Genomic DNA, 71896 nt, shown 5'->3' with positions numbered 1-71896 from the left:
CGCTGAATATGCATTTCAGTGCTTCATTAGTAAACTTTGAAATGGCCATTTGCGTGGCCATTTCAAAGTTTGGGGATTGTGTAGACATGGCCATGAAGGACCCTGCTATTTCAAAGTACTGGGACATGGATCGTCTAGACATGCCCTACTTCAATGTTCAGTGTCAAAGTAGGGCATTATTCCCATCTTCAGATGGGAATAGCGATTTCGATGTCTCACTGCCTAACGTCAATTTCAATGTCGAAATAGCGCACGGTGCATGTAGACGCAACGAGTGCTATTTCGATGTTGTGCTGGCTACCTCAAAAGTAGCCAGCTAGTGCAGACGCACCCTGAGGGTGGAGAAAACAGTACATGAGAATCTGTCATGTAGTGTCAAAACAAAAAAGCTGTCAAGTAGCACTTTAAAGATTAACAAAATAATTTGTGAGGTGAGCTTTCGTGGGACAGACCCACTTCTTCAGACCATAGCCAGACCAGAACAGACTCAATATTTGATGCACAGAGAACTAAAAACAGTAATCAAGGTGGACAAATCAGAAAAAAAAATGATCAAGGTGAGCAAATCAGAGAGTAGAGGATTAAAAAAGGGGTGGGAAAGGTCAAGAATTAGATTAAGCCCAGTATGCAAACGAGCCCCTTTTGTGACTCAGAAAATTCCCATCCCGGTTAAAACCACATGTTAGTGTGTTGGATTTGAATATAAAAGGTAATTCGGCAATCTCTCTTTCAAGAGTGGTGTGAAAATTTTTCCTCAGTAAGACGCAGACTCTTAAGTTATTAACAGAATAGCCCACTCCATTAAAATGCCGGCCGACCGGTTTGTGGATCAGGAGTGTTTTTATGTCTGTCTTGTGCCCATTAAATTTTTGTCTAAGCGAGTTTGAAGTCTGTCCAATATACAAAGCATCTGGCATTGTTGGCACATGATGGCATATATGATGTTAGTTGAGGAACATGAAAACGTGCCCGTGATTCTGTGAATAACCTGGTTAGGTCCAGTGACGGTATCTCCCGAAAAGATATGTGGACAAAGCTGGCAGAGGACTTCGTTGCAAGGAAAAGTCCCAGGATTGGTGTTCCTGCGGCATAGACTGTGGCTGTTGGTGAGAATCCTCATAAGGTCTGGAGGTTGCCTGTAGAAGAGAACAGGCCAGTCACCCAGGGCCTTCTGTAGTGTGTCATCCTGATTAAGGATAGGTTGCAGGTCTTTAATAATTTGTTGCAGCGGATTGAGTTGGGGGCTGTAGGTGATGACCAGTGGTGTTCTGTTCTTGGCTTTTTTGAGCCTATCTTGGACTAGTTGGTTTCTGGATATTTGTCTGACCTTCTCGATTTGTTTTTTTATTTCTTCTGGTGGGTAATTCAAGTTTATGAATATTTGATAAAGATCCTGTAGTTTTTGGTCTCTGTCAGTTGGATCAGAGCAAATGTGATTGTATCTAAGGGCTTGACTGTTAATGATGGATCTAGTTATGTGTGCACTTCAAGGAACAGATTGGTTTTGGTTATTAATTTAAGTGGGATGTGTGCCCTCCCTGTGAATAACAAAGGTGGGGAAATAGTCCTTATAATGCATTTCCAGGAGGAGTACAAAGCAACCCAGCCCCCCCCCCATCATTTTCCCTACACCAAGAAAGAGCCGGCCTTTGCTTCCAGCTCTGAGCCCCTGCTGTTTTGCATGGGCATCCCTGTGCAGCTGCTATAAAAAGCAGGCATCTAGCAAAGACCCACATGGAGCTAGCTGCCTCCTGCAACGGTGACTGAGTGTGGGTTGGGGTAGAAGGGGGAGGAGGAGGAGAATGGGGTTAGATGCGGGGCTGGTGGTGCCTGGCTTGGGGGACAGGGATGGGAATGGGGTAAGAGCAGGGGGCAAGTGATGACTGGCTTTGGGGGAGGGGAGGGGCTGAGTGGGCTGATTGTGGCTCATGGGGCTCAGGCAAGTGGCTCACCCCAGCAGCATGGGCCTTGGGCAGCTGACCAGGGCAGCACGGGGCTCAAGAGGCTCAGTCTGGCACGTGAGTGGGCAGGAGGCCCCAGCAGTGCGGGCTGGTGGGTGAGCAGCTGTCCCTGGCAGAGCAGGGCTCGTGTGGGAAGCTGAGGCAGCTGATCTGTGGGTCAGGCAGGCATCTGCTGGGCCGGCACCTGGCTGCGACTGCGCGGGGCCCCAGCGGTTGGTGGGGGGCTCCGGCTGTGCAGGGCTGGCACATGCAGCTTAGGTGGCTGGCACAGGGTTCAGGAAACTGGCTAACTGGGGCTGCAGCAGGCACCCGCAAGGGGCCAAGAAAAACTCTTTGTGCCTATTTGTAATTTAACATTTTTATATCAAGTTTTTGCTTTTATTTTAAATCACAAATTGAATTTTTTGTTAAAAGTGGGGGGTGGATGATGGGAAAGAAGAGGTGGGGGGAGTGTAATCAAAAGTGGGGTGAGACACCGAAAAGTTTGGGAACCACTGTACAACATAAGGCAACTGAGATCCCTGTTAAGCCGAAAGTTATAAGTGTCAAACTCTCAAAGGAATTCGAAGTCAGATGTCTCCCTCTGTTATCTCGCGGTACAATCCCTTCGTAGAAGGATGGCTACTTTCAAGTCCTGCATGGAGTTTCCAGGGCGTTTAAAGTGTTCCCATACAGGGTTACGTGTGTTCCAATTCCTGATATCAGATTCCTGTTCATTCACGACCGGTTCAGAGACTGGCTAGTTTGTCTGATGTAAATGGTAGAGGGGCGCAGCTGGCACATGACGGCATATATCACCTTAGTGGATGCCCAGGTATATGAGCCACCCTGATGGTGCGGCTGGTGTGGATAGGCCCAGTGCCGGTGTCTCTAGTGTAGATATGTGGACAGAGCTGGCAGAGGGGTTTGTTGCAGGGTCCCTGGGTTAGTGTTTCATGTGATATGGTGCAGGGCTGTTAGTAGTATTTTTTTCGGGTTGGGCGGCTGTTGGTAGGAGAGGACGGTCCTATCTCCCAAGACCTGGGAGAGTGTGGGATCATTTTCTAGTGTAAGTTGGAAATTGTCGATGACGTGTTGGAGGGGTTTATGCTGAGGACTATAGGTGATGACAAGTGGGGTTCTGTTATTTGTCTTCTTGGGCCTATCATGAAGTAGTTGGCTTCTGGGTACTTATTTCTCCCTGTCACTCTGTTTCTTTACCTCCCCCTGTGGGTAATTAAGTTTTACACATGCATTTATGTGTACAGCAGACTCCTGAGTTGCGCGAGGGTTACGCTCCTGTGCACCCTCATGCAACTCAAATTTTGTGCAAGTCTGGGGGAGCTGGGAGCCAGGTGGCAGCCCTCCCTCCCAACCTCAAGCCTCCCAACCACCAACCCAGGCCTCACCTCAAGTTGGCTGTCTAGCTCCCCAGCTTTTTCCTATGCAGGTGTGAAGTTCTCTGCCCTGCAGCGCTAAAATTGTTCTCAATTTAATTGATTGGTTTAACTGACTGGCGGCTGTTAATTCAATTAAGAAGCTGAGAACCACTTCAGGAGCATAAATGGCTTCTTAAGAACCACCTGTGGAGCCACCCAGCCGAGCTGACATCCCTTTTGAAATGTAATCATAACCCATGTTTGGGTTGAGAGCCATAGGTTGGGTAGCCCTAGTCTAGCGTGCCCACATAGGTGGCTGTCTAACCTGCTCTTAAAAATGTGCAGTGATGGAGATTCCACAATCCCCCTAGGTAATTTAGTCCAGGGTTTAAGCACCCTGACAGTTAGGAAGTTTTTCCTAATGTCTAATATAAACCTCCCTTGCTGCAGTTTAAGACAATTGCTCCTTGTCCTATCCTCAGAGGCCAAGGAGAACAATTTTGCTCTTTCCTCTTTGTAATTCTCTTGAGGTACTTGAAAACCTATCATGTCCCCACTCAGTCTTCTCTTTTCTAAAGTAAACAAGCCCAATTTTTTCAGTCCTCCCTCATAGCTCATGTTCTCTAGACCTTTCATCATTCTTGTCGCTCTTCTCTGGACCCTGTCCAATTTCTCCACATCTTTTTTGAACTGCAGTGCCCAGAACTGGACACAATACTCCAACTGAGGCCTAACCAGCGCAGAGTACAGCGGGAGAATGACTTCTCCTGTCTTCTTCACAGCGCACCTGTTAATGCATCTCAGAATCATGTTTGCTTTTTTTGCAACAGCATCACACTGTTGACTCATATTTAACTCGTGGTCTACTATAATCCCTAGATCCCTTTCTGCCATACTCCTTCCTAGACAGTCGCTTCCCATTCTATATGTATGAAGCTGATTACTTCTTCCTAAATGGAGCACTTTGCATTTGTCCTCATTAAACTTCATGTTTACCTCAGACCATTTCTCTATTTTGTCCAAATCACTTTGAATTATGACCCCATCTTCCAAAGCAGTTGCAACCCCTCCCAGCTTGGTGTCTCTGCAAACCTAAGAAGTGTACTCTCTATGCCAATACCTAAATTGTTGATGAAGTTATTGAATAGATCCTGTCCCAAAACAGATCCCTGCGGAACCCCACTTTTCATTCCCTTCCTGAATGACTGCGAACCATTAAAAACAACTCTCTGAGAATGGTTAACCAGCCAGTTATGCACCCACCATATAGCGGCCCCATCTAAGTTGCTTTTACTTAGTTTATGGATAAGAACATCATGTGAGACCATGTCAAATGCCTCACTAAAGTCTAGGTGTACCACATTCACCGCTTCTCCGAATGACTGGATCAATCCCAGTCTCCACCGGATAGCCACTGACCGCTACACTTACCTACATGCTTCTAGCTTCCATCCTGCACACACCACACAATCCATCCACGCAAGCTCTGTGATACAATCACATTTGCTCTGATCCTGCTGACAGAGACCAAAAACTACAAGATCTCTGCCAAACATTCATAAACTTTAATTACCCACCAGGAGAAGTAAAAAAACAAATTGAGAGGGTCAGACAAATACCCAGAAACCAGCTACTCTCAGATAGACGCAAAAAAGCCAAGAACAGAAGACCACTTCTTATTACCTACAGCCCCCAACTCAAACCACTTCAGTGTATCATTAAAGTCTTACAACCTATCCTAAATCATGATGCCACGCTCCAGAAGGCCCCCGGTGACAGGACTATTCTCTCCTATGGAAAACCTCCCAACCTTATGAGGATCCTCACTAGCAACCATGGGCTATACTACAATAATACTAATCCTGGAACTTCTTGCAACAAGCCCTGTTGCCAGCTCTGTCCACATATCTATTCTGGAGATACTATCACTGGACCCAACAACTTTAATTACAGAATCACAGGCACATTCTCCTGTTCCTCAACTGGAGTCATATATGTCATCACGTGCCAGCAATGCCCACACATTGTGTGTACTGGACAAACTGCAAACATTCTCTCCAAAGAATTAATGGACGCAGAGGAGACATCAAAAGTCTCCAAATGCACGAACCTGTCAGCCAGCTCTTTAATGCAGTGGGACATTCTGTTGAAGACCTGAAAGTCTGTGTTCCGGAGAAAAGAGACTTTAACAACTGTCTACGGAGAGAATGTTCGGAACTAACATTTTTATTCAAATATGACACATTAATACATGGTTTAAATGGGGACAGCAATTACCTGACCCATTATAAGAACTCTTGCACATACTTTGATGTTTAACCTAAAATCAGGTCCTGATTACTTGCAGGCATCTAATTTTTCCAAATAATATTTAACTTTTTGGGGTTTTTTTTGTATTTTATCCTGTAAACCTGTTGTTAATATCTCCCATGATGGTGATTCTACAACCTCCCAAGGCAATTTATTCAGGTACTTCAGCACCCTGACAGCTAGGATTTTTTCCTAAGGTCGATTTAAACCACGCTTGTTTCAATTTAAGCCCATTGTTTCTTGTCCTGTAATCAGAAGATAAGGAGAATAATTTTTCTCTCTCCTTTTTGTAACATCCTGTTGGGTACATGACAGGGAGGAAGTCAGGACTCCTGAGTTGCCTCTGTCATTTGAGATGTTACCTCAGCAACTCACATCTCCCCGTGTCTCACTTTAAAAAGGGGACAGGCTCCCAGACATCATTTGCTGGGGGTTTGGCAGCTCCTTCAGTGAAAGATGTTGCAGGTATGATGATAGTTACTGATGAGAATTACTGGTTTGTGATCTGAAAGCAACAGTCGGTTGTGCCTTAGTATCTTCCCTCAGTCATCTTTCTCTGTGTCTGTCTACCATCTACTCATCATCCTGGGCATTTCCAGTGTATTGGGCTCTGCAGAGACCTAAGAATTGTCCCCAGGATTTCCCATTAACAATGTTCATTTTTAAATATAAACAAATACACAGAACAGCCAATTATACCTTTACTGAGCACTGAGTGTAGAAATTCTCATCTGACTTTGGGAAGACCTCTTAATTGCTGTTTACTCCTAAAGACAGAGGAAGAGCACAGAACCACAGGCAAGAATACAGAAATATTTGCGAGTGTATCTCTTGTTTCCAGCCTGTTTACAAGCAGATGCTCACTTTTCCCTAGAGGCTGAGTGAACCTCACTGGGGACTGCACAGAGCTGTTTTATAAACTTCTGTCTGCTCTCATCATTGTCTATTGCTGCAGATGCTGGGGTGAGCGAGGTGTGGGGCACAGCTACCTCTGTGGGATTCCTAGGTAGGTTCACAAGTATCTCTCGTTTACTTTGGGGCTCACCTGCTTGACAACCCCAGTGCAATGTGCATGTGTTGGGACAGAGAGTAAATCTGTGGTCCTTCATGTTCTGCAGAGCCATTACACATGCCAAGGCCCCTGCCCTGGAGAATGAGATTTCTCCAGTAACACTGGCCATAAGGTCCCCCTTTGCTGTCCCCCGTGGCTGGATGATGGCAGGGTTTCAGTGGCAGAGAGGATCCCTTGGGAGGAAAAATGTTAGCAGACTCATAGTACAATGCCAAATTCTGAGGCCATGTTAATGCTGAGGAACTGTCACTTTCTGCTTTCTCACCCAAGATCTCTGGCTGCGAACACAGAGTTGGTGAGAAGAGTTCTGACCTTATTTTATTTTGTAGGCTTCTGACTCCAGTCTTTGGTCCTTCCTCTGCCTTTTTTTTTTCTTTTTTTGTTAGCTTACAGAGCCCATTATTACCATTTAAGATAATTAACATATGTTCCTCAGGCTTCTCACTGTCAGGCATTTATGACCTCCTGAAGCCTCTTCCGGTTCCATGGGATGTATGTTTCTAAAATGTTCGTGGTTGTCCACAGTAACCCCTAAATCATTCTTATCGTCCCTGCATTCCACAGTACAGTGCTGAAGAACACGGGTTGGGCCTGTGTTCCCTGTTCTGAGAGGGCAACTCTGCATTTGACTAAAATAAAACATCTTATTTCCATTGCCCCATGTCAACAAATGTTCCAGATCCTTTAACATATTTACCCTGTTCTGCTCAACATAGTCTCTCTGCCCATTTTTGGGTCACCCACAAATTGTGTCAGTAGGAGTTTTCTATTTCCCACAAGGTCATTCATGAAAATATTGAATAGCTTCACACTTACAACTAATCTCTGCAACTCACCACTTGGACTAGCCCCATTCCCTGTCCATGGCCCCTTCATATCTTCTTTCTGAGATCTCTCAGCTTGTTTAAGTGCATTTAATGGCTGCACTACTGAAATTGTAATATGTTTGTCTCAGCTGAATGTTGTGAACTCATGTTCCGCAGAGAACTCAGAGTCTGTTGCATTTTGCTGGTTCCCTTGATGAAATAAATCTCCAGGAAAGGAGATTTGCCCCACTGCCTGGCAGGTATCCTGGGAAGGAGCAAGGCTAAGGGAGTAAACCCTGACAGAAAATCCGGAGGAGAGTCCTCAGGCGGTTCTGTGCCAGCTTCTGGCATTGATCCAGCAACTCCTACATCTGAGCTGGTACCAGACGTAGGGGTTATCCTCTCCTTTGGACTATATCAGTAAAGCCAAGAGGGGGGCCCTGGCGTCTGGGCAGCCCAGGGTCCCAAAAAAAAAAAAGAAATTGCCCAGGCTCGCGCCTGGAGAGGTACTCCAACATCGCTTAACAACATTGAACCAACATGGGAGATAACAGATACCGGTTATAAGCTCTTGCTCCATTGGCGTACAGAACGAGCGCCAGGGGTTGCCTTCGATGGTGGGAGAGATCATTGCATCTCACTGGACAGTCACCGCCCGCCTCAAGCTGGGCAGCCCCCAGCCAGTAGGGTACTGTCCCGCCACAGTTACCTGCCAGACACCCACTACACATGCAACAGATGCACCAAGGACTGTCACTCTCGTGTGGGCCTTCACAGTCACAGTCAATGCTGAAAATGATGATCCCAAATGGAACTATGAAGGGCACGATCCATAGGCTACATAGACTGAAGGATGCTGCTACTACCAGGAAAGCAAGAAATCAGGGTTGCTTGACATCATTTGATTTCTAGAAACCATCTTGTTGATTGACATTACCTGTATTCCTAGACTGAGTTTTAACTAATACCATGCCTCCTTCTCCACTGTTTCCTGCCTTTGCCAGATCCTGTTTTATTTTTAACATTTTTTAAACCATCTCCAAGGGGTAGCTGTGTTAGTCTGTAGCTTCACAAATAATGAGCATTCCTATAATATGTTAGTGAAAAATAGATTTATTAGGTCATGAGCTTTCATGGGTAAAACCCACTTCTTCGGATAAAAAGGGAGTAAAAAATTGAATCCATGGTTTATACAGTGGGGGCGGAAGCAGTGTTTGGGGGTTGGGGAGCAGTGGGGAAGTGTGACCTGTCACTGGGAGGACCAGTTGATGAACCAAATTAAGTAGCATGTGTCCCATTCCTGTGAATATTCCTAACTCTGTCTACTTTTAACACAAAACTATCCAGTATTTGCTTTTGTTCTTTCATTTGTTTTCCCTCTGCTTCTGCCTGATTGCGTACATGTGGTTCACAATAAAACGTGTGTCTGATTAGTCACTTAGTAACTCTGGTGTTTGTACTTCTAAGTTTCTACTGTAGATGCTGTTTCACACCTTTCTTGAAGACTAATGCCCTGGGCAATGTGGATGTCTTCGAGTATGTCTACATAGCAGCCTTATTTCAAAATAAGCTATTCCAGAGAGCTATTCTGAAACAGCTTTTTTAGAAATAACACAGCTACACATAAAAGCCAAGTCTACACTGGGCCAAAATTTCGAAAGGCCATGCTAATGGCCAAATCAGAGACTACTAATGAGGCACGGAAATGAATATTCAGCAGCTCATTAGCATGCTGCCGGACGCAGCATTTCGAAAGAGCCACGTTTCGATCACGTGTGCCTTTTCTACATAGGGCCCTTTTTGAAAGGACCCCGCAAACATGGAAATCCCCTTATTCCTATCAGATGATTTCCATGTTTGCAGGGTCCTTTCGAAAAGGGCCCTGTGTAAATGAGCCACACATTATAGAAACGTGGCACTTTCCAAATGCCGTGGCCAGCAGCTTGCTAATGAGGTGCTGAATATTCATTTCAGCGTCTCTTTAGTGTTTTCCGATTTGGCCATTAGCATGGCCCTTTCGAAATTTTGGCCAAGTGCAGTCACATCCAAAAGGCATTTCAAACCTAGCACTTACCTATTTTGAAATACAGTATCTATCTATCTATCCATCTATGCAGCCTATTTTGAAATAAAGCCATTGGATTCATTATAGCCTATTTCAAAATAGGCTGTATTCTCTGTCTTAACAGAACCTATTTCAAAATTTCTATAGTCACCATTCCTCATAGAAGTTACATCTACAGTACCCCTGCATGTTTGAAAGGGGCATGTTACTGAGAGATTTTGGAAGATGCTAACGAGGTGCTGAAATGGATACTCAGTGCCTCATTAGCTTAATAGTGGCTGCGCGCAATTTGAAAGTGCCGATTTTGAAATGCATGCTGCTCTTGTAGTCAGAGTTCGTTCGAGAGGACACCCCGACTTCAAAAGCTCCTTCTTCCCATTTTGTTTTAGCAAGAAGGGGCTTTTGAAGTCAGGGGGATCCTGTGGAAAGGATTCCATCTACAAGGGCAGTGTGCATTCTGAAAGTGGCACTTCAAAGTACCGGAGGGTTAGCCGCAGCTACACGTGAGCCGGAACTTCAAAGTTAACACTCAGGAGTTGTTGCGGGGGAGAATTAGCTTAATGGAGAGCTGCATATGCAGCGCAGCACTTCATTAATCATCTCCCAACACCCTACTTACCATGCGCCCTTTGAGGTGGGGAGGTAGTGTAGACACAGCCCTTGTGTCCCCTGGCTTCTCTTATCAGTATGATACACTCTATAACTTCCCTAGGCTTTCATTTATTTTCATGCCTGCTTTCCCCTCCCCTCTGAACCAGGACAGATTTTTAGCCACCATGACCGTGGCCACATCTGTGGGATTGTGACCACTTGGGAAGCTTGGCCATTATTATTAAACAATTCCCAACTGACATTCACAATTTTCTGATTCAGTTCTTCCTCCCACTTCTTTGGCTCATAGTTATCAGACTGTGAAAGTGGCCCAGTTTTGTTACCAAATTTATCCATCGCTGCTCTGGAATGTCCTGAGTTAGAACAACACTTTCTAAGCTAGCAAGGTTTAGAAATTTCCAGGGTGTTGTAGTTCCATCATTACCTCCAGTCTGGCCCTATTCATGGCTTCACTTTTCCTGGTGGGAAAGTCTCTTGCTCTGGAGCTCCTGCTCTCTCTGGAGGCCTCCCTAGATTACAGCGATTCTCATCTCAGCCGATGGCTTCACTTTCTTCGCGTAATAGTTTCTCTTTCTGCAAAGTCTCTCTTTGTCTCTTACATGCTGTTTAGATGAGTAACACTTACAAAAGAAAGAAAGGTGAGCAGTAATGTACAGACCCTTGATTTCAAAAGAGCAGACTCAGACTCCCTGAGAATACTGATGGGAAGAATACTCTGAGAAAAGAAGATCAAGGGAAAATGAGTTCAGCAGAACTGACAATATTTTAAAGAAGTCTTGCTGAAGGCACGGGAACAAACCATCCCACTACAGGAAACACAAATGTGGTAGGCAACCAGCTTGGCTTAACAGGGAAATCCTTGGTCAGCTTAAGCTAAAAACGAATGTGTATAAAAAGTAGAAACTTGTACAGATGACTAAGGAGGAGTATAAATATATGGCTGGAAAATGCCAGGCACTAATCAGGACAGCAAAGGCACAATTGGAACTGCAGCTGGCAAGGGATGTGAATGTAACAGGAAGGGTTTCTGGGGGCATGTTAACAATAAGAGGGTTCTCAGATAAGGTGTGAGGCCATTACTGGATGAGAGAGGTAACCCAGTGACAGGTGATGTAAGAAAAGGTGAAATACTCAATTTTTTTTTTGTTTTGTTTTTGCCTGAGTCGCCCTGCGCAAGAACAGCTCCCACACCGTGGTGCTAGACAATACAGTGTGGGAAGGAGGAGGGAAGCCTTTGGTGGGAAAGGAATGAGTAAAAAGCTACATAGAAAAAATTAGACGTACACAAATCCATGGGTCTGTATTTAGTGCACCTAAGGGGACTGAAGGACTTGGCAAATGTCATTGCTGTTCCTTTGGCCATTATCTTTTAAGACTCTTGGAGATTGGGAGAGATCCCAGATGACTGGAGAAAGGGAAATGTAGTGCCCGTCTTTAGAAAAGGAAAGAAGGACGATCCAGGGAACTATACACCGGTCAGCCTTACATCAGTGCTTGGGAAAATAATGGAGGGGATCCTCAAGAAATCTATTTTGGAGCACTTGGAAGAGGGGAAAGTGATCAAAAGCAGTCAACATGGATTCACTAACGGCAAATCATGCCTGACGAATCGGATTAGCTTCTATGAGGAGGTTAACAGGCTCTATGAACATAGGGAAGTCAGTGGATGTGATATACCTTGACTTCAGCAAATGTTTTGATACAGTCTCCACAACATTCTTGCCCATAAATTAAGGAAGTATGGATTAGATCCATGGATTGTAAGATGAATACAAAGCAGGCTTGATGGTTGGGCTACTGCTCAATGGCTCAATGTCTGGATGGTGGTCAGTTTCACATGGAGTGTCGCGAGGCTCAGTTCTGTGGCTGGTGTTGTTTAACATCTTTATTAATGACTTGGATGAGGGCCTGGACTGCACCCTCAGTAAATTGTGGACAACACTAAACTAGGAAGACAGGTAGATATGGTGGAGGGTAGAACTAGGATCCATAGTGACCTGGATAAATTGGAGGATTGGGCCAAAAGAAATCTGATGTGGTTCAACAACAGGAAGTGTAGAGTCCTGCGTTTGGGACAGAAGAATCCCAAGCATTCTAATAGGCTGAGGACTGACTGTAATAGGCTAAGCAGATGCACAGCAGAAAGGGACCTAGGGATTATGGTGGAGGAAAGGATGAACATGCGTAAACATTGTGCCCTTGTAGCCAAAAAGGCTAAGGGTATATTAGGGAACATTAGGTGGAGCATTTTGAGCGGATCTAGTGAGATTGCTGTTCCCCTCTGTTTGCCACTGGTGAGGACACATCTGGAATATTGTGTCCAGCTTTGGGCCCCCCAGGATAAAAAGGATGTGGATGTGCTGGAGTAGGCTCAGCGGAGGGCAACAAAAATGATTAAGGGGATGGAGCACAAGACCTATGAGGAGAGGTTGAGGGATTTGGGCTTGTTTAGTTTATAGAACAGAAGACTGAGGGGAGATTTAATAGCAGCCTTCAACTTCCTGAAGGGGAGCTCTAAAAAGGACGATGAGAAACTGTTCTCAGTGGTGTCAGAAGCAGAACAAAGAGCAATGGTCTGAAGTTACAGGAGGGGTGTAGATTGGATATTATCAAAAACTACTTCACCAGGTGGGTGGTGAAGGACTGGAATGTGTTGCCTAGAGAGGTGGTGGATTCTCCATCCCTGAAGGTTTAAGTCCCAGATTGACAAGACTGTGGTTGGGATGACTTAGTTGGGGTGGATCCTGCTTCAAGAAGGGTGCTGGACTAAATGACCTCCTGAGGTCCCTTGCAGCCCTATGATTCTATGAATCCTTATCCACTGTAAGCTGCACTACTTTTTCTTGCAGGGAGCTTCTGTATGAGACATGAGGGGATCAGCAGCTTCTGGAGATGTCACAGCTCAATTTCACCTACTCCCGCCCTGCCACATTCACTCTGCTGGGCATTCCCGGGCTAGAAGCTTCACACCTCTGGATCTCCATTCCCTTCTGTGCTGTGTACATCATTACACTGTTGGGAAACATCACCATCCTAGTCATTGTCCAAAGAGAGCCCAGCCTGCACCAGCCCATGTTCTACTTGCTGTGTGTGCTCTCAGCCGCTGACCTGGGCCTCTCCACAGCTACCGTGCCTCGAATGCTGGGTATTTTCTGGTTCAATCTCAGAGAGATCAGCTTTGGGGGTTGCCTCATCCAGATGTACTTCATTCACACATTTACAGGGATGGAGTCAGCCATTCTTCTGGTCATGGCCTTTGACAGATACGTGGCCATCTGTGACCCTCTCAGATACACCATGATCTTGGCACAGAAGAGAATTGTACTGATAGGCCTAGCAATTATACTGAGGCCTGGAGTCCTCATTGTCCCCATGATTATCCTTGTTGATCAGTTACCATTCTGTAGTGCCCCGGTCCTTGCTCATTCCTACTGTGAGCACATGGGCATCACCAAGCTGGCCTGTGCAGACATTAGGGCCAATGGAGAGTATGACTTGTTTTTAGCTGCCCTTTTAGTGATGGATTTGATCATGATTTTCTTGTCCTATGTTCGTATTCTCCAGGCCGTCTTCCAGCTCCCTTCCAAAGACGCGCGCCTCAAGGCTCTGAGCACCTGTGGTTCCCACGTGGGTGTGATGGTCGTATTTTACACCCCGGTGCTTTTTTCGAACCTCACGCACAGGTTTGGCCAGCATATCCCCCGATCTGCCCACATTCTGGTTACCAATTTCCACATGCTCCTGCCCCCAATGATGAACCCCATCATTTATGGGGTGAGGGCAAAGGAGATCTGGGAGAGGGTGCTGAGAATAGTCTCCAGAAGAAGGCCTACTCACCCCTGTTTCTGCTGATCGGGGAAGACTCTAATACATCTTCTCATGTCCCAAAGCAATGTCTGTCTGAGGCCTCTGAACCTGAACTGCACGGTGGGGTGTTAGGCTAAGCCTGCCAGATGCAGTGACATCTTCTCACCCTGACAGAAGCAGATTGGTCATCAGGAGTAATGGTCAGAAGTTAAAGAGGGAAAGGTGTAGGTTAGATATTAGGGAAAACTACTTCACCACGCGGGTGGTAAAGCATTGGAATGCGTTGCCTGGAGAGGTGGTGGTGGATTCTCCATGCCTTGAGCTTTTTAAGTCCCGGCTGGACAAGGTCCTGGCTGGGATGACTTGGTGGGGGTTGATCCTGCTTGAAGGAGGGGGCTGGACTAGATGACCTCCTGAGGTCCCTTCCAGCCCTGTGATTCTCTGATCAGACACTCTGAGGACCAGAGAAGAAGTGTAGCCAATATATTTATGACCAAGAGCCTGTGGAGTGTGGCCTTGAAGCACAGGGGAAAGGGCTAAAGCTGACCAGTCCAAAGCATATCAAGGAAAACACAAGTGTCATCTTTTTTATCAACCCTCATTTTGGAGAATGGGAAGGAGATTGCCCACAAGGGTTGTTCTCTTCCTGTGTCAAAGCTGAATGCACCTGTCCACTTGAGCTGACAGCCAGAGGTGGGCCTGGCCTCCATGCCCTACCTAATGCTCTTCTAAGCACAATTATACTTTTGGCCTTCACAACACGCTGGGTCAGTGATCCTGGTGTATGCTGGGAGATCCTGCTTCCCGGGGCTCATCACTGAGAATACTGGGAGCCCTCTTGGAGTATAAGTGATGTGCTCTGAAATTCTTCTAGTTCATCAAGTGTCTAGTGCAAGACAGTTTGGGTCAAATACTGGTGGGAAACAGGCAGCAGCTGTGGGTGGCCTGAGAAGGTGGAAAAGCCGAAAGGACACAAGGGGTGGGTGGTGTTGTGGGGATGTTGTTCCTCTAATGGATGTGGCTCAGGCCCCCAGCATATCCTGAGTTGAAAAGTAAGTGAAAGCTGAGATTCACGGATTCAGAGGTCAGAAGAAACCCCTGTGATCCTCCAGTCTGGCCTCTAGGAAAATACACCCCAAAGCCATGACCCCTAATCATTCCTGGATCAATGGGCTTCTGTGTTGACTTGTTATTACTGTCTAATCCACAACAACTCTCTGTGAGGCTATGTCTAGACGATTGCTGCTATTTTGAGATGCAGATGGATCCTGACATAGCAGCTCTGTGGCTATTCACCCCTCTGTAAATAACAGCTATTTTGAGTGGAGTATTCCATTTCTGCTACCCCTCACATGGCACCAAGTTCAAAGTAAGTTAACCTGAAATACCGAAAATCCCTCCACCAACTGAGCTGTGTCCATTGTTAGGGGCATGCATGTCTTAATGGATGAGTAGAGTCTGAGGGACACAAGTACTGTGCTTCCTTGACAATAAACCTGGCTGAGTGCACTCTTACCTTAACCGGCCATGTGGTCATTGGGCATTTTGCCTGAGCTCTGCTGTGCCCTGTGCCTGTGCAGAGTGAGCATGACATACTAGGAGAACACTCTCATCCTACCAAACATCCATCAATACCTGACAAAAAGCCACACAGAAAAGTCCTATCTCCTCCTGCCCTCACTTCTACCCTTATAAGAGCCTCTTGTGTGGTACCTTGGCAGACTTTTTGGGAGACAAAGTCAATTCTCCTTCCCTGTTCTCCTACATCTGCCCTTTTTTCTGACCTGATCACAGGAAGTTGATTCTAGGGAGAAAACTGTTCGCAATGGGGATGGAGGTTCTGGTATTTTAAGGGAACTTGCCTAGCACCAAAAGGAAGGGGGACAGCCTGTGAGAACTGGGCCCCTGAGTCTGGCAGCTCACAGGGAGCTGGGGCTGGATCAGTCCAGAGTTGGGTGTGGTGATCATCTTGGGAGAGGAAGGGAACTCCTTAGCAGAGTGCCCAATGCAAAAAGTCCTTAGGCATGAGTCCTTGCAGGGCAGTCATTGGAAGCCTTGGACCCTTGTGGTGGGCACCTAACACTGGGAAGAGGGGCCCTGAAACTCTTCTGGCCTCCACCAAAGCAAGTGTCCAACCTGTAGGCAGAGGGAGGAGCTATCAGGGAGGCCGAGCACTTAAGCCCCGCAAGTAAGCGACCAGGGAGCTTTGCGACTGGGTGCTTGCGAACAGGAGGGAGTTTTGAGAGGCTCTCCTGGAGGAGGAGAAGGAAGGAGCAAACTAAAGCACCTTGGGGTAAGTGGCTGCTTGTGTTTGGGGGTTCTGGGCTTGTGTTTGTTTGTTTGTTTGGAGTTTGAAGTGCTGAGCTGAGTGTTTATTTGAAAGGCCGTGTGCTCAGATAGGCAGTTGGAAGCTGTGAGTCTTGATTAAGTTTGAATTGAAACACTGTGTGCTGATTGGCTGAGCTGTAGGCAGAGGGAGGAGCTATCAGAGAGGCCGAGCACTCAAACCCCGCTAGTAAGTGACCAGGGAGCTTTGCGACCGGGTGCTTGTGAACAGGGTGAGTGCTAACAGGAGGGAGTTTTGAGAGGGGAGTTGAGAGGGGGAGTTTGGAGGGAGCCAGTGACTTCTGTTGCCCTTAAACTTAAATCCGTATAACAACCTCTATCTGAAACATTTAATTAAACCCTCATATATAATTAGAGTAGGAAATGGAGGCAGAAGCCCAGCAGCAGAGTGGGGGCTATCCTGTTTATTGTGTCGAGTGCAGTATGTATGACTACCTACCCTGTGGGCGGGTGGTGTATGTGTGCGCTCAATGCAAGGAGCTCCTGGCCCTCAGAGACCGAGTGCGTGCTTTGGAGGCCAGGGTGGCTGAACTGGAGGAGCTAAGGAAGGCAGAGGTGTTTGTTGATGAGACTTTCCGGGACATAGTAGGGCTGTCCCACCTCCAATCTGACAGTCCTGATGCTGTTACGGAAGATGAAAGGCTCAGGGAAGGAGATCAGTCAATGGGAGCAGAGGGAAACCATCCCATAGTTGGGACCCTCCTTCTAGAGGGTGCTATGGTATCCTCTCGCGCCAAGGATACTTCTCCGGGGGAGGGAGCACCAGCTGTTAGGAAGAAGCAGGTTTTAGTAGTGGGGGATTCGATCATCAGAAATATAGATAGTTGGGTTTGTGATGACCGGGAGAACTGTATGTTGACTTGCCTGCCTGGTGTGAAGGTTGCGGATCTCTCGAGGCATCTAGACAGACTTATGGGCAGTGCTGGGAAGGAGCTAGTGGCCGTGGTACATGTCAGTACCAATGACATAGGGAAGGGTAGAAGAGATGTTCTGGAGGCCATATTTAGGTTACTAGGAAAGAGACTGAAATCCAGAACATCTATGGTGGCATTCTCTGAAATGCTTCCAGTTCCACGCGCAGGGCAAGATAGACAGGCAGAACTTCAGAGTCTCAATGCGTGGATGAGACGATGGTGTAGGGAAGAGGGTTTAGATTTATTAGGAACTGGGGACACTTTTGGGGTAGGGGGAGCCTATACAGGAATGATGGGCTCCACCTAAATCAAGGTGGATCCAGACTGCTGGCATTAAACATTAAAAAGGTCGTAGAGCAGTTTTTAAACTAAGAGGTGGGGGAAAGCCGATTGGTGCGGGGGAGCACGTGGATTGGACGGAGACTTCTCTTACATGAGGCTCCATAGATAGGGATTCCCTAGAAGTTAGTCATATAGGGAACGTGGGAAATAATATATGGGCAAGATCAGATGTGAAACAATCGCATATAAAAAAATCCAAGGCGTCTGTGAAAGGCGGACATATAAATAGTGGTAGTTTTTTAAAGTGCTTTTACACAAATGCTAGGAGTCTGTCTAATAAGATGGGTGAACTGGAGTACCTCATATCAAAGGAGGAAGTTGGCATAATAGGCATCACAGAAACATGGTGGAATGAGGACAATCAGTGGGACACTATCAGACCGGGATATAAATTATATCGGAAAGACAGAACGGGTCGTGGGGGTGGAGGAGTGGTACTATATGTGAAGGATAATATAGAATCAAATGAAACAAAAATCCTAAAGGAATCAAATGTTCCATAGAATCATTATGGATAACAATTCATTCCTCTAATATGAATATGGTATTAGGAATATATTACCGACCACCTAACCAGGACAGTGATAGTGATGCTGAAATGTTAAGGGAGATTAAAGAGGCTATCACAATAAAAAACACAGTAATAATAGGAGATTTCAATTATCCCCATATTGATTGGGTACATGTCACCTCAGGACGGGATTCAGAGATTAAATTTCTCGATGCCTTAAATGACTGCTTCTTGGAGCAGCTAGTACAGGAACCCACAAGGGGAGAGTCAATTCTCGATCTAGTCCTGACTGGAACGCAGGATCTGGTCCAAGAGGTAACTGTTACTGGACCGCTTGGAAATAGTGACCACAATATAATAACTTTTGATATTCCTGTGTTGGGAAGAACACCGCAGCGGTCAAACACTCTGGCATTTAATTTCAAAAAGGGAAATTACACTAAAATGAGGAAGCTAGTTAAACAGAAACTAAAAGGTAGAGTAACTAAACTAAAATCCCTGGAAGCTGCATGGAAACTGTTTAAAGACACCATACTAGAGGCCCAACTTAAATGTATACCCCAAATAAAAAAACACAGTAAGAGACCTAACAAAGAACCACCATGGCTTAACAGCCATGTTAAAAAGGCAGTGAGAGAGAAAAGGGCAGCTTTTAAAAAGTGGAAGTCAAATCCTAGTGAGGAAAATAGAAAGGAATATAAACACTCCCAAATTAAGTGTCATAATGTAGTAAGAAAAGCCAAAAAAGATTTTGAGGAACAGCTAGCCAAAAATTCAAAAAACGATAGTAAAATGTTTTTTAAATACATTAGAAGCAGGAAGCCTGCTGAAAAAGCAGTGGGGCCCTTGGACAATAAAGATATAAAAGGAGCGATCAAGGAAGACAGTGCCATTGCGGAGCGATTAAATGATTTCTTTGCTTCAGTCTTCACGGCTGAGAGCTGAATAGTAACAAGTCTCCAGGACCAGACGGTATTCACCCAAGGGTTCTGAAAGAACTCAAATGTGAAATTGCAGAGTCATTAACAGTGGTTTGTACCCTATCCTTTAAATCCACTTCGGTACCCAATGACTGGAAGACGGCCAATATAACGCCAATATTTAAAAAAGGAGCCAGAGGAGACCCTGGCAATTATAGATCGATAAGTTTAACATCAGTACCAGGCAAATTAGTAGAAACAATAGTAAAGAATAAAATTGCAAGGCACGTAGAAGAGCACGAATTGTTGGGCAAAAGTCAGCATGGTTTCTGCAGAGGGAAGTTGTGTCTAACTAATCTATTAGAATTCTTTGAAGGCGTTAATAAACATGAGGACAAGGGGCACCCAGTGGACATAATATGCCTAGATTTCCAGAAAGCCTTTGACACGGTCCCACACCAAAGGCTTTTATGTAAATTAGGCGGTCATGGGATAGGAGGCAAGATCCTTTCATGGATCGGGAATTGGTTAAAAGACAGAAAACAAAGGGTTGGAATAAATGGTAAATTTTCACAATGGAGGGGGGTAACTAGTGGTGTTCCCCAGGGCTCAGTCCTGGGACCGATCCTGTTCAACTTGTTCATCAATGATCTCGAAAATGAGGTAAGCAGTGAGGTGGCAAAGTTTGCAGATGACACCAAGTTGTTCAGGACAGTCAAAACCAAAAGGGATTGTGAAGAACTTCAAAAAGATCTCAGCAAACTGAGTGATTGGGCAGCAAAATGGCAAATGAAATTTTATGTGGGTAAGTGTAAGGTCATGCACATTGGAAAAAAATAACCCAAATTACACGTACAACATGATGGGGTCAAATTTAGCTACGACACATCAGGAAAGCGATTTTAGAGTTATAGTGCATAGTTCTCTGAAGACATCCACGCAGTGTGCAGTGGCAGTTAGTCAAGCAAATAGGATGTTAGGAATTATTAAAAAAGGGATAGATAATAAGACAAAAGATATCGTACTTCCCCTATATAAAACTATGGTACGCCCACATCTTGAGTACTGCGTGCAGATGTGGTCTCCTCACCTCAAAAAAAAGATATATTGGCATTAGAAAAGGTTCAGAAAAGGGCGACTAAGATGATTAGGGGCTTGGAACGGGTCCCATATGGAGAAAGGCTAGAGAGACTGGGACTTTTCAGTCTGGAAAAGAGGCGATTGAGGGGTGATATGATAGAGGTATATAAAATTATGAATAGTGTGGAGAAAGTGAATATAGAAAAATTATTTACCTTTTCCCTTAATACAAGAACTAGGGGACACCAAATGAAATTGATGGGTGGTAGGTTCAAAACTAATAAAAGGAAATTTTTCTTCACACAGCGCACAGTCAACCTGTGGAAGTCCTTGCCCGAGGAGGCTGTGAAGGCCAGGACTCCATTAGGGTTTAAAAAAGAGCTCGATAAATTTTTGCAGGTTAGGTCCATAAATGGCTATTAGCCAGGGGTAAAGTATGGTGCCCTAGACCTCAGTACAAGGGCAGGAGATGGATGGCAGAAGGTAAATCACTTGATCATTGTCTTCTGTTGTCCTTCTCTGGGGCACCCGGCATTCTTATGTTCTTATGACAGGGGCTTGGGATGTGTGAGGAACAGCCTGAACTACCCTGGCATTCCAGTTATGGCTGTTCATGGCTCCCCCAGGCCAGAGCCTGGTGACATTTTATCTTTACTTTTTATACCCAATCATCAGTGCATCATGAATGTTTGCAGAGCAAAGAACACTCTGGAATGGGGACAACCTGGCTCCTGTCCTAAGGGATGTCAACAAGGTTGGTGGATGTTTCCGGTCGGAATCCTGGACCCAGACTTGTTGAGATTACAAGGACTTTACCTCCCAGGAATGTGCATGGGGAGTCCTGAGCATCAGGCAGTGCTCTGAATAAAAGGGGTGGGAGCGAGGGCTCAGGTACTTTCACTGGCCAATTTCCCCAGCGTGGTGTAAAAGCCAGGGGTGTTCTGCACAAGAGGCGACCGCCCCCTGTGTACAATAGCACTGGGAGCCCAGTGGGGAGCACAAGGCTCAGGCTGTGTCAGTGTGTCTTTCCATCAGAGCCGTTCAGTCCTGACCAGCCAATCACAGCAGGGGCTGGGGGAAGAACATCCCCCTGTGATAGAATGACTGCACCTGAGCTGGGAGCAGAGACCTCAGGCCCCATCAGCAAATACCACAGGACTGTACTTCCCCAAGTACAGTTTGTTGTAGCTCATTGCTTTGGGAGTGGGGACCTTTGTACCAGGAGCCAAGGCCCTGAGACTAGTTTCAGGCCAGCTCCCCAAGACTCTCCAATTGCCTCACCAAACACTTCCCAGGGCTTACCTTGGGTGCACTGCTGATGGCCCTGGTCAGAGATGCCCTTCAGACTGTTATTTGATGGGCTTCCAAAGCACTGCCCCTGCCTATCTGCTGAGCTACAGCATCCAGTCTCCCCCAGTGGCTGCAGAGTTGGGGTCACATCCCACAGCAGAGTCGCACAGACACTGAGGGCAGCTCAGCTCAGCTCAGCTCAGCTCTCCGAAGGCTCAGGCACAGACACATGATACATCTCCCAGCAGCACAGCCTCAGTGGGACCAGAACCCCATTTAAACCCAACTTACTCATGACTCATGGCCTTCCTGCTTAGGCCACTTCGGTGTGGGAAAAATGAATGAAAATGGACAGCGTCTTCTCAAACTTTGCACGTACCACAATCTGTGCATCACAAACACATTTTTCCAAACCAAGCCACAGCACAGAGTGTCATGGAGACACCCACACTCGCAACACTGGTATCAACTAGACGTGGTCATCACTAGATGTGATAACCTCAAAAACGTCCTTCTGACACGCAGTTATCACAGTGCTGACTGCGATACAGATCACTCGCTAATTTGCTCTAAATTCAAGATGAGACCAAGAAGCTGCACCACTCTAAACCAACTGGAAGGCCCTGCATTGATGCCAAAAAGAAAACAAACTCATAGAGACATGAAAAGTTCAGAGAGACCCTCGAGGAGAATCTGCGCAGCAGCCCTGGGGGTGCCGATGTGACATCCAGACGGCAGCGTCTGAGGGATACAATTTACAACAGAGCCTTGTCGGTGTTTGGAAGAAGAGCTGGAAACACAAACGACTGGTTCGAAGCTATCTCTGATGAGATGATTCCAGCCATTGAAAAGAAGCGCGCTGCACTCCTGGAGCACAAACACTCACCAAGCCAGAGTACCCTGCAAGCGCTCAGAGCAGACAGAAAAACAGAACAGCAGACAGTCAGGTGCTGTGCCAACAACTACTGGCTCGAGCTATGCAGCAGCATCCCGACCAGTGTTGACTCTGATAATCTCAGGGGAATGTACAATAGCATCAAGAAGGCATGAGGACCCACCCAGAACAAGATGGCACCTCTGAAATCCAAATCTGGTGAAGTCATCGCTGACAAAGCCAAACAGATGGAGAGCTGGGTCGAGCACTACTGCGAGATGTACTCACTTGAGAACATTCTGGTTGATACAGCCCTCGATGCCGTCGAGATCCTACCAGTAATGGACGAACTGGCTCAGGAACCAAGTGTGGACAAACTGAAGACAGCCATCGACAGCATTGCGGTAGGAACGGCCCCTGGTCAGGATGGTATACCACCAGAGGTAATTAAGTGTGCCATGGACACCTTCCTGGAACTCCTACATGAGCTATTGTTCCTGTGCTGGAAAAAGGGGAGGTTCCACAGGATATGCGCGATGCTAACATTGTAACCTTGTATAAGAACAAAGGAGACAGAAGCAACTGCAACAATTACCATGGAATCTCCCTCCTAAGTATCACTAGTAAACTGGTCGCTTGCATCATCCCTGGCAGACTCCAGAAGATTGCTGAGAGGATGTATCTGAATCACAGTGCGCATTCCATGCAGAGAAATCTACGGTCGACATGGTCTTCTCTCTGAGGCAGCTGCAGGAGAAATGCAGGGAGCAGAGGAAGCCACTCTATATTGCCTTCATTGATCTGACCAAGGCCTTCACCTTGGTGAGCACGGATGGACTGTTCGAACTGCTCCACAAGATAGGCTGTCCATCACGGTTACTCAAGCTGATCCAGTCTTTCCACAAAGACATGAGAGGAACCATTCAATATGATGGCACATTATCGGATGTTTTCAGCATCAGGAGTGGTGTCAAACAAGGATGCATCCTTGCTCCAATGTTGTTCGGGATCTTCCCAGTCCTCCTGAAGCACGCCTTTGGATCCTCCACAGAGGGCATCTTTTTGCACACAAGATCTCATGGGAAACTGTTTAATCTTGCAAGGCTGAAAGCTAAACCTAAGGTGCCGGAAGTCCTCATCAGCGTTATGCTGTTTGCAGATGACACTGCTGTAGTGTCACACACAGAGGACCAGCTTCAGAAACTGCTGGATCAGTTCTCCAAAGTATGCAAGGACTTCTAGCTTTCCATCAGCCCAAAGAAGACAAACGTACTTGATCTGGACGTTGCTGAACTTCCATCAATCAGCATTGAAAACTATACATTAGAGGTTGTCCATGAGTTCCTTTACCTTGGGTCCACCATCACTGACACCCTGTTATTGGAGACTGAGCTAAATAGGAGGATCGGAAAAGCAGCCACAACTCTGTCCAGACGCACCAAGTGAGTGTGGAATAACATCAAGCTGTACACCCACACCAAAATGCAAGTCTACAGAGCTTGCATCCTCAGCACCCTCCTTTACGGCAGCGAGTCTTGGACTCTGCACGCCCGCAAGGAAAAAAGGCTGAACGTCTTCCACTTGCGCTGCCCCAGGCGCATCCTTGGAATATCATGGAAGGACAGAGTGCCAACACCGCCGTCCTTGAGCAAGCTGGAATCCCAACCATGCACACCCTCCTCAGGCAGCGTCAGCTCCGCTGGCTTGGCCACGTCCACAGGATGAATTATGGAAGGATCCCAAAAGACATCCTTTATGGCGAGCTAGCCTCTGGCAAAAGACCTCTCGGATGCCCCCAGTTGCGCTACAAAGATGTTTGCAAGAGGGACCTCAGAGAGGTAGACATCGAGCTGGACAGTTGGGAGGAGCTGGCAGACGATCGCAGCAGATGGAGGCAGGAACTACACAAGGGCCTTCAGAAGGGTGAGATGAGGATCAGACAGCTAACAGAGGAGAAGCGAGCCCACAGAAAGCACAGTAAGGACCTACCAGACACCCACGACACATGCAACAGATGCAGCAAGGACTGCCAATCTCTTGTGGGTCTTCACAGTCACAGTGGATGCTGCAAATGATGATCCCAGATGGAACTACGAAGGGCGCGATCCATAGTCTACGTAGACTGAAGGATGCTACTACTCTGCATAAAGGCTTTGTAGAGAGGGAGCTCATAAGTTGTTCACACTTTTGAGCAACCAGTAAGAGATACTGCCAGCTGTTGTCCCAACTCTTGGTATCGATTGTTTACACTGGGTTTAATAATGAAGAAAAGTGATTTTATTCAGTACAAAAGTGGTTGTTAGTGAGAGCAGACAGCTCAAAGGAAATAAAATTAAGCAAAACACCAGCTCAGCCCAACGCACTGAAAGACCTTGTTACAAGCCACAATTTCTCACCCTCATCCTTATTTCAGGTAAAGTCCTTCTCCGGCCAGAGATGTCCTTTCAGACCTGGGCCCAGCAGTTCTCCTCCACCCTTCACCTTACAGTCCTTTATTTACCCAGCTGTTTTCAAGAACCCTTTCCAGGTAGGGAGGCCCTCTGTAAAGTGAGCTGAAGACAATCATTTTGCTTTGCTTGCCTGACACAGAATTGCCCCTGGGCAGGAATCCTTTATTCAGTTTCCTAAACTGCCTGCAGAAAAGTACAAAATTCAGGCTGAATCCCAGCATGTAGTAGCACTGACACATGCCCTTGTAGCATGTCTGCAGGGTGCCAGTCCTCCCTTCCTCAACTCTCTCTTGCCATGTGGCTTCTAGCTTGTGTCTGTCCTCTTCCACCTTGTGCCTGGTGGGCTAGAAATAGGCTTTTCTCAACCTGAACACATTGATAATGAATCAACAATCGATATTCCTGGCTTCTGACACCAGAAAGGCACATGCACACAAATAGAGTAAACACGTTCGGGGGATTACAAGCTTTTCAATGATAGGTTACATGAAATACCTTGCATAAAGCGTATCTGAGTCAGTCATATTCATAGCCACAGGTCTATTTCCAGGAAGAGAAGCCAGGGTCACCAAAGGAATGAACTGATATCAGGCCATGTGTGCTCCTGCGTGAGCCGAGCAGTCATGCCCCGCCGAGCTTTCTTTGTTTCCCATAGAAAAAAAATGACATGGAAGAGGATGGGATTTTGTGTTCCCTGTGTGGAGTGGCTGGACTATGTCAAACCTGGCCCTGAAACCTCCCCTGGGTGCACGAATTTCAACTCCTCCCCAAGTTCCTGCACCCGTTGTCCTCAGCTTTAACGGGAGTGGTCATTGTATGGGGAGCAGCTCCCCCATCCGCCTATGTCCTGTGCATCCCGACCCCTTGCCAAGACTTAACAATACACCTAAAACCCTGCTACCCGTTCATACCCAAGCCCTGCCCCACTGAGCCTTGCCCCCTACAGCCGGAGTCCTCTGCATCCAACCCCCGAGCCCCCTAGCACAGAGTTCCCCCCACCGAGCTGCCTGCGCTCACACCGTGCTGTGTGAGCCCCTGCAGCATGACGAGGTGCCATAGCCAGACCTGCACGACACTGACGCCCATTCACCTCATTCGAACCCACCTCTCACCAAGCCCAACTCCCCAGGACCCCGATCCCCGACTCTGAGACCCCCACACTGAGACCCCCACAGCAAGACCCCCTCCCACTCGTGAGCCCCAACCACCCTCCCTGGAAGCCCCTATGGAATCCCACTGCCACTTCCCCTTGCACCCCCCTAACAAGCCGCTGTGCCCCCCACCTGGATCCCCACCCACTGAGCCAATTCACACGTTTCTCCTGTGGGAGCACGTCTGCCTGCCTCACACCAGGTGCACCAGACACAGAGGCAGGGCCCCAGGTGTCTCTGCGGCAGGCCCAGCTGTTGTGCTTTGTCAGGGTTGGGTACGTCCTCTCCACTGAGCCTATGTCCTGTGATGGGGGCTGGGGGAGGCTGCAGCGCAACCTCCCAGCATTGTGCAGCTAGTGGCCTCGTCTTCCACAAACAGGCTGGAGCCTCCAGTCTATTTTATCGACAAACAAAAGCTGCGAGGGTCTCGGAGCTGTTAATTTTTGGCCCAGAGTTTCAATGGTCGGTGCTGAACGCCATCAGGGGCAGCAGTAGTTGTGTTTTTCAGTCTCTGCGGCTGCCTCATTGCATTCGTCGGGTTCCTAATGGGAGTGTGGTTAAATGGTCAACTTGTCTCTGCTAAGTGTAGCCAGTTCTGAATGATTCCCAGCAAAGATTCCCTGGGCTCTTCTGACTAGTGCTGCACATAGTAGTAGTAGTTGTAGTAGGCATCCTTCAGTCTGCATAGAGTATGTATCACGCCCTTTAAAGTTTCAACTGAGGACTTCATTTACAGTGTCTATTGTGACTATAAAGACCCACACGAGAGTGACAGTCCTTGCTGCATCTCTTGCAGATGTAGTGGGTGTCTGGCAAATCCTTATTGTGCTTTCTGTGTGCTCGTTTCTCCTCTGCTAGCTGTCTCATCTTCAACTCGCCCTTCTGAAGGCCCTTGTGTAACCCCTGCCTCCATCTGCTGCGGTCGTCTGCTAGTTTTTCCCAGTTGTCCAGCTCGACGTCTACCCCTCTGAGATCTCTCTTGCAGACATCTTTGTAACGCAACTGGGGGCGTCCGGGAGGTCTTTTGCCAGAGGCTAGCTCACCATAAAGGATGTCTTTTGGAATCCTTCCATTGTTCATCCTGTGGACGTGGCCAAGCCAGCAGAGTCGACGCTGCCTGAGGAGGGTGTGCATGGTTGGGATTCCAGCTTGCTCGAGGACGGCAGTGTTGGTCACTCTGTCCTTCCATGATATTCCAAGGATGCCCCTGAGGCACCGCAAGTGGAAGACGTTCAGCCTCTTTTCCTGGTGGGCATACAGGGTCCAAGTCTCGCTGCCATAAAGGAGGGTGCTGAGGATGCAGGCTCTGTAGACTTGCATTTTGGTGTGTGTGTACAGCTTGTTGTTATTCCACACTCTCTTGCTGAGTCTGAACAGAGTTGTGGCTGCTTTTCCGATCCTCTTATTTAGCTCAGTGTTCAACGACAGGGTGTCAGTGATGGTGGACCAGAGGTAAACAAACTCATGGACGACCTCTAACGTATAGTTGTCAATGCTGATTGATGGGGATTCAGCAACATCCTGACCGAGTACGTTCGTCTTCTTTAGGCTGATGGTAAGCCCAAAGTCCTTGCACGCTTTGGAGAACCAATCCAGCAGTTTTTGAAGCTGGTCTTCTGTGTGAGACACTACAGCAGCATCGTCTGCGAACAGCATGTTTCTGATGAGGGTTTCTCGCACCTTAGACTTAGCTTTCAGCCTTGCAAGGTTAAACAGTTTCCCTTCAGATCTTGTGTGCAGCAAGATGCCCTCTGTTGAGGACCCAAAGGCATGCTTCAGGAGGAGTGCGAAGAAGATCCCAAACAATGTCGGAGCAAGCAAGCATCCTTGTTTGACACCGCTCCTGATTCTGAAAGCATCCGATAATGCGCCGTCATATTGGATGGTTCCTCTCATGTTTTCGTGGAACGTCTGAATCATCTTCAGTAACTGTGGGGGACAGCCTATCTTGTGGAGCAGGTTGAACAGACCATCCCTGCTGACCAAGTCAAAGGCCTTGGTCAGGTCGATGAAGGCTATGTAGAGTGGCTTCCTCTGCTCCCTGCGCTTCTCCTGCAGCAGCCTTAGAGAGAAGACCATGTCAACGGTAGACCTCTCTGCGCGGAATCCGCACTGCGATTCGGGGTACACACTCTCAACAATCTTCTGGAGTCTGCCAAGGATGACCCGAGTGAACAGTTTACCAGTAACGCTTAGGAGGGAGATTCCATGGTAGTTGTTGCAGTCGCTTCTGTCTCCTTTGTTCTTATGCAATGTTACAATGTTCGCGTCACGCATATCCTGTGGAACCTCACCCTCTTTCCAGCACAGGCACAGTAGCTTATGCAGGGGTTCCAGGAGAGTGTCTGCGGCACACTTGATTACCTCTGGTGGTACCATCCTGACCAGGGGCCTTTCCTGCTGCAATGCTGTCGATGGCTCTCTTCAGTTCATCCACAGTCGGTTTTTGATCCAGTTCTTCCATTACTGGTAGGAGCTCGACGGCATCGAGGGCTGCATCAACCACAATGTTCTCGCATGAGTACAGCTCGGAGTAGTGCTCAACCCAGCGCTCCATCTGTTTGGCTTTGTCAGCGATGACTTCACCAGATTTGGATTTCAGAGGTGCCGTCTTGTTCTGGGTGGGTCCTAATGCCTTCCTCATACCCTCGTACATTCCTCTGAGATTACCAAAGGCAGCACAGGTCTGGATCCTGCTGCATAGCTGGAGCCAGTGGTTGTTGGCACAGCGCCTGGCTGTCTGCTGTACTGTTCTTCTGGCCTCTCTAAGTGCTTCCTGGGTACTCTGGCTAGGTGAGCGTTTGTACTCCAGGAGTGCAGCGCGCTTCTTTTCAATGACTGGAATCATCTCATCAGAGTTAGCTTCGAACCAGTCGTTCGTGTTTCTAGCTCTTCTTCCAAACACTGACAAGGCCATGTTGTAAACTGTATCCCTCAGATGTTGCCATTTGGATGTTGCATCGACACCCCCAGGGCCGCTGTGCAGATTTTCCTGGAGGGTCTCTCTGAACTTTTCAGCTTTCTCCGAGTTTGCCGTCTTTCTGGCGTCAATGCGGGGCCTTCCAGCAGGTTTAGAGCAGTACAGCTTCTTGGGTCTCAGCTTGAGCTTAATAACAACTCTCTAGCCATGTCTACACGTGCACGCTACTTCGAAGGAGTGACACTAACTTCGAAATAGCGCCCGTCACGGCTACACGCGCCGGGCGCTATTTCGAAGTTAACTTCGACGTCAGGCGGCGAGACGTCGAAGTCGCTAACCCCATGAGGGGATAGGAATAGTGCCCTACTTCGACGTTCAACGTCGAAGTAGGGACCGTGTAGTCGTTGCACATCCTGCAACTTCGAAATAGCGGGGTCCGCCATGGCGGCCATCAGCTGAGGGGTTGAGAGATGCTCTCTCTCCAGCCGCTGCGGGGCTCTATGGTCACCGTGGGCAGCAGCCCTTAGCCCAGGGCTTCTGGCTGCTGCTGCGGCAGGTGGGGATCCATGCTGCAGGCACAGGGTCCGCAACCAGTTGTCGGCTCCTTGGATCTCGTGTTGTTTAGTGCAACTGTGTCTGGGAGGGGCCCTTTGAGGGAGCTGCTTGCTGTTGAGTCCGCCCTGTGACCCTGTCTGCAGCTGTGCCTGGCACCCTTATTTCGATGTGTGCTACTTTGGCGTGTAGACGTTCCCTCGCAGGGCCTATTTCGATGTGGTGCTGTGCAACGTCGATGTTGAACGTCGACGTTGCCAGCCCTGGAGGACGTGTAGACGTCTATTTCGATGTTGGCTTCACGTGTAGACGTAGCCTCTGAGAATGGTTAACCAGCTAGTTATGCACCCACTGTATAGTGGCCCCATCTAAGTTGCTTTTACTTAGTTTGTGGATAAGAACATCATGTGAGACCATGTCAAATGCCTTACTAAAGTCTAGGTGTACCACATTCACCGCTTCTCCCAATGACTGGATCAATCCCAGTCTCCACCGGATAGCCACTGACTGCTACACTTACCTACATGCTTCTAGCTTCCATCCTGCACACACCACATGATCCATCCGCGCAAGCTCTGTGATTCAATCACATTTGCTCTGATCCTACTGACAGAGACCAAAAACTACAAGATCCCTGCCAAACACTCATAAACTTTAATTACCCACCAGGAGAAGTAAAAAAACAAATTGAGAGGGTCAGACAAATACCCAGAAACCAGCTACTCTCAGATAGACCCAAAAAAGCCAAGAACAGAAGACCACTTCTTATTACCTACAGCCCCCAACTCAAACCACTTCAGCGTATCATTAAAGACCTACAACCTTTCCTAAATCATGATGCCACGCTCCAGAAGGCCCCCGGTGACAGGACTGTTCTCTCCTATGGAAAACCTCCCAACCTTATGAGGATCCTCACTAGCAATCACAGGCTATACTACAATAATACTAATCCTGGAACTTCTTGCAACAAGCCCTGTTGCCAGCTCTGTCCACATATCTATTCTGGAGATACTGTCACTGGACCTAACAACTTTAATTACAGAATCACAGGCACATTCTCCTGTTCCTCAACTGGAGTCACATTTGCCATCATGTGCCAGCAATGCCCACACATTGTGTGTACTGGACAAACTGCAAACACTCTCTCCAAAGAATTAATGGACACAGAGGAGACATCAAAAGTCTCCAAATGCACGAACCTGTCAGCCAGCACTTTAATGCAGGGGGACATTCTGTTGAAGGCCTGAAAGTCTGTGTTCCGGAGAAAAGAGACTTTAACAACTGTCTACAGAGAGCATGTTCGGAACTAGCATTTTTATTGAAATCTGACACATTAACACATGGTTTAAATGGGGACAACAGTTACCTGACCCATTATAAGAACTCTTGCACATACTTTGATGTTTAACCTAAAACTTAACTTCCCCACCCCGACCCTCCTCTTTCTGCTTTTCCATCTGATTTGCCAACTTTGGTAACAATTTTTCTGATTTGTCAACCTTGGTAAAAATTTTCGGACCTCTGTGCTTTATATATGGAGTCTGTTCTGGTATGGCTATGATCTGAAGAAGAGGGTCTGTCCCAGGAAAACTAATCACCTAACAAATTATTTTGTTAGTCTTTAGAGTGCTACATGACAACTATTTTCTTCCACAAGACTTGTTACCTTGTTCACAAAAAGCCACCAGATTGGTTAGGCATGGCTTGCTCTTTACAAATCCATGCTGGCAGTTACCTATCACCTTAATTTCTTCCAGATGTTTCCAGATGAATTCCTTAATTATTTCCTCCATTATCTTTCCCAGCACAGAAGTTAAACTTATTGCTCTGCAGTATCCTAGATTGTTCTTTATTCCCTTTTTACAGATGGGCACTACCCTTTTCCAGTCTTCGGGAATCTCTCCTAACTTCCAGGACTTTTGAAAGATGATAGCTAGAGGCTGAGAAACCTCCTCTATCTGCTCCTTGAGTATTCCAGGATGCGTTTAATCAGGCCCTGACTACTTGCAGGCATCTAATTTTTTCCAAATAATATTTAACTTGTTTTTTTTTTTTTTTTTTTATTTTATCCTGTAAACCTGTTGTTAATATCTCCCATGATGGTGATTCTACAACCTCCCAAGGCAATTTATTCAGATACTTCAGCACCTTGACAGTTAGGATTTTTTCCTAAGGTCGATTTAAACCACGCTTGTTTCAATTTAAGCCCATTGTTTCTTGTCCTGTAATCAGAAGATAAGGAGAATAATTTTTCTCTCTCCTTTTTGTAACATCCTGTTGGGTACATGACAGGGAGGAAGTCAGGACTCCTGAGTTGCCTCTGTCATTTGAGATGTTACCTCAGCAACTCACATCTCCCCGTGTCTCACTTTAAAAAGGGGACAGGCTCCCAGACATCATTTGCTGGGGGTTTGGCAGCTCCTTCAGTGAAAGATGTTGCAGGTATGATGATAGTTACTGATGAGAATTACTGGTTTGTGATCTGAAAGCAACAGTCGGTTGTGCCTTAGTATCTTCCCTCAGTCATCTTTCTCTGTGTCTGTCTACCATCTACTCATCATCCTGGGCATTTCCAGTGTATTGGGCTCTGCAGAGACCTAAGAATTGTCCCCAGGATTTCCCATTAACAATGTTCATTTTTAAATATAAACAAATACACAGAACAGCCAATTATACCTTTACTGAGCACAGAGTGTAGAAATTCTCATCTGACTTTGGGAAGACCTCTTAATTGCTGTTTACTCCTAAAGACAGAGGAAGAGCACAGAACCACAGGCAAGAATACAGAAATATTTGCGAGTGTATCGCTTGTTTCCAGCCTGTTTACAAGCAGATGCTCACTTTTCCCTAGAGGCTGAGTGAACCTCACTGGGGACTGCACAGAGCTGTTTTATAAACTTCTGTCTGCTCTCATCATTGTCTATTGCTGCAGATGCTGGGGTGAGCGAGGTGTGGGGCACAGCTACCTCTGTGGGATTCCTAGGTAGGTTCACAAGTATCTCTCGTTTACTTTGGGGCTCACCTGCTTGACAACCCCAGTGCAATGTGCATGTGTTGGGACAGAGAGTAAATCTGTGGTCCTTCATGTTCTGCAGAGCCATTACACATGCCAAGGCCCCTGCCCTGGAGAATGAGATTTCTCCAGTAACACTGGCCATAAGGTCCCCCTTTGCTGTCCCCCGTGGCTGGATGATGGCAGGGTTTCAGTGGCAGAGAGGATCCCTTGGGAGGAAAAATGTTAGCAGACTCATAGTACAATGCCAAATTCTGAGGCCATGTTAATGCTGAGGAACTGTCACTTTCTGCTTTCTCACCCAAGATCTCTGGCTGCGAACACAGAGTTGGTGAGAAGAGTTCTGACCTTATTTTATTTTGCAGGCTTCTGACTCCAGTCTTTGGTCCTTCCTCTGCCTTTTTTTTTTCTTTTTTTGTTAGCTTACAGAGCCCATTATTACCATTTAAGATAATTAACATATGTTCCTCAGGCTTCTCACTGTCAGGCATTTATGACCTCCTGAAGCCTCTTCCGGTTCCATGGGATGTATGTTTCTAAAATGTTCGTGGTTGTCCACAGTAACCCCTAAATCATTCTTATCGTCCCTGCATTCCACAGTACAGTGCTGAAGAACACGGGTTGGGCCTGTGTTCCCTGTTCTGAGAGGGCAACTTTGCATTTGACTAAAATAAAACATCTTATTTCCATTGCCCCATGTCAACAAATGTTCCAGATCCTTTAACATATTTACCCTGTTCTGCTCAACATAGTCTCTCTGCCCATTTTTGGGTCACCCACAAATTGTGTCAGTAGGAGTTTTCTATTTCCCACAAGGTCATTCATGAAAATATTGAATAGCTTCACACTTACAACTAATCTCTGCAACTCACCACTTGGACTAGCCCCATTCCCTGTCCATGGCCCCTTCATATCTTCTTTCTGAGATCTCTCAGCTTGTTTAAGTGCATTTAATGGCTGCACTACTGAAATTGTAATATGTTTGTCTCAGCTGAATGTTGTGAACTCATGTTCCGCAGAGAACTCAGAGTCTGTTGCATTTTGCTGGTTCCCTTGATGAAATAAATCTCCAGGAAAGGAGATTTGCCCCACTGCCTGGCAGGTATCCTGGGAAGGAGCAAGGCTAAGGGAGTAAACCCTGACAGAAAATCCGGAGGAGAGTCCTCAGGCGGTTCTGTGCCAGCTTCTGGCATTGATCCAGCAACTCCTACATCTGAGCTGGTACCAGACGTAGGGGTTATCCTCTCCTTTGGACTATATCAGTAAAGCCAAGAGGGGGGCCCTGGCGTCTGGGCAGCCCAGGGTCCCAAAAAAAAAAAGAAATTGCCCAGGCTCGCGCCTGGAGAGGTACTCCAACATCGCTTAACAACATTGAACCAACATGGGAGATAACAGATACCGGTTATAAGCTCTTGCTCGATTGGCGTACAGAACGAGCGCCAGGGGTTGCCTTCGATGGTGGGAGAGATCATCGCATCTCACTGGACAGTCACCGCCCGCCTCAAGCTGGGCAGCCCCCAGCCAGTAGGGTACTGTCCCGCCACAGTTACCTGCCAGACACCCACTACACATGCAACAGATGCACCAAGGACTGTCACTCTCGTGTGGGCCTTCACAGTCACAGTCAATGCTGAAAATGATGATCCCAAATGGAACTATGAAGGGCACGATCCATAGGCTACATAGACTGAAGGATGCTGCTACTACCAGGAAAGCAAGAAATCAGGGTTGCTTGACATCATTTGATTTCTAGAAACCATCTTGTTGATTGACATTACCTGTATTCCTAGACTGAGTTTTAACTAATACCATGCCTCCTTCTCCACTGTTTCCTGCCTTTGCCAGATCCTGTTTTATTTTTAACATTTTTTAAACCATCTCCAAGGGGTAGCTGTGTTAGTCTGTAGCTTCACAAATAATGAGCATTCCTATAATATGTTAGTGACAAATAGATTTATTAGGTCATGAGCTTTCATGGGTAAAACCCACTTCTTCGGATAAAAAGGGAGTAAAAAATTGAATCCATGGTTTATACAGTGGGGGCGGAAGCAGTGTTTGGGGGTTGGGGAGCAGTGGGGAAGTGTGACCTGTCACTGGGAGGACCAGTTGATGAACCAAATTAAGTAGCATGTGTCCCATTCCTGTGAATATTCCTAACTCTGTCTACTTTTAACACAAAACTATCCAGTATTTGCTTTTGTTCTTTCATTTGTTTTCCCTCTGCTTCTGCCTGATTGCGTACATGTGGTTCACAATAAAACGTGTGTCTGATTAGTCACTTAGTAACTCTGGTGTTTGTACTTCTAAGTTTCTACTGTAGATGCTGTTTCACACCTTTCTTGAAGACTAATGCCCTGGGCAATGTGGATGTCTTCGAGTATGTCTACATAGCAGCCTTATTTCAAAATAAGCTATTCCAGAGAGCTATTCTGAAACAGCTTTTTTAGAAATAACACAGCTACACATAAAAGCCAAGTCTACACTGGGCCAAAATTTCGAAAGGCCATGCTAATGGCCAAATCAGAGACTACTAATGAGGCACGGAAATGAATATTCAGCAGCTCATTAGCATGCTGCCGGACGCAGCGTTTCGAAAAAGCCACGTTTCGATCACGTGTGCCTTGTCTACATAGGGCCCTTTTTGAAAGGACCCCGCAAACATGGAAATCCCCTTATTCCTATCAGATGATTTCCATGTTTGCAGGGTCCTTTCGAAAAGGGCCCTGTGTAAATGAGCCACACATTATAGAAACGTGGCACTTTCCAAATGCCGTGGCCAGCAGCTTGCTAATGAGGTGCTGAATATTCATTTCAGCGTCTCTTTAGTGTTTTCCGATTTGGCCATTAGCATGGCCCTTTCGAAATTTTGGCCAAGTGCAGTCACATCCAAAAGGCATTTCAAACCTAGCACTTACCTATTTTGAAATACAGTATCTATATATCTATCCATCTATGCAGCCTATTTTGAAATAAAGCCATTGGATTCATTATAGCCTATTTCAAAATAGGCTGTATTCTCTGTCTTAACAGAACCTATTTCAAAATTTCTATAGTCACCATTCCTCATAGAAGTTACATCTACAGTACCCCTGCATGTTTGAAAGGGGCATGTTACTGAGAGATTTTGGAAGATGCTAACGAGGTGCTGAAATGGATACTCAGTGCCTCATTAGCTTAATAGTGGCTGCGCGCAATTTGAAAGTGCCGATTTTGTAATGCATGCTGCTCTTGTAGTCAGAGTTCGTTCGAGAGGACACCCCGACTTCAAAAGCTCCTTCTTCCCATTTTGTTTTAGCAAGAAGGGGCTTTTGAAGTCAGGGGGATCCTGTGGAAAGGATTCCATCTACAAGGGCAGTGTGCATTCTGAAAGTGGCACTTCAAAGTACCGGAGGGTTAGCCGCAGCTACACGTGAGCCGGAACTTCAAAGTTAACACTCAGGAGTTGTTGCGGGGGAGAATTAGCTTAATGGAGAGCTGCATATGCAGCGCAGCACTTCATTAATCATCTCCCAACACCCTACTTACCATGCGCCCTTTGAGGTGGGGAGGTAGTGTAGACACAGCCCTTGTGTCCCCTGGCTTCTCTTATCAGTATGATACACTCTATAACTTCCCTAGGCTTTCATTTATTTTCATGCCTGCTTTCCCCTCCCCTCTGAACCAGGACAGATTTTTAGCCACCATGACCGTGGCCACATCTGTGGGATTGTGACCACTTGGGAAGCTTGGCCATTATTATTAAACAATTCCCAACTGACATTCACAATTTTCTGATTCAGTTCTTCCTCCCACTTCTTTGGCTCATAGTTATCAGACTGTGAAAGTGGCCCAGTTTTGTTACCAAATTTATCCATCGCTGCTCTGGAATGTCCTGAGTTAGAACAACACTTTCTAAGCTAGCAAGGTTTAGAAATTTCCAGGGTGTTGTAGTTCCATCATTACCTCCAGTCTGGCCCTATTCATGGCTTCACTTTTCCTGGTGGGAAAGTCTCTTGCTCCGGAGCTCCTGCTCTCTCTGGAGGCCTCCCTAGATTACAGCGATTCTCATCTCAGCCGATGGCTTCACTTTCTTCGCGTAATAGTTTCTCTTTCTGCAAAGTCTCTCTTTGTCTCTTACATGCTGTTTAGATGAGTAACACTTACAAAAGAAAGAAAGGTGAGCAGTAATGTACAGACCCTTGATTTCAAAAGAGCAGACTCAGACTCCCTGAGAATACTGATGGGAAGAATACTCTGAGAAAAGAAGATCAAGGGAAAATGAGTTCAGCAGAACTGACAATATTTTAAAGAAGTCTTGCTGAAGGCACGGGAACAAACCATCCCACTACAGGAAACACAAATGTGGTAGGCAACCAGCTTGGCTTAACAGGGAAATCCTTGGTCAGCTTAAGCTAAAAACGAATGTGTATAAAAAGTAGAAACTTGTACAGATGACTAAGGAGGAGTATAAATATATGGCTGGAAAATGCCAGGCACTAATCAGGACAGCAAAGGCACAATTGGAACTGCAGCTGGCAAGGGATGTGAATGTAACAGGAAGGGTTTCTGGGGGCATGTTAACAATAAGAGGGTTCTCAGATAAGGTGTGAGGCCATTACTGGATGAGAGAGGTAACCCAGTGACAGGTGATGTAAGAAAAGCTGAAATACTCAATTTTTTTTTTGTTTTGTTTTTGCCTGAGTCGCCCTGTGCAAGAACAGCTCCCACACCGTGGTGCTAGACAATACAGTGTGGGAAGGAGGAGGGAAGCCTTTGGTGGGAAAGGAATGAGTAAAAAGCTACATAGAAAAAATTAGACGTCCACAAATCCATGGGTCTGTATTTAGTGCACCTAAGGTGACTGAAGGACTTGGCAAATGTCATTGCTGTTCCTTTGGCCATTATCTTTTAAGACTCTTGGAGATTGGGAGAGATCCCAGATGACTGGAGAAAGGGAAATGTAGTGCCCGTCTTCAGAAAAGGAAAGAAGGACGATCCAGGGAACTATACACCGGTCAGCCTTACATCAGTGCTTGGGAAAATAATGGAGGGGATCCTCAAGAAATCTATTTTGGAGCACTTGGAAGAGGGGAAAGTGATCAAAAGCAGTCAACATGGATTCACTATCGGCAAATCATGCCTGACGAATCGGATTAGCTTCTATGAGGAGGTTAACAGGCTCTATGAACATAGGGAAGTCAGTGGATGTGATATACCTTGACTTCAGCAAATGTTTTGATACAGTCTCCACAACATTCTTGCCCATAAATTAAGGAAGTATGGATTAGATCCATGGATTGTAAGATGAATACAAAGCAGGCTTGATGGTTGGGCTACTGCTCAATGGCTCAATGTCTGGATGGTGGTCAGTTTCACATGGAGTGTCGCGAGGCTCAGTTCTGTGGCTGGTGTTGTTTAACATCTTTATTAATGACTTGGATGAGGGCCTGGACTGCACCCTCAGCAAATTGTGGACAACACTAAACTAGGAAGACAGGTAGATATGGTGGAGGGTAGAACTAGGATCCATAGTGACCTGGATAAATTGGAGGATTGGGCCAAAAGAAATCTGATGTGGTTCAACAACAGGAAGTGTAGAGTCCTGCGTTTGGGACAGAAGAATCCCAAGCATTGTCACTGGCTGAGGACTGACTGTAATAGGCTAAGCAGATGCACAGCAGAAAGGGACCTAGGGATTATGGTGGAGGAAAGGATGAACATGCGTAAACATTGTGCCCTTGTAGCCAAAAAGGCTAAGGGTATATTAGGGAACATTAGGTGGAGCATTTTGAGCGGATCTAGTGAGATTGCTGTTCCCCTCTGTTTGCCACTGGTGAGGACACATCTGGAATATTGTGTCCAGCTTTGGGGCCCCCAGGATAAAAAGGATGTGGATGTGCTGGAGTAGGCTCAGCGGAGGGCAACAAAAATGATTAAGGGGATGGAGCACAAGACCTATGAGGAGAGGTTGAGGGATTTGGGCTTGTTTAGTTTATAGAACAGAAGACTGAGAGGAGATTTAATAGCAGCCTTCAACTTCCTGAAGGGGAGCTCTAAAAAGGACGATGAGAAACTGTTCTCAGTGGTGTCAGAAGCAGAACAAAGAGCAATGGTCTGAAGTTACAGGAGGGGTGTAGATTGGATATTATCAAAAACTACTTCACCAGGTGGGTGGTGAAGGACTGGAATGTGTTGCCTAGAGAGGTGGTGGATTCTCCATCCCTGAAGGTTTAAGTCCCAGATTGACAAGACTGTGGTTGGGATGACTTAGTTGGGGTGGATCCTGCTTCAAGAAGGGTGCTGGACTAAATGACCTCCTGAGGTCCCTTGCAGCCCTATGATTCTATGAATCCTTATCCACTGTAAGCTGCACTACTTTTTCTTGCAGGGAGCTTCTGTATGAGACATGAGGGGATCAGCAGCTTCTGGAGATGTCACAGCTCAATTTCACCTACTCCCGCCCTGCCACATTCACTCTGCTGGGCATTCCCGGGCTAGAAGCTTCACACCTCTGGATCTCCATTCCCTTCTGTGCTGTGTACATCATTACACTGTTGGGAAACATCACCATCCTAGTCATTGTCCAAAGAGAGCCCAGCCTGCACCAGCCCATGTTCTACTTGCTGTGTGTGCTCTCAGCCGCTGACCTGGGCCTCTCCACAACTACCGTGCCTCGAATGCTGGGTATTTTCTGGTTCAATCTCAGAGAGATCAGCTTTGGGGGTTGCCTCATCCAGATGTACTTCATTCACACATTTACAGGGATGGAGTCAGCCATTCTTCTGGTCATGGCCTTTGACAGATACGTGGCCATCTGTGACCCTCTCAGATACACCATGATCTTGGCACAGAAGAGAATTGTACTGATAGGCCTAGCAATTATACTGAGGCCTGGAGTCCTCATTGTCCCCATGATTATCCTTGTTGATCAGTTACCATTCTGTAGTGCCCCGGTCCTTGCTCATTCCTACTGTGAGCACATGGGCATCACCAAGCTGGCCTGTGCAGACATTAGGGCCAATGGAGAGTATGACTTGTTTTTAGCTGCCCTTTTAGTGATGGATTTGATCATGATTTTCTTGTCCTATGTTCGTATTCTCCAGGCCGTCTTCCAGCTCCCTTCCAAAGAAGCGCGCCTCAAGGCTCTGAGCACCTGTGGTTCCCACGTGGGTGTGATGGTCGTATTTTACACCCCGGTGCTTTTTTCGAACCTCACGCACAGGTTTGGCCAGCATATCCCCCGATCTGCCCACATTCTGGTTGCCAATTTCCACATGCTCCTGCCCCCAATGCTGAACCCCATCATTTATGGGGTGAGGGCAAAGGAGATCCGGGAGAGGGTGCTGAGAATAGTCTCCAGAAGGAGGCCTACTCACCCCTGTTTCTGCTGATCGGGGAAGACTCTAATACATCTTCTCATGTCCCAAAGCAATGTCTGTCTGAGGCCTCTGAACCTGAACTGCACGGTGGGGTGTTAGGCTAAGCCTGCCAGATGCAGTGACATCTTCTCACCCTGACAGAAGCAGATTGGTCATCAGGAGTAATGGTCAGAAGTTAAAGAGGGAAAGGTGTAGGTTAGATATTAGGGAAAACTACTTCACCACGCGGGTGGTAAAGCATTGGAATGCGTTGCCTGGAGAGGTGGTGGTGGATTCTCCATGCCTTGAGCTTTTTAAGTCCCGGCTGGACAAGGTCCTGGCTGGGATGACTTGGTGGGGGTTGATCCTGCTTGAAGGAGGGGGCTGGACTAGATGACCTCCTGAGGTCCCTTCCAGCCCTGTGATTCTCTGATCAGACACTCTGAGGACCAGAGAAGAAGTGTAGCCAATATATTTATGACCAAGAGCCTGTGGAGTGTGGCCTTGAAGCACAGGGGAAAGGGCTAAAGCTCACCAGTCCAAAGCATATCAAGGAAAACACAAGTGTCATCTTTTTTATCAACCCTCATTTTGGAGAATGGGAAGGAGATTGCCCACAAGGGTTGTTCTCTTCCTGTGTCAAAGCTGAATGCACCTGTCCACTTGAGCTGACAGCCAGAGGTGGGCCTGGCCTCCATGCCCTACCTAATGCTCTTCTAAGCACAGTTATACTTTTGGCCTTCACAACACGCTGGGTCAGTGATCCTGGTGTACGCTGGGAGATCCTGCTTCCCGGGGCTCATCACTGAGAATACTGGGAGCCCTCTTGGAGTATAAGTGATGTGCTCTGAAATTCTTCTAGTTCATCAAGTGTCTAGTGCAAGACAGTTTGGGTCAAATACTGGTGGGAAACAGGCAGCAGCTGTGGGTGGCCTGAGAAGGTGGAAAAGCCGAAAGGACACAAGGGGTGGGTGGTGTTGTGGGGATGTTGTTCCTCTAATGGATGTGGCTCAGGCCCCCAGCATATCCTGAGTTGAAAAGTAAGTGAAAGCTGAGATTCACGGATTCAGAGGTCAGAAGAAACCCCTGTGATCCTCCAGTCTGGCCTCTAGGAAAATACACCCCAAAGCCATGACCCCTAATCATTCCTGGATCAATGGGCTTCTGTGTTGACTTGTTATTACTGTCTAATCCACAACAACTCTCTGTGAGGCTATGTCTAGACGATTGCTGCTATTTTGAGATGCAGATGGATCCTGACATAGCAGCTCTGTGGCTATTCACCCCTCTGTAAATAACAGCTATTTTGAGTGGAGTATTCCATTTCTGCTACCCCTCACATGGCACCAAGTTCAAAGTAAGTTAACCTGAAATACCGAAAATCCCTCCACCAACTGAGCTGTGTCCATTGTTAGGGGCATGCATGTCTTAATGGATGAGTAGAGTCTGAGGGACACAAGTACTGTGCTTCCTTGACAATAAACCTGGCTGAGTGCACTCTTACCTTAACCGGCCATGTGGTCATTGGGCATTTTGCCTGAGCTCTGCTGTGCCCTGTGCCTGTGCAGAGTGAGCATGACATACTAGGAGAACACTCTCATCCTACCAAACATCCATCAATACCTGACAAAAAGCCACACAGAAAAGTCCTATCTCCTCCTGCCCTCACTTCTACCCTTATAAGAGCCTCTTGTGTGGTACCTTGGCAGACTTTTTGGGAGACAAAGTCAATTCTCCTTCCCTGTTCTCCTACATCTGCCCTTTTTTCTGACCTGATCACAGGAAGTTGATTCTAGGGAGAAAACTGTTCGCAATGGGGATGGAGGTTCTGGTATTTTAAGGGAACTTGCCTAGCACCAAAAGGAAGGGGGACAGCCTGTGAGAACTGGGCCCCTGAGTCTGGCAGCTCACAGGGAGCTGGGGCTGGATCAGTCCAGAGTTGGGTGTGGTGATCATCTTGGGAGAGGAAGGGAACTCCTTAGCAGAGTGCCCAATGCAAAAAGTCCTTAGGCATGAGTCCTTGCAGGGCAGTCATTGGAAGCCTTGGACCCTTGTGGTGGGCACCTAACACTGGGAAGAGGGGCCCTGAAACTCTTCTGGCCTCCACCAAAGCAAGTGTCCAACCTGTAGGCAGAGGGAGGAGCTATCAGGGAGGCCGAGCACTTAAGCCCCGCAAGTAAGCGACCAGGGAGCTTTGCGACTGGGTGCTTGCGAACAGGAGGGAGTTTTGAGAGGCTCTCCTGGAGGAGGAGAAGGAAGGAGCAAACTAAAGCACCTTGGGGTAAGTGGCTGCTTGTGTTTGGGGGTTCTGGGCTTGTGTTTGTTTGTTTGTTTGGAGTTTGAAGTGCTGAGCTGAGTGTTTATTTGAAAGGCCGTGTGCTCAGATAGGCAGTTGGAAGCTGTGAGTCTTGATTAAGTTTGAATTGAAACACTGTGTGCTGATTGGCTGAGCTGTAGGCAGAGGGAGGAGCTATCAGAGAGGCCGAGCACTCAAACCCCGCTAGTAAGTGACCAGGGAGCTTTGCGACCGGGTGCTTGTGAACAGGGTGAGTGCTAACAGGAGGGAGTTTTGAGAGGGGAGTTGAGAGGGGGAGTTTGGAGGGAGCCAGTGACTTCTGTTGCCCTTAAACTTAAATCCGTATAACAACCTCTATCTGAAACATTTAATTAAACCCTCATATATAATTAGAGTAGGAAATGGAGGCAGAAGCCCAGCAGCAGAGTGGGGGCTATCCTGTTTATTGTGTCGAGTGCAGTATGTATGACTACCTACCCTGTGGGCGGGTGGTGTATGTGTGCGCTCAATGCAAGGAGCTCCTGGCCCTCAGAGACCGAGTGCGTGCTTTGGAGGCCAGGGTGGCTGAACTGGAGGAGCTAAGGAAGGCAGAGGTGTTTGTTGATGAGACTTTCCGGGACATAGTAGGGCTGTCCCACCTCCAATCTGACAGTCCTGATGCTGTTACGGAAGATGAAAGGCTCAGGGAAGGAGATCAGTCAATGGGAGCAGAGGGAAACCATCCCATAGTTGGGACCCTCCTTCTAGAGGGTGCTATGGTATCCTCTCGCGCCAAGGATACTTCTCCGGGGGAGGGAGCACCAGCTGTTAGGAAGAAGCAGGTTTTAGTAGTGGGGGATTCGATCATCAGAAATATAGATAGTTGGGTTTGTGATGACCGGGAGAACTGTATGTTGACTTGCCTGCCTGGTGTGAAGGTTGCGGATCTCTCGAGGCATCTAGACAGACTTATGGGCAGTGCTGGGAAGGAGCTAGTGGCCGTGGTACATGTCAGTACCAATGACATAGGGAAGGGTAGAAGAGATGTTCTGGAGGCCATATTTAGGTTACTAGGAAAGAGACTGAAATCCAGAACATCTATGGTGGCATTCTCTGAAATGCTTCCAGTTCCACGCGCAGGGCAAGATAGACAGGCAGAACTTCAGAGTCTCAATGCGTGGATGAGACGATGGTGTAGGGAAGAGGGTTTAGATTTATTAGGAACTGGGGACACTTTTGGGGTAGGGGGAGCCTATACAGGAATGATGGGCTCCACCTAAATCAAGGTGGATCCAGACTGCTGGCATTAAACATTAAAAAGGTCGTAGAGCAGTTTTTAAACTAAGAGGTGGGGGAAAGCCGATTGGTGCGGGGGAGCACGTGGATTGGACGGAGACTTCTCTTACATGAGGCTCCATAGATAGGGATTCCCTAGAAGTTAGTCATATAGGGAACGTGGGAAATAATATATGGGCAAGATCAGATGTGAAACAATCGCATATAAAAAAATCCAAGGCGTCTGTGAAAGGCGGACATATAAATAGTGGTAGTTTTTTAAAGTGCTTTTACACAAATGCTAGGAGTCTGTCTAATAAGATGGGTGAACTGGAGTACCTCATATCAAAGGAGGAAGTTGGCATAATAGGCATCACAGAAACATGGTGGAATGAGGACAATCAGTGGGACACTATCAGACCGGGATATAAATTATATCGGAAAGACAGAACGGGTCGTGGGGGTGGAGGAGTGGTACTATATGTGAAGGATAATATAGAATCAAATGAAACAAAAATCCTAAAGGAATCAAATGTTCCATAGAATCATTATGGATAACAATTCATTCCTCTAATATGAATATGGTATTAGGAATATATTACCGACCACCTAACCAGGACAGTGATAGTGATGCTGAAATGTTAAGGGAGATTAAAGAGGCTATCACAATAAAAAACACAGTAATAATAGGAGATTTCAATTATCCCCATATTGATTGGGTACATGTCACCTCAGGACGGGATTCAGAGATTAAATTTCTCGATGCCTTAAATGACTGCTTCTTGGAGCAGCTAGTACAGGAACCCACAAGGGGAGAGTCAATTCTCGATCTAGTCCTGACTGGAACGCAGGATCTGGTCCAAGAGGTAACTGTTACTGGACCGCTTGGAAATAGTGACCACAATATAATAACTTTTGATATTCCTGTGTTGGGAAGAACACCGCAGCGGTCAAACACTCTGGCATTTAATTTCAAAAAGGGAAATTACACTAAAATGAGGAAGCTAGTTAAACAGAAACTAAAAGGTAGAGTAACTAAACTAAAATCCCTGGAAGCTGCATGGAAACTGTTTAAAGACACCATACTAGAGGCCCAACTTAAATGTATACCCCAAATAAAAAAACACAGTAAGAGACCTAACAAAGAACCACCATGGCTTAACAGCCATGTTAAAAAGGCAGTGAGAGAGAAAAGGGCAGCTTTTAAAAAGTGGAAGTCAAATCCTAGTGAGGAAAATAGAAAGGAATATAAACACTCCCAAATTAAGTGTCATAATGTAGTAAGAAAAGCCAAAAAAGATTTTGAGGAACAGCTAGCCAAAAATTCAAAAAACGATAGTAAAATGTTTTTTAAATACATTAGAAGCAGGAAGCCTGCTGAAAAAGCAGTGGGGCCCTTGGACAATAAAGATATAAAAGGAGCGATCAAGGAAGACAGTGCCATTGCGGAGCGATTAAATGATTTCTTTGCTTCAGTCTTCACGGCTGAGAGCTGAATAGTAACAAGTCTCCAGGACCAGACGGTATTCACCCAAGGGTTCTGAAAGAACTCAAATGTGAAATTGCAGAGTCATTAACAGTGGTTTGTACCCTATCCTTTAAATCCACTTCGGTACCCAATGACTGGAAGACGGCCAATATAACGCCAATATTTAAAAAAGGAGCCAGAGGAGACCCTGGCAATTATAGATCGATAAGTTTAACATCAGTACCAGGCAAATTAGTAGAAACAATAGTAAAGAATAAAATTGCAAGGCACGTAGAAGAGCACGAATTGTTGGGCAAAAGTCAGCATGGTTTCTGCAGAGGGAAGTTGTGTCTAACTAATCTATTAGAATTCTTTGAAGGCGTTAATAAACATGAGGACAAGGGGCACCCAGTGGACATAATATGCCTAGATTTCCAGAAAGCCTTTGACACGGTCCCACACCAAAGGCTTTTATGTAAATTAGGCGGTCATGGGATAGGAGGCAAGATCCTTTCATGGATCGGGAATTGGTTAAAAGACAGAAAACAAAGGGTTGGAATAAATGGTAAATTTTCACAATGGAGGGGGGTAACTAGTGGTGTTCCCCAGGGCTCAGTCCTGGGACCGATCCTGTTCAACTTGTTCATCAATGATCTCGAAAATGAGGTAAGCAGTGAGGTGGCAAAGTTTGCAGATGACACCAAGTTGTTCAGGACAGTCAAAACCAAAAGGGATTGTGAAGAACTTCAAAAAGATCTCAGCAAACTGAGTGATTGGGCAGCAAAATGGCAAATGAAATTTTATGTGGGTAAGTGTAAGGTCATGCACATTGGAAAAAAATAACCCAAATTACACGTACAACATGATGGGGTCAAATTTAGCTACGACACATCAGGAAAGCGATTTTAGAGTTATAGTGCATAGTTCTCTGAAGACATCCACGCAGTGTGCAGTGGCAGTTAGTCAAGCAAATAGGATGTTAGGAATTATTAAAAAAGGGATAGATAATAAGACAAAAGATATCGTACTTCCCCTATATAAAACTATGGTACGCCCACATCTTGAGTACTGCGTGCAGATGTGGTCTCCTCACCTCAAAAAAAAGATATATTGGCATTAGAAAAGGTTCAGAAAAGGGCGACTAAGATGATTAGGGGCTTGGAACGGGTCCCATATGGAGAAAGGCTAGAGAGACTGGGACTTTTCAGTCTGGAAAAGAGGCGATTGAGGGGTGATATGATAGAGGTATATAAAATTATGAATAGTGTGGAGAAAGTGAATATAGAAAAATTATTTACCTTTTCCCTTAATACAAGAACTAGGGGACACCAAATGAAATTGATGGGTGGTAGGTTCAAAACTAATAAAAGGAAATTTTTCTTCACACAGCGCACAGTCAACCTGTGGAAGTCCTTGCCCGAGGAGGCTGTGAAGGCCAGGACTCCATTAGGGTTTAAAAAAGAGCTCGATAAATTTTTGCAGGTTAGGTCCATAAATGGCTATTAGCCAGGGGTAAAGTATGGTGCCCTAGACCTCAGTACAAGGGCAGGAGATGGATGGCAGAAGGTAAATCACTTGATCATTGTCTTCTGTTGTCCTTCTCTGGGGCACCCGGCATTCTTATGTTCTTATGACAGGGGCTTGGGATGTGTGAGGAACAGCCTGAACTACCCTGGCATTCCAGTTATGGCTGTTCATGGCTCCCCCAGGCCAGAGCCTGGTGACATTTTATCTTTACTTTTTATACCCAATCATCAGTGCATCATGAATGTTTGCAGAGCAAAGAACACTCTGGAATGGGGACAACCTGGCTCCTGTCCTAAGGGATGTCAACAAGGTTGGTGGATGTTTCCGGTCGGAATCCTGGACCCAGACTTGTTGAGATTACAAGGACTTTACCTCCCAGGAATGTGCATGGGGAGTCCTGAGCATCAGGCAGTGCTCTGAATAAAAGGGGTGGGAGCGAGGGCTCAGGTACTTTCACTGGCCAATTTCCCCAGCGTGGTGTAAAAGCCAGGGGTGTTCTGCACAAGAGGCGACCGCCCCCTGTGTACAATAGCACTGGGAGCCCAGTGGGGAGCACAAGGCTCAGGCTGTGTCAGTGTGTCTTTCCATCAGAGCCGTTCAGTCCTGACCAGCCAATCACAGCAGGGGCTGGGGGAAGAACATCCCCCTGTGATAGAATGACTGCACCTGAGCTGGGAGCAGAGACCTCAGGCCCCATCAGCAAATACCACAGGACTGTACTTCCCCAAGTACAGTTTGTTGTAGCTCATTGCTTTGGGAGTGGGGACCTTTGTACCAGGAGCCAAGGCCCTGAGACTAGTTTCAGGCCAGCTCCCCAAGACTCTCCAATTGCCTCACCAAACACTTCCCAGGGCTTACCTTGGGTGCACTGCTGATGGCCCTGGTCAGAGATGCCCTTCAGACTGTTATTTGATGGGCTTCCAAAGCACTGCCCCTGCCTATCTGCTGAGCTACAGCATCCAGTCTCCCCCAGTGGCTGCAGAGTTGGGGTCACATCCCACAGCAGAGTCGCACAGACACTGAGGGCAGCTCAGCTCAGCTCAGCTCAGCTCTCCGAAGGCTCAGGCACAGACACATGATACATCTCCCAGCAGCACAGCCTCAGTGGGACCAGAACCCCATTTAAACCCAACTTACTCATAACTCATGGCCTTCCTGCTTAGGCCACTTCGGTGTGGGAAAAATGAATGAAAATGGACAGCGTCTTCTCAAACTTTGCACGTACCACAATCTGTGCATCACAAACACATTTTTCCAAACCAAGCCACAGCACAGAGTGTCATGGAGACACCCACACTCGCAACACTGGTATCAACTAGACATGGTCATCACTAGATGTGATAACCTCAAAAACGTCCTTCTGACACGCAGTTATCACAGTGCTGACTGCGATACAGATCACTCGCTAATTTGCTCTAAATTCAAGATGAGACCAAGAAGCTGCACCGCTCTAAACCAACTGGAAGGCCCTGCATTGATGCCAAAAAGAAAACAAACTCATAGAGACATGAAAAGTTCAGAGAGACCCTCGAGGAGAATCTGCGCAGCAGCCCTGGGGGTGCCGATGTGACATCGAGACGGCAGCATCTGAGGGATACAATTTACAACAGAGCCTTGTCGGTGTTTGGAAGAAGAGCTGGAAACACAAACGACTGGTTCGAAGCTAACTCCGATGAGATGATTCCAGCCATTGAAAAGAAGCGCGCTGCACTCCTGGAGCACAAACACTCACCAAGCCAGAGTACCCTGCAAGCGCTCAGAGCAGACAGAAAAACAGAACAGCAGACAGTCAGGTGCTGTGCCAACAACTACTGGCTCGAGCTATGCAGCAGCATCCCGACCAGTGTTGACTCTGATAATCTCAGGGGAATGTACAATAGCATCAAGAAGGCATGAGGACCCACCCAGAACAAGATGGCACCTCTGAAATCCAAATCTGGTGAAGTCATCGCTGACAAAGCCAAACAGATGGAGAGCTGGGTCGAGCACTACTGCGAGATGTACTCACTTGAGAACATTCTGGTTGATACAGCCCTCGATGCCGTCGAGATCCTACCAGTAATGGACGAACTGGCTCAGGAACCAAGTGTGGACAAACTGAAGACAGCCATCGACAGCATTGCGGTAGGAACGGCCCCTGGTCAGGATGGTATACCACCAGAGGTAATTAAGTGTGCCATGGACACCTTCCTGGAACTCCTACATGAGCTATTGTTCCTGTGCTGGAAAAAGGGGAGGTTCCACAGGATATGCGCGATGCTAACATTGTAACCTTGTATAAGAACAAAGGAGACAGAAGCAACTGCAACAATTACCATGGAATCTCCCTCCTAAGTATCACTAGTAAACTGGTCGCTTGCATCATCCCTGGCAGACTCCAGAAGATTGCTGAGAGGATGTATCTGAATCACAGTGCGCATTCCATGCAGAGAAATCTACGGTCGACATGGTCTTCTCTCTGAGGCAGCTGCAGGAGAAATGCAGGGAGCAGAGGAAGCCACTCTATATTGCCTTCATTGATCTGACCAAGGCCTTCACCTTGGTGAGCACGGATGGACTGTTCGAACTGCTCCACAAGATAGGCTGTCCATCACGGTTACTCAAGCTGATCCAGTCTTTCCACAAAGACATGAGAGGAACCATTCAATATGATGGCACATTATCGGATGTTTTCAGCATCAGGAGTGGTGTCAAACAAGGATGCATCCTTGCTCCAATGTTGTTCGGGATCTTCCCAGTCCTCCTGAAGCACGCCTTTGGATCCTCCACAGAGGGCATCTTTTTGCACACAAGATCTCATGGGAAACTGTTTAATCTTGCAAGGCTGAAAGCTAAACCTAAGGTGCCGGAAGTCCTCATCAGCGTTATGCTGTTTGCAGATGACACTGCTGTAGTGTCACACACAGAGGACCAGCTTCAGAAACTGCTGGATCAGTTCTCCAAAGTATGCAAGGACTTCTAGCTTTCCATCAGCCCAAAGAAGACAAACGTACTTGATCTGGACGTTGCTGAACTTCCATCAATCAGCATTGAAAACTATACATTAGAGGTTGTCCATGAGTTCCTTTACCTTGGGTCCACCATCACTGACACCCTGTTATTGGAGACTGAGCTAAATAGGAGGATCGGAAAAGCAGCCACAACTCTGTCCAGACGCACCAAGTGAGTGTGGAATAACATCAAGCTGTACACCCACACCAAAATGCAAGTCTACAGAGCTTGCATCCTCAGCACCCTCCTTTACGGCAGCGAGTCTTGGACTCTGCACGCCCGCAAGGAAAAAAGGCTGAACGTCTTCCACTTGCGCTGCCTCAGGCGCATCCTTGGAATATCATGGAAGGACAGAGTGTCCAACACCGCCGTCCTTGAGCAAGCTGGAATCCCAACCATGCACACCCTCCTCAGGCAGCGTCAGCTCCGCTGGCTTGGCCACGTCCACAGGATGAATTATGGAAGGATCCCAAAAGACATCCTTTATGGCGAGCTAGCCTCTGGCAAAAGACCTCTCGGATGCCCCCAGTTGCGCTACAAAGATGTTTGCAAGAGGGACCTCAGAGAGGTAGACATCGAGCTGGACAGTTGGGAGGAGCTGGCAGACGATCGCAGCAGATGGAGGCAGGAACTACACAAGGGCCTTCAGAAGGGTGAGATGAGGATCAGACAGCTAACAGAGGAGAAGCGAGCCCACAGAAAGCACAGTAAGGACCTACCAGACACCCACGACACATGCAACAGATGCAGCAAGGACTGCCAATCTCTTGTGGGTCTTCACAGTCACAGTGGATGCTGCAAATGGTGATCCCAGATGGAACTACGAAGGGCGCGATCCATAGTCTACGTAGACTGAAGGATGCTACTACTCTGCATAAAGGCTTTGTAGAGAGGGAGCTCATAAGTTGTTCACACTTTTGAGCAACCAGTAAGAGATACTGCCAGCTGTTGTCCCAACTCTTGGTATCGATTGTTTACACTGGGTTTAATAATGAAGAAAAGTGATTTTATTCAGTACAAAAGTGGTTGTTAGTGAGAGCAGACAGCTCAAAGGAAATAAAATTAAGCAAAACACCAGCTCAGCCCAACGCACTGAAAGACCTTGTTACAAGCCACAATTTCTCACCCTCATCCTTATTTCAGGTAAAGTCCTTCTCCGGCCAGAGATGTCCTTTCAGACCTGGGCCCAGCAGTTCTCCTCCACCCTTCACCTTACAGTCCTTTATTTACCCAGCTGTTTTCAAGAACCCTTTCCAGGTAGGGAGGCCCTCTGTAAAGTGAGCTGAAGACAATCATTTTGCTTTGCTTGCCTGACACAGAATTGCCCCTGGGCAGGAATCCTTTATTCAGTTTCCTAAACTGCCTGCAGAAAAGTACAAAATTCAGGCTGAATCCCAGCATGTAGTAGCACTGACACATGCCCTTGTAGCATGTCTGCAGGGTGCCAGTCCTCCCTTCCTCAACTCTCTCTTGCCATGTGGCTTCTAGCTTGTGTCTGTCCTCTTCCACCTTGTGCCTGGTGGGCTAGAAATAGGCTTTTCTCAACCTGAACACATTGATAATGAATCAACAATCGATATTCCTGGCTTCTGACACCAGAAAGGCACATGCACACAAATAGAGTAAACACGTTCGGGGGATTACAAGCTTTTCAATGATAGGTTACATGAAATACCTTGCATAAAGCGTATCTGAGTCAGTCATATTCATAGCCACAGGTCTATTTCCAGGAAGAGAAGCCAGGGTCACCAAAGGAATGAACTGATATCAGGCCATGTGTGCTCCTGCGTGAGCCGAGCAGTCATGCCCCGCCGAGCTTTCTTTGTTTCCCATAGAAAAAAAATGACATGGAAGAGGATGGGATTTTGTGTTCCCTGTGTGGAGTGGCTGGACTATGTCAAACCTGGCCCTGAAACCTCCCCTGGGTGCACGAATTTCAACTCCTCCCCAAGTTCCTGCACCCGTTGTCCTCAGCTTTAACGGGAGTGGTCATTGTATGGGGAGCAGCTCCCCCATCCGCCTATGCCCTGTGCATCCCGACCCCTTGCCAAGACTTAACAATACACCTAAAACCCTGCTACCCGTTCATACCCAAGCCCTGCCCCACTGAGCCTTGCCCCCTACAGCCGGAGTCCTCTGCATCCAACCCCCGAGCCCCCTAGCACAGAGTTCCCCCCACCGAGCTGCCTGCGCTCACACCGTGCTGTGTGAGCCCCTGCAGCATGACGAGGTGCCATAGCCAGACCTGCACGACACTGACGCCCATTCACCTCATTCGAACCCACCTCTCACCAAGCCCAACTCCCCAGGACCCCGATCCCCGACTCTGAGACCCCCACACTGAGACCCCCACAGCAAGACCCCCTCCCACTCGTGAGCCCCAACCACCCTCCCTGGAAGCCCCTATGGAATCCCACTGCCACTTCCCCTTGCACCCCCCTAACAAGCCGCTGTGCCCCCCACCTGGATCCCCACCCACTGAGCCAATTCACACGTTTCTCCTGTGGGAGCACGTCTGCCTGCCTCACACCAGGTGCACCAGACACAGAGGCAGGGCCCCAGGTGTCTCTGCGGCAGGCCCAGCTGTTGTGCTTTGTCAGGGTTGGGTACGTCCTCTCCACTGAGCCTATGTCCTGTGATGGGGGCTGGGGGAGGCTGCAGCGCAACCTCCCAGCATTGTGCAGCTAGTGGCCTCGTCTTCCACAAACAGGCTGGAGCCTCCAGTCTATTTTATCGACAAACAAAAGCTGCGAGGGTCTCGGAGCTGTTAATTTTTGGCCCAGAGTTTCAATGGTCGGTGCTGAACGCCATCAGGGGCAGCAGTAGTTGTGTTTTTCAGTCTCTGCGGCTGCCTCATTGCATTCGTCGGGTTCCTAATGGGAGTGTGGTTAAATGGTCAACTTGTCTCTGCTAAGTGTAGCCAGTTCTGAATGATTCCCAGCAAAGATTCCCTGGGCTCTTCTGACTAGTGCTGCACATAGTAGTAGTAGTTGTAGTAGGCATCCTTCAGTCTGCATAGAGTATGTATCACGCCCTTTAAAGTTTCAACTGAGGACTTCATTTACAGTGTCTATTGTGACTATAAAGACCCACACGAGAGTGACAGTCCTTGCTGCATCTCTTGCAGATGTAGTGGGTGTCTGGCAAATCCTTATTGTGCTTTCTGTGTGCTCGTTTCTCCTCTGCTAGCTGTCTCATCTTCAACTCGCCCTTCTGAAGGCCCTTGTGTAACCCCTGCCTCCATCTGCTGCGGTCGTCTGCTAGTTTTTCCCAGTTGTCCAGCTCGACGTCTACCCCTCTGAGATCTCTCTTGCAGACATCTTTGTAACGCAACTGGGGGCGTCCGGGAGGTCTTTTGCCAGAGGCTAGCTCACCATAAAGGATGTCTTTTGGAATCCTTCCATTGTTCATCCTGTGGACGTGGCCAAGCCAGCAGAGTCGACGCTGCCTGAGGAGGGTGTGCATGGTTGGGATTCCAGCTTACTCGAGGACGGCAGTGTTGGTCACTCTGTCCTTCCATGATATTCCAAGGATGCCCCTGAGGCACCGCAAGTGGAAGACGTTCAGCCTCTTTTCCTGGTGGGCATACAGGGTCCAAGTCTCGCTGCCATAAAGGAGGGTGCTGAGGATGCAGGCTCTGTAGACTTGCATTTTGGTGTGTGTGTACAGCTTGTTGTTATTCCACACTCTCTTGCTGAGTCTGAACAGAGTTGTGGCTGCTTTTCCGATCCTCTTATTTAGCTCAGTGTTCAACGACAGGGTGTCAGTGATGGTGGACCAGAGGTAAACAAACTCATGGACGACCTCTAACGTATAGTTGTCAATGCTGATTGATGGGGATTCAGCAACATCCTGACCGAGTACGTTCGTCTTCTTTAGGCTGATGGTAAGCCCAAAGTCCTTGCACGCTTTGGAGAACCAATCCAGCAGTTTTTGAAGCTGGTCTTCTGTGTGAGACACTACAGCAGCATCGTCTGCGAACAGCATGTTTCTGATGAGGGTTTCTCGCACCTTAGACTTAGCTTTCAGCCTTGCAAGGTTAAACAGTTTCCCTTCAGATCTTGTGTGCAGCAAGATGCCCTCTGTTGAGGACCCAAAGGCATGCTTCAGGAGGAGTGCGAAGAAGATCCCAAACAATGTCGGAGCAAGCAAGCATCCTTGTTTGACACCGCTCCTGATTCTGAAAGCATCCGATAATGCGCCGTCATATTGGATGGTTCCTCTCATGTTTTCGTGGAACGTCTGAATCATCTTCAGTAACTGTGGGGGACAGCCTATCTTGTGGAGCAGGTTGAACAGACCATCCCTGCTGACCAAGTCAAAGGCCTTGGTCAGGTCGATGAAGGCTATGTAGAGTGGCTTCCTCTGCTCCGTGCGCTTCTCCTGCAGCAGCCTTAGAGAGAAGACCATGTCAACGGTAGACCTCTCTGCGCGGAATCCGCACTGCGATTCGGGGTACACACTCTCAACAATCTTCTGGAGTCTGCCAAGGATGACCCGAGTGAACAGTTTACCAGTAACGCTTAGGAGGGAGATTCCATGGTAGTTGTTGCAGTCGCTTCTGTCTCCTTTGTTCTTATGCAATGTTACAATGTTCGCGTCACGCATATCCTGTGGAACCTCACCCTCTTTCCAGCACAGGCACAGTAGCTTATGCAGGGGTTCCAGGAGAGTGTCTGCGGCACACTTGATTACCTCTGGTGGTACCATCCTGACCAGGGGCCTTTCCTGCTGCAATGCTGTCGATGGCTCTCTTCAGTTCATCCACAGTCGGTTTTTGATCCAGTTCTTCCATTACTGGTAGGAGCTCGACGGCATCGAGGGCTGCATCAACCACAATGTTCTCGCATGAGTACAGCTCGGAGTAGTGCTCAACCCAGCGCTCCATCTGTTTGGCTTTGTCAGCGATGACTTCACCAGATTTGGATTTCAGAGGTGCCGTCTTGTTCTGGGTGGGTCCTAATGCCTTCCTCATACCCTCGTACATTCCTCTGAGATTACCAAAGGCAGCACAGGTCTGGATCCTGCTGCATAGCATAAGAACATAAGAACATAAGAATGGCCATACTGGGTCAGACCAAAGGTCCATCAAGCCCAGCATCCCATCTGCCGACGGTGGCCAATGCCAGGTGCCCCAGAGAAGGAGAACAGAAGACAAGTGATTTATCTCCTGCCATCCATCTCCTGCCCTTGTTATGAAGGCTAGGGCACCATACTTTATCCCTGGCTAATAGCCATTTATGGACCTGACCTGCAAAAGTTTATCAAGCTCTTTTTTAAACCCTAAGAGAGTCCTGGCCTTCACAGCCTCCTCGGGCAAGGAGTTCCACAGGTTGACTGTGCGCTGTGTGAAGAAAAATTTCCTTTTATTAGTTTTGAACCTACTACCCATCAATTTCATTTGGTGTCCCCTAGTTCTTGTATTATGGGAAAAGGTAAATAATTTTTCTATATTCACTTTCTCCACACCATTCATGATTTTATATACCTCTATCATATCGCCCCTCAATCGCCTCTTTTCCAAACTGAAAAGTCCCAGTCTCTCTAGCCTCTCCCCATATGGGACCCTTTCCAAGCCCCTAATCATCTTAGTCGCCCTTTTCTGAACCTTTTCTAATGCCAATATATCTTTTTTGAGGTGAGGAGACCACATCTGCACGCAGTACTCGAGATGTGGGCGTACCATAGTTTTATATAGGGGAAGTATGATATCTTTTGTCTTATTATCGATCCCTTTTTTAATAATTCCTAACATCCTATTTGCCTTACTAACTGCCGCTGCACACTGCGTGGATGTCTTCAGAGAACTATCCACTATAACTCCAAGATCCCTTTCCTGATCTGTCGTAGCTAAATTTGACCCCATCATGTAGTACGTGTAATTTGGGTTATTTTTTCCAACATGCATTACCTTACACTTACCCACATTAAATTTCATTTGCCATTTTGCTGCCCAATCACTCAGTTTGCTGAGATCTTTTTGTAGTTCTTCACAATCCCTTTTGCTTTTGACTGTCCTGAACAACTTGGTGTCATCTGCAAACTTGGCCACCTCACTGCTTACCTCATTTTCTAGATCATTGATGAACAAGTTGAACAGGATCGGTCCCAGGACTGAGCCCTGGGGAACACCACTAGTTACCCCCCTCCATTGTGAAAATTTACCATTTATTCCAACCCTTTGTTTTCTGTCTTTTAACCAATTCCCGATCCATGAAAGGACCTTTCCTCCTATCCCATGACCACCTAATTTACATAAAAGCCTTTGGTGTGGGACCGTGTCAAAGGCTTTCTGGAAATCTAGGTATATTATGTCCACTGGGTGCCCCTTGTCCGCATGTTTATTAACCCCTTCAAAGAATTCTAATAGATTAGACAGACACGACTTCCCTCTGCAGAAACCATGCTGACTTTTGCCCAACAATTCGTGCTCTTCTATGTGCCTTGCAATTTTACTCTTTACTAGTGTTTCTACTAATTTACCTGGTACTGATGTTAAACTTATCGGTCTATAATTGCCAGGATCTCCTCTAGAGCCTTTTTTAAATATTGGTGTTATATTGGCCGTCTTCCAGTCATTTGGTACCAAAGTGGATTTAAAGGATAGGTTACAAACCACTGTTAATAACTCCGCAATTTCACATTTGAGTTCTTTCAGAACCCTTGGGTGAATGCCATCTGGTCCTGGAGACTTGTTACTATTCAGCTTATCAATTAATTCCAAAACCTCCTCTAATGTCACTTCAATCTGAGTGAGTTCCTCAGATTTGTCGCCTAAAAAGGCTGGCTCAGATTTAGGAACCTCTGTATCATCTTCAGCCGTGAAGACTGAAGCAAAGAAATCATTTAATCGCTCCGCAATGGCACTGTCTTCCTTGATCGCTCCTTTTATATCTTTATCATCCAAGGGCCCCACTGCTTTTTTAGCAGGCTTCCTGCTTCTAATGTATTTAAAAAACATTTTACTATTGTTTTTTGAATTTTTGGCTAGCTGTTCCTCAAACTCTTTTTTGGCTTTTCTTACTACATTATGACAGTTAATTTGGGAGTGTTTATGTTCCTTTCTATTTTCCTCACTAGGATTTGACTTCCACTTTTTAAAAGCTGCCCTTTTCTCTCTCACTGCCTTTTTAACATGGCTGTTTAGCCATGGTGGTTCTTTGTTAGGTCTCTTACTGTGTTTTTTTATTTGGGGTATACATTTAAGTTGGGCCTCTAGTATGGTGTCTTTAAACAGTTTCCATGCAGCTTCCAGGGATTTTAGTTTAATTACTCTACCTTTTAGTTTCTGTTTAACTAGCTTCCTCATTTTAGTGTAATTCCCCTTTTTGAAATTAAATGCCAGAGTGTTTGACCGCTGCGGTGTTCTTCCCAACACAGGAATATTAAAAGTTATTATATTGTGGTCACTATTTCCAAGCGGTCCAGTAACAGTTACCTCTTGGACCAGATCCTGCGTTCCAGTCAAGACTAGATCGAGAATCGACTCTCCCCTTGTGGGTTCCTGTACTAGCTGCTCCAAGCAGCAGTCATTTAAGGCATCAAGAAATTTAATCTCTGAATCCCGTCCTGAGGTGACATGCACCCAATCAATATGGGGATAATTGAAATCTCCTATTATTACTGTGTTTTTTATTTTGATAGCCTCTCTAATCTCCCTTAACATTTCAGCATCACTATCACTGTCCTGGTTAGGTGGTCGGTAATATATTCCTAATGCCATATTCATATTAGAGGAATGAATTGTTATCCATAATGATTCTATGGAACATTTTGATTCCTTTAGGATTTTTACTTCATTTGATTCTATATTATCCTTCACATATAGTACCACTCCGCCACCCGCACGACCTCTTCTGTCTTTCCGATATAATTTATATCCCGGTATGATAGTGTCCCACTGATTGTCCTCATTCCACCATGTTTCTGAGATGCCTATTATGTCAACTTCCTCCTTTGATATGAGGTACTCCAGTTCACCCATCTTATTAGACAGACTCCTAGCATTAGTGTAAAAGCATGTTAGAAAACTACCACTATTTATATGTCCGCCTTTCACAGACGTGGTGGATTTTTTTATGCACGATTGTTTCACATCTGATCTTGCCCATATATTATTTCCCACGTTCCCTATCTGACTAACTTCTAGGGAATCCCTGTCTATGGAGCCTCGTGTAAGAGAAGTCTCCGTCCGATCCAGGTGCTCCCCCGCACCAATCGGCTTTCCCCCACCTCTTAGTTTAAAAACTGCTCTATGTCCTTTTTAATGTTTAATGCCAGCAGTCTGGATCCACCTTGATTTAGGTGGAGCCCATCCTTCCTGTATAGGCTCCCCCTACCCCAAAAGTGTCCCCAGTTCCTAATAAATCTAAACCCCTCTTCCCTACACCATCGTCTCATCCACGCATTGAGACTCTGAAGTTCTGCCTGTCTATCTGGCCCTGCGCGTGGAACTGGAAGCATTTCAGAGAATGCCACCAAAGATGTTCTGGATTTCAGTCTCTTTCCTAGTAACCTAAATTTGGCCTCCAGAACATCTCTTCTACCCTTCCCTATGTCATTGGTACCAACATGTACCACGACGACCGGCTCCTCCCCAGCACTGCCCATAAGTCTGTCTAGATGCCTCGAGAGATCCGCAACCTTCGCACCAGGCAGGCAAGTCACCATACGGTTCTCCCGGTCATCACAAACCCAACTATCTATATTTCTAATGATCGAATCCCCCACTACTAAAACCTGCTTCTTCCTAACAGCTGGCGCTCCCTCCCCCGGAGAAGTATCCTCGGCACGAGAGGATACAACATCACCCTCTGGAAGGAGGGTCCCAACTACGGGATGGTTTCCCTCTGCTCCCCTTGACTGCTCTCCTTCCCTGAGCCTTTCATCCTCCGTAACAGCCTCAGGACTGTCAGATTGGAGGTGGGACAGCCCTACTATGTCCCGGAAAGTCTCATCCACAAACACCTCTGCCTTCCTTAGCTCCTCCAGTTCAGCCACCCTGGCCTCCAAAGCACGCACTCGGTCTCTGAGGGCCAGGAGCTCCTTGCATCGAGCGCACACATACGCCACCCGCCCACAGGGTAGGTAGTCATACATACTGCACTCGACACAATAAACAGGATAGCCCCCACTCTGCTGCTGGGCTTCTGCCTCCATTTCCTACTCTAGTTATATATGAGGGTTAATTAAATGTTTCAGATAGAGGTTGTTATAAAGGATTTAGTTTAAGGGCAACAGAAGTAAGTCACTGGCTCCCTCCAAGCTCCCCCTCTAAACTCCCCTCTCCAAACTCCCTCCTGTTAGCACGCACCCTGGTTGCCAGCACCCGGTCGCAAAGCTCCCTGGTCGCTTACTAGCAGGTTTTAAGTGCTCGGCCTCCCTGATAGCTCCTCCCTCTGCCTACAGCTCAGCCAATCAGCACACGGTGTTTCAATTCAAACCTAATCAGCTTCCAACTGCCTGCCTGCCTGAGTACACGGCCTTTCAAAACAAACAAACAAACACTCAGCTCAGCACTCCAAACAAACAAACTCCAAACAAACACACAAGCCCAAAACCTCCAAATATAAGCAGCCACTTACCCCAAGGTGCTTTAGTTTGCTCCTTCCTTCTCCTCCTCCAGGAGAGCCTCTCCAAACTCCCTCCTGTTAGCACACACCCCGGTTACATAGCTGGAGCCAGTGGTTGTTGGCACAGCGCCTGGCTGTCTGCTGTACTGTTCTTCTGGCCTCTCTAAGTGCTTCCTGGGTACTCTGACTAGGTGAGCGTTTGTACTCCAGGAGTGCAGCGCGCTTCTTTTCAATGACTGGAATCATCTCATCAGAGTTAGCTTCGAACCAGTCGTTCGTGTTTCTAGCTCTTCTTCCAAACACTGAAAAGGCCATGTTGTAAACTGTATCCCTCAGATGTTGCCATTTGGATGTTGCATCGACACCCCCAGGGCCGCTGTGCAGATTTTCCTGGAGGGTCTCTCTGAACTTTTCAGCTTTCTCCGAGTTTGCCGTCTTTCTGGCGTCAATGCGGGGCCTTCCAGCAGGTTTAGAGCAGTACAGCTTCTTGGGTCTCAGCTTGAGCTTAATAACAACTCTCTAGCCATGTCTACACGTGCACGCTACTTCGAAGGAGTGACACTAACTTCGAAATAGCGCCCGTCACGGCTACACGCGCCGGGCGCTATTTCGAAGTTAACTTCGACGTCAGGCGGCGAGACGTCGAAGTCGCTAACCCCATGAGGGGATAGGAATAGTGCCCTACTTCGACGTTCAACGTCGAAGTAGGGACCGTGTAGTCGTTGCACATCCTGCAACTTCGAAATAGCGGGGTCCGCCATGGCGGCCATCAGCTGAGGGGTTGAGAGATGCTCTCTCTCCAGCCGCTGCGGGGCTCTATGGTCACCGTGGGCAGCAGCCCTTAGCCCAGGGCTTCTGGCTGCTGCTGCGGCAGGTGGGGATCCATGCTGCAGGCACAGGGTCCGCAACCAGTTGTCGGCTCCTTGGATCTCGTGTTGTTTAGTGCAACTGTGTCTGGGAGGGGCCCTTTGAGGGAGCTGCTTGCTGTTGAGTCCGCCCTGTGACCCTGTCTGCAGCTGTGCCTGGCACCCTTATTTCGATGTGTGCTACTTTGGCGTGTAGACGTTCCCTCGCAGCGCCTATTTCGATGTGGTGCTGTGCAACGTCGATGTTGAACGTCGACGTTGCCAGCCCTGGAGGACGTGTAGACGTCTATTTCGATGTTGGCTTCACGTGTAGACGTAGCCTCTGAGAATGGTTAACCAGCTAGTTATGCACCCACTGTATAGTGGCCCCATCTAAGTTGCTTTTACTTAGTTTGTGGATAAGAACATCATGTGAGACCATGTCAAATGCCTTACTAAAGTCTAGGTGTACCACATTCACCGCTTCTCCCAATGACTGGATCAATCCCAGTCTCCACCGGATAGCCACTGACTGCTACACTTACCTACATGCTTCTAGCTTCCATCCTGCACACACCACATGATCCATCCGCGCAAGCTCTGTGATTCAATCACATTTGCTCTGATCCTACTGACAGAGACCAAAAACTACAAGATCCCTGCCAAACACTCATAAACTTTAATTACCCACCAGGAGAAGTAAAAAAACAAATTGAGAGGGTCAGACAAATACCCAGAAACCAGCTACTCTCAGATAGACCCAAAAAGCCAAGAACAGAAGACCACTTCTTATTACCTACAGCCCCCAACTCAAACCACTTCAGCGTATCATTAAAGACCTACAACCTTTCCTAAATCATGATGCCACGCTCCAGAAGGCCCCCGGTGACAGGACTGTTCTCTCCTATGGAAAACCTCCCAACCTTATGAGGATCCTCACTAGCAATCACAGGCTATACTACAATAATACTAATCCTGGAACTTCTTGCAACAAGCCCTGTTGCCAGCTCTGTCCACATATCTATTCTGGAGATACTGTCACTGGACCTAACAACTTTAATTACAGAATCACAGGCACATTCTCCTGTTCCTCAACTGGAGTCACATTTGCCATCATGTGCCAGCAATGCCCACACATTGTGTGTACTGGACAAACTGCAAACACTCTCTCCAAAGAATTAATGGACACAGAGGAGACATCAAAAGTCTCCAAATGCACGAACCTGTCAGCCAGCACTTTAATGCAGGGGGACATTCTGTTGAAGGCCTGAAAGTCTGTGTTCCGGAGAAAAGAGACTTTAACAACTGTCTACAGAGAGCATGTTCGGAACTAGCATTTTTATTGAAATCTGACACATTAACACATGGTTTAAATGGGGACAACAGTTACCTGACCCATTATAAGAACTCTTGCACATACTTTGATGTTTAACCTAAAACTTAACTTCCCCACCCCGACCCTCCTCTTTCTGCTTTTCCATCTGATTTGCCAACTTTGGTAACAATTTTTCTGATTTGTCAACCTTGGTAAAAATTTTCGGACCTCTGTGCTTTATATATGGAGTCTGTTCTGGTATGGCTATGATCTGAAGAAGAGGGTCTGTCCCAGGAAAACTAATCACCTAACAAATTATTTTGTTAGTCTTTAGAGTGCTACATGACAACTATTTTCTTCCACAAGACTTGTTACCTTGTTCACAAAAAGCCACCAGATTGGTTAGGCATGGCTTGCTCTTTACAAATCCATGCTGGCAGTTACCTATCACCTTAATTTCTTCCAGATGTTTCCAGATGAATTCCTTAATTATTTCCTCCATTATCTTTCCCAGCACAGAAGTTAAACTTATTGCTCTGCAGTATCCTAGATTGTTCTTTATTCCCTTTTTACAGATGGGCACTACCCTTTTCCAGTCTTCGGGAATCTCTCCTAACTTCCAGGACTTTTGAAAGATGATAGCTAGAGGCTGAGAAACCTCCTCTATCTGCTCCTTGAGTATTCCAGGATGCGTTTAATCAGGCCCTGACTACTTGCAGGCATCTAATTTTTTCCAAATAATATTTAACTTGTTTTTTTTTTTTTTTTTTTATTTTATCCTGTAAACCTGTTGTTAATATCTCCCATGATGGTGATTCTACAACCTCCCAAGGCAATTTATTCAGATACTTCAGCACCTTGACAGTTAGGATTTTTTCCTAAGGTCGATTTAAACCACGCTTGTTTCAATTTAAGCCCATTGTTTCTTGTCCTGTAATCAGAAGATAAGGAGAATAATTTTTCTCTCTCCTTTTTGTAACATCCTGTTGGGTACATGACAGGGAGGAAGTCAGGACTCCTGAGTTGCCTCTGTCATTTGAGATGTTACCTCAGCAACTCACATCTCCCCGTGTCTCACTTTAAAAAGGGGACAGGCTCCCAGACATCATTTGCTGGGGGTTTGGCAGCTCCTTCAGTGAAAGATGTTGCAGGTATGATGATAGTTACTGATGAGAATTACTGGTTTGTGATCTGAAAGCAACAGTCGGTTGTGCCTTAGTATCTTCCCTCAGTCATCTTTCTCTGTGTCTGTCTACCATCTACTCATCATCCTGGGCATTTCCAGTGTATTGGGCTCTGCAGAGACCTAAGAATTGTCCCCAGGATTTCCCATTAACAATGTTCATTTTTAAATATAAACAAATACACAGAACAGCCAATTATACCTTTACTGAGCACAGAGTGTAGAAATTCTCATCTGACTTTGGGAAGACCTCTTAATTGCTGTTTACTCCTAAAGACAGAGGAAGAGCACAGAACCACAGGCAAGAATACAGAATTATTTGCGAGTGTATCGCTTGTTTCCAGCCTGTTTACAAGCAGATGCTCACTTTTCCCTAGAGGCTGAGTGAACCTCACTGGGGACTGCACAGAGCTGTTTTATAAACTTCTGTCTGCTCTCATCATTGTCTATTGCTGCAGATGCTGGGGTGAGCGAGGTGTGGGGCACAGCTACCTCTGTGGGATTCCTAGGTAGGTTCACAAGTATCTCTCGTTTACTTTGGGGCTCACCTGCTTGACAACCCCAGTGCAATGTGCATATGTTGGGACAGAGAGTAAATCTGTGGTCCTTCATGTTCTGCAGAGCCATTACACATGCCAGGGCCCCTGCCCTGAAGAATGAGATTTCTCCAGTAACACTGGCCATAAGGTCCCCCTTTGCTGTCCCCCGTGGCTGGATGATGGCAGGGTTTCAGTGGCAGAGAGGATCCCTTGGGAGGAAAAATGTTAGCAGACTCGTAGTACAATGCCAAATTCTGAGGCCATGTTAATGCTGAGGAACTGTCACTTTCTGCTTTCTCACCCAAGATCTCTGGCTGCGAACACAGAGTTGGTGAGAAGAGTTCTGACCTTATTTTATTTTGCAGGCTTCTGACTCCAGTCTTTGGTCCTTCCTCTGCCTTTTTTTTTTTCTTTTTTTGTTAGCTTACAGAGCCCATTATTATAATTTAAGATAATTAACATATGTTCCTCAGGCTTCTCACTGTCAGGCATTTATGACCTCCTGAAGCCTCTTCCGGTTCCATGGGATGTATGTTTCTAAAATGTTCGTGGTTGTCCACAGTAACCCCTAAATCATTCTTATCGTCCCTGCATTCCACAGTACAGTGCTGAAGAACACGGGTTGGGCCTGTGTTCCCTGTTCTGAGAGGGCAACTCTGCATTTGACTAAAATAAAACATCTTATTTCCATTGCCCCATGTCAACAAATATTCCAGATCCTTTAACATATTTACCCTGTTCTGCTCAACATAGTCTCTCTGCCCATTTTTGGGTCACCCACAAATTGTGTCAGTCGGAGTTTTCTATTTCCCACAAGGTCATTCATGAAAATATTGAATAGCTTCACACTTAGAACTAATCTCTGCAACTCACCACTTGGACTAGCCCCATTCCCTGTCCATGGCCCCTTCATATCTTCTTTCTGAGATCTCTCAGCTTGTTTAAGTACATTTAATGGCTGCACTACTGAAATTGTAATATGTTTGTCTCAGCTGAATGTTGTGAACTCATGTTCCGCAGAGAACTCAGAGTCTGTTGCATTTTGCTGGTTCCCTTGATGAAATAAATCTCCAGGAAAGGAGATTTGCCCCACTGCCTGGCAGGTATCCTGGGAAGGAGCAAGGCTAAGGGAGTAAACCCTGACAGAAAATCCGGAGGAGAGTCCTCAGGCGGTTCTGTGCCAGCTTCTGGCATTGATCCGGCAACTCCTACATCTGAGCTGGTACCAGACGTAGGGGTTATCCTCTCCTTTGGACTATATCAGTAAAGCCGAGAGGGGGGCCCTGGCGTCTGGGCAGCCCAGGGTCCCAAAAAAATAAGAAATTGCCCAGGCTCGCGCCTGGAGAGGTACTCCAACATCGCTTAACAACATTGAACCAACATGGGAGATAACAGATACCGGTTATAAGCTCTTGCTCGATTGGCGTACAGAACGAGCGCCAGGGGTTGCCTTCGATGGTGGGAGAGATCATCGCATCTCACTGGACAGTCACCGCCCGCCTCAAGCTGGGCAGCCCCCAGCCAGTAGGGTACTGTCCCGCCACAGTTACCTGCCAGACACCCACTACACATGCAACAGATGCACCAAGGACTGTCACTCTCATGTGGGCCTTCACAGTCACAGTCGCCCCTGCAAATGATGATGCCAAATAGAAATATGAAGGGCAAGATCCATAGTCTACATGGACTGAAGGATGCTGCTACTACCAGGAAAGCAAGAAATCAGGGTTGCTTGACATCATTTGTTTTCTAGAAACCATCTTGTTGATTGACATTACCTGTATTCCTAGACTGAGTTTTAACTAATAACATGCCTCCTTCTCCACTGTTTCCTGCCTTTGCCAGATCTTGTTTTATTTTTAACATTTCTTTTTTTTTAAACCCTCTCCAAGGGGTAGCTGTGTTAGTCTGTAGCTTCATAGAATCATAGAAGAGTAGGACTGAAAGGGAACTTGAGAGGCCATCGAGTCCAGCCCCCTGCCCTCATGGCAGTACCAAGCATTTTTAGACCATCCCTGAAAGCCATCTGTCTAACCTCTTCTTAAATAGCTCCAGTGATGTATATTCTACCACCTCCCTTGGCAATTCCTTCCAGTGTTTGATCACCCTGACAGTTAGGAACTTTTTCCTAATGTCCAACCTGGACCTCCCCTGTGGCAATTTAAGTTCATTGCCTCTTGTTCTATCCTCAGAGGCAAGGAAGAACAAGTTCCCTCCCTCTGCCTTATGACTCCCTTATAAATACCTGAAAACTGCTATCATGTCCCCCCTCAATCTTCTCTTTTCCAAACTAAACAAGCCCAATTCTTTCAGCCTTTCTTCATAGGTTATGTTCTCTAGACCTTTGATCATTCTTGTCACTCTTTTCTGGACCCTCTCTAATTTCTCCACATCTTTCTTGAACTGACTTGCCCGGAACTGGACACAATACTCCAGCTGAGGCCTAACCAGCGCAGAGTAGAGCGGGAGAATGACTTCTCGTGTCTTGTTCACAACACACCTGTTAATACATCCTAGAATCATGTTTGCCTTTTTCGCAACAGCATCACACTGTTGACTCACATTTAGCTTGTGGTCCACTATAACCCCTAGGTCCCTTTCTGCTGTACTCATTCCTAGGCAGTCCTTTCCCATTCTGTACGTGTGACACTGATTGTTCCTTCCTAAGTGAAGCACTTTGCATTTGTCCTTTTTAAACTTCATCCTGTTAACCTCAGCCCATTTCTCCAGTTTATACAGATCCTTTTGAATTATGACCCTATCCTCCAAAGAAGTTGCAACCCCTCCCAGCTTGGTATCATCTGCAAACTTAATAAGTGTACTTTCTATGTCAATATCTAAATCGTTTATGAAGCTATTGAACAGAACCGGTCCTAAAACAGACCCCTGCGGAACCCCACTGTAAAGGGCGCAATCCATAGTCTATGCAGACTGAAGGATGCCTACCATTGATAAGTATATTATGTGAGACTGTGTCAAATGCTTTACGGAAGTCTAGGTATACCACATCCAGCGCTTCTCCCTTATCCACAAGACTTGTTATTCTATCAAAAAAAGCTATTAGATTGGTTTGACATGATCTGTTTTTAACAAAACCATGCTGGCTGTTCCCAATCACCTTACCACCTTCCAAATAGCATTCTCTAAGTCAGGCATTCCTTCAGATTTCTCAGTGAAGACCGAAACAAAGAAATCAATAAATAATAAATAATAAGAAAACAAAGAAATCATTAAAAAATAAATAATAAACATTCCTATAATATGTTAGTGACAAATAGATTTATTAGGTCATGAGCTTTCATGGGTAAAACCCACTTCTTCGGATAAAAAGGGAGTAAAAAATTGAATCCATGGTTTATACAGTGGGGGCGGAAGCAGTGTTTGGGGGTTGGGGAGCAGTGGGGAAGTGTGACCTGTCACTGGGAGGACCAGTTGATGAACCAAATTAAGTAGCATGTGTCCCATTCCTGTGAATATTCCTAACTCTGTCTACTTTTAACACAAAACTATCCAGTATTTGCTTTTGTTCTTTCATTTGTTTTCCCTCTGCTTCTGCCTGATTGCGTACATGTGGTTCACAATAAAACGTGTGTCTGATTAGTCACTTAGTGACTCTGGTGTTTGTACTTCTAAGTTTCTACTGTAGATGCTGTTTCACACCTTTCTTGAAGACTAATGCCCTGGGCAATGTGGATGTCTTCGAGTATGTCTACATAGCAGCCTTATTTCAATATAAGCTATTCCAGAGAGCTATTCTGAAACAGCTTTTTTAGAAATAACACAGCTACACATAAAAGCCAAGTCTACACTGGGCCAAAATTTCGAAAGGCCATGCTAATGGCCAAATCAGAGACTACTAATGAGGCACGGAAATGAATATTCAGCAGCTCATTAGCATGCTGCCGGACGCAGCATTTCGAAAGAGCCACGTTTTGATCACGTGTGCCTTGTCTACGCAGGGCCCTTTTTGAAAGGGCCCCGCAAACATGGAAATCCCCTTATTCCTATCAGATGATTTCCATGTTTGCAGGGTCCTTTCGAAAAGGGCCCTGTGTAGATGAGCCACACATTATAAAAACGTGGCACTTTCCAAATGCTGTGGCCAGCAGCTTGCTCATGAGGTGCTGAATATTCATTTCAGCGTCTCTTTAGTATTTTCCGATTTGGCCATTAGCATGGCCCTTTCGAAATTTTGGCCAAGTGCAGTCACATCCAAAAGGCATTTCAAACCTAGCACTTACCTATTTTGAAATACAGTATCTATCTGTCTATCAATGCAGCCTATTTTGTAATAAAGCCATTGGATTCATTATGGCCTATTTCAAAATAGGCTCTACTCACTGTCTTAACAGAACCTATTTCAAAATATCAATAGTCGCCATTCCTCATAGAAGTTACATCTACACTACCCCTGCATGTTTGAAAGGGGCATGTTACTGAGAGAGTTTGGAAGATGCTAACGAGGTGCTGAAATGGATACTCAGTGCCTCATTAGCTTAATGGTGGCTGCGCACAATTTGAAAGTGCCGCTTTTGTAATGCATGCTGCTCTTGTAGTCAGAGTTTGTTCGAGAGGACACCCCGACTTCAAAAGCTCCTTCTTCCCATTTTGTTTTAGCAAGAAGGGGCTTTTGAAGTCAGGGGGATCCTGTGGAAAGGATTCCATCTACAAGGGCAGTGTGCATTCTGAAAGTGGCACTTCAAAGTACCGGAGGGTTAGCCGCAGCTACACGTGAGCCGGAACTTCAAAGTTAACACTCAGGAGTTGTTGCGGGGGAGAATTAGCTTAATGGAGAGCTGCATAAGCAGCGCAGCACTTCATTAATCATCTCCCAACACCCTACTTACCATGCGCCCTTTGAGGTGGGGAGGTAGTGTAGACACAGCCCTTGTGTCCCCTGGCTTCTCTTATCAGTATGATACACTCTATAACTTCCCTAGGCTTTCATTTATTTTCATGCCTGCTTTCCCCTCCCCTCTGAACCAGGACAGAATTTTAGCCACCATGACCGTGGCCACATCTGTGGGATTGTGACCACTTGGGAAGCTTGGCCATTATTATTAAACAATTCCCAACTGACATTCACAATTTTCTGATTCAGTTCTTCCTCCCACTTCTTTGGCTCATAGTTATCAGACTGTGAAAGTGGCCCAGTTTTGTTACCAAATTTATCCATCGCTGCTCTGGAATGTCCTGAGTTAGAACAACACTTTCTAAGCTAGCAAGGTTTAGAAATTTCCAGGGTGTTGTAGTTCCATCATTACCTCCAGTCTGGCCCTATTCATGGCTTCACTTTTCCTGGTGGGAAAGTCTCTTGCTCCGGAGCTCCTACTCTCTCTGGAGGCCTCCCTAGATTACAGCGATTCTCATCTCAGCCGATGGCTTCACTTTCTTCGCGTAATAGTTTCTCTTTCTGCAAAGTCTCTCTTTGTCTCTTACATGCTGTTTAGATGAGTAGCACTTACAAAAGAAAGAAAGGTGAGCAGTAATGTACAGACCCTTGATTTCAAAAGAGCAGACTCAGACTCCCTGAGAATACTGATGGGAAGAATACTCTGAGAAAAGAAGATCAAGGGAAAATGAGTTCAGCAGAACTGACAATATTTTAAAGAAGTCTTGCTGAAGGCACGGGAACAAACCATCCCACTACAGGAAACACAAATGTGGTAGGCAACCAGCTTGGCTTAACAGGGAAATCCTTGGTCAGCTTAAGCTAAAAACGAATGTGTATAAAAAGTAGAAACTTGTACAGATGACTAAGGAGGAGTATAAATATATGGCTGGAAAATGCCAGGCACTAATCAGGACAGCAAAGGCACAATTGGAACTGCAGCTGGCAAGGGATGTGAATGTAACAGGAAGGGTTTCTGGGGGCATGTTAACAATAAGAGGGTTCTCAGATAAGGTGTGAGGCCATTACTGGATGAGAGAGGTAACCCAGTGACAGGTGATGTAAGAAAAGCTGAAATACTCAATTTTTTTTTGTTTTGTTTTTGCCTGAGTCGCCCTGCGCAAGAACAGCTCCCACACCGTGGTGCTAGACAATACAGTGTGGGAAGGAGGAGGGAAGCCTTTGGTGGGAAAGGAATGAGTAAAAAGCTACATAGAAAAAATTAGACGTACACAAATCCATGGGTCTGTATTTAGTGCACCTAAGGGGACTGAAGGACTTGGCAAATGTCATTGCTGTTCCTTTGGCCATTATCTTTTAAGACTCTTGGAGATTGGGAGAGATCCCAGATGACTGGAGAAAGGGAAATGTAGTGCCCGTCTTTAGAAAAGGAAAGAAGGACGATCCAGGGAACTATACACCGGTCAGCCTTACATCAGTGCTTGGGAAAATAATGGAGGGGATCCTCAAGAAATCTATTTTGGAGCACTTGGAAGAGGGGAAAGTGATCAAAAGCAGTCAACATGGATTCACTAACAGCAAATCATGCCTGACGAATTGGATTAGCTTCTATGAGGAGGTTAACAGGCTCTATGAACATAGGGAAGTCAGTGGATGTGATATACCTTGACTTCAGCAAATGTTTTGATACAGTCTCCACAACATTCTTGCCCATAAATTAAGGAAGTATGGATTAGATCCATGGATTGTAAGATGAATACAAAGCAGGCTTGATGGTTGGGCTACTGCTCAATGGCTCAATGTCTGGATGGTGGTCAGTTTCACATGGAGTGTCGCGAGGCTCAGTTCTGTGGCTGGTGTTGTTTAACATCTTTATTAATGACTTGGATGAGGGCCTGGACTGCACCCTCAGCAAATTGTGGACAACACTAAACTAGGAAGACAGGTAGATATGGTGGAGGGTAGAACTAGGATCCATAGTGACCTGGATAAATTGGAGGATTGGGCCAAAAGAAATCTGATGCAGTTCAACAAGGGGAAGTGTAGAGTCCTGCATTTGGGACAGAAAAATCCCAAGCATTGTCACTGGCTGAGGACTGACTGGCTAAGCAGATGTACAGCAGAAAGAGACCTAGGGATTATGGTGGAGGAAAGGATGAACATGTGTAAACATTGTGCCCTTGTAGCCAAAAAATCTAACGGTATATTAGGGCACATTAGGAGGAGCATTTTGAGCGGATCTAGTGAGATTGTTGTTCCCCTCTGCTTGCCACTGGTGAGGACACATCTGGAATATTGTGTCCTGTTTGGGGCCCCCAGTATAAAAAGGTTGTGGATGTGCTGGAGTAGGCTCGGCGGAGGGAAACAAAAATGATTAAGGGGATGGAGCACAAGACCTATGAGAAGACGCTGAGGGATTTGGGCTTGTTTAGTTTATAGAACAGAAGACTAAGGGGAGATTTAATAGCAGCCTTCAACTTCCTGAAGGGGAGCTCTAAAGAGGATGATGAGAAACTGTTCTCAGTGGTGTCAGAAGCAGAACAAGGAGCAATGGTCTGAAGTTACAGGAGAGGAGTAGATTGGATATTAACAAAAACTACTTCACCAGGCGGGTGGTGAAGCACTGGAATGTGTTGCCTAGAGAGGTGGTGAATTCTCCAACCCCGGAGGTTTAAGTCCCAGCTCAACAAGACCGTGGCTGGGATGACTTAGTTGGGGTTGATCCTGCTTCAAGAAGGGTGCTGGACTAAAAGATCTCCTGAGGTCCCTTGCAGCCCTATGATTCTATGAATCCTTATCCACTGTAAGCTGCACTACTTTTTCTTGCAGGGAGCTTCTGTATGAGACATGAGGGGATCAGCAGCTCTTGGAGATGTCACAGTTCAATTACACCTACTCCCGCCATGCCACATTCACTCTGCTGGGCATTCCCGGGCTAGAAGCTTCACATCTCTGGATCTCCATTCCCTTCTGTGCTATGTACATCATTACACTGTTGGGAAACATCACCATCCTAGTCATTGTCCAAAGAGAGCCCAGCCTGCACCAGCCCATGTTCTACTTGCTGTGTGTGCTCTCAGCCGCTGACCTGGGCCTCTCCACAGCTACCGTGCCTCGAATGCTGGGTATTTTCTGGTTCAATCTCAGAGAGATCAGCTTTGGGGGCTGCCTCATCCAGATGTACTTCATTCACACATTTACAGGGATGGAGTCAGCCACTCTTCTGGTCATGGCCTTTGACAGATACGTGGCCATCTGTGACCCTCTCAGATACACCATGATCTTGGCACAGAAGAGAATTGTACTGATAGGCCTAGCAATTATACTGAGGCCTGGAGTCCTCATTGTCCCCATGATTATCCTTGTTGATCAGTTACCATTCTGTAGTGCCCCGGTCCTTGCCCATTCCTATTGTGAGCATATGGGCATTGCCAAGCTGGCCTGTGCAGACATTAGGGCCAACAGAGAGTATGACTTGTTTTTAGTTGCCCTTTTAGTGATGGATTTGATCATGATTTTCTTGTCCTATATTCGTATTCTCCAGGCCGTCTTCCAGCTCCCTTCCAAAGACGCGCGCCTCAAGGCTTTGAGCACCTGTGGTTCCCACATGGGTGTGATGGTTGTATTTTACACCCCGGTGCTTTTTTCGTACCTCACGCACAGGTTTGGCCAGCAGATCCCCCGATCTGCCCACATTCTGGTTGCCAGTTTCCATATGCTCCTGCCCCCAATGCTGAACCCCATCATTTATGGGGTGAGGGCAAAGGAGATCCGGGAGAGGGTGCTGAGAATAGTCTCCAGAAGAAGGCCTACTCACCCCTGTTTCTGCTGATCGGGGAAGACTCTAATACATCTTCTCATGTCCCAAAGCAATGTCTGTCTGAGGCCTCTGAACCTGAACTGCACGGTGGGGTGTTAGGCTAAGCCTGCCAGATGCAGTGACATCTTCTCACCTTGACAGAAGCAGATTGGTCATCAGGAGTAATGGTCAGAAGTTGAAGAGGGAAAGGTGTAGGCTAGATATTAGGAAAAACTACTTCACCACGCGGGTGGTAAAGCATTGGAATGCGTTGCCTAGAGAGGTGGTGGTGGATTCTCCATGCCTTGAGCTTTTTAAGTCCCGGCTGGACAAGGTCCTGGCTGGGATGACTTGGTGGGGGTTGATCCTGCTTGAAGGAGGGGGCTGGACTAGATGACCTCCTGAGGTCCCTTCCAGCCCTGTGATTCTCTGATCAGACTCTCTGAGGACCAGAGAAGAAGTGTAGCCAATATATTTATGACCAAGAGCCTGTGGAGTCTGGCCTTGAAGCACTGGGGAAAGGGCTAAAGCTCACCAGTCCAAAGCATATCAAGGAAAACACAA

General features: G+C 46.7%; 3 protein-coding genes across 3 annotated transcripts; all 3 read left to right on the top strand.

Moving 5' to 3' along the window:
• The first annotated feature begins 13076 nt into the window (after nt 1-13076).
• Nucleotides 13077-14036, top strand: LOC142007203 (olfactory receptor 52E8-like). The gene has a single exon (XM_074983764.1). It carries the CDS (start codon nt 13077-13079, stop codon nt 14034-14036), a length of 960 nt encoding a protein of 319 aa, XP_074839865.1.
• Nucleotides 14037-38764: 24728 nt separating this feature from the next.
• Nucleotides 38765-39724, top strand: LOC142007177 (olfactory receptor 52J3-like). The gene has a single exon (XM_074983734.1). It carries the CDS (start codon nt 38765-38767, stop codon nt 39722-39724), a length of 960 nt encoding a protein of 319 aa, XP_074839835.1.
• Nucleotides 39725-70405: 30681 nt separating this feature from the next.
• On the top strand, nt 70406-71365 carry LOC142007167 (olfactory receptor 52E8-like). The gene has a single exon (XM_074983720.1). It carries the CDS (start codon nt 70406-70408, stop codon nt 71363-71365), a length of 960 nt encoding a protein of 319 aa, XP_074839821.1.
• Nucleotides 71366-71896: the final 531 nt, after the last annotated feature.

The sequence above is a fragment of the Carettochelys insculpta genome, chromosome 1 (assembly GCF_033958435.1).
Source record: "Carettochelys insculpta isolate YL-2023 chromosome 1, ASM3395843v1, whole genome shotgun sequence".
Classification (NCBI taxonomy): Eukaryota; Metazoa; Chordata; order Testudines; family Carettochelyidae; genus Carettochelys; species Carettochelys insculpta.
The sequence above is the reverse complement of the archived record's forward strand: the minus strand, read 5'-3'. Positions and strand labels throughout refer to the sequence as shown.

Coding starts and splice junctions, on each gene's coding strand:
- LOC142007203 (XM_074983764.1), top strand. CDS start 13,077: ATGTCACAGCTCAATTTCACCTACTCCCGCCCTGCCACATTCACTCTG.
- LOC142007177 (XM_074983734.1), top strand. CDS start 38,765: ATGTCACAGCTCAATTTCACCTACTCCCGCCCTGCCACATTCACTCTG.
- LOC142007167 (XM_074983720.1), top strand. CDS start 70,406: ATGTCACAGTTCAATTACACCTACTCCCGCCATGCCACATTCACTCTG.